The 71907-nt window shown below is 46.9% G+C and overlaps 1 protein-coding gene across 4 annotated transcripts; it reads left to right on the plus strand.

Moving 5' to 3' along the window:
* Nucleotides 1-26336: 26336 nt before the first annotated feature.
* Nucleotides 26337-44075, plus strand: nicn1 (nicolin 1). 4 transcript variants are annotated; one of them, XR_015080006.1, is made up of 7 exons: nt 26337-26524; nt 30279-30415; nt 33179-33364; nt 36124-36243; nt 40764-40826; nt 43065-43183; nt 43822-44075. XR_015080006.1 is itself a non-coding variant. In XM_086001298.1 (7 exons), the coding sequence occupies exons 2-7, from the start codon at nt 30284-30286 to the stop codon at nt 43861-43863; spliced, it is 618 nt and encodes a 205-aa protein (XP_085857424.1). In that variant the 5' UTR covers nt 26341-26524; nt 30279-30283; the 3' UTR covers nt 43864-44075. The 4 variants fall into 4 exon arrangements, 3 of the variants coding, with proteins under 3 accessions (XP_085857424.1, XP_085857423.1, XP_085857425.1); XM_086001298.1 differs by having other exon boundaries at nt 26341-26524; nt 30279-30385; nt 43079-43183; XM_086001297.1 differs by having other exon boundaries at nt 26342-26524; nt 43079-43183.
* Nucleotides 44076-71907: the final 27832 nt, after the last annotated feature.

The raw sequence follows: 71907 nt of genomic DNA on the forward strand, positions 1-71907 counted from the left end.
TGTCCTCCTCATCCTTGCATGTGAACCTCACATTATGGGCAAAGGGACCTCAAAGGCCTAATGGGCAGCCCTCCTCCCGCAGCAATGGCACTGGCATGATCATCAATAGCACTTTCTGCACTTACCACACTGGCCAAGCTATTCCACCATGGCAGGCAGTGCACACAGCAACAGGGCACCACACTGTACTTAGAGTCCGTCCTTTCTCTTGCAGGCCAAGCTGGCAAGGAATTTGAGGAGCCAGACTGTCACCGGTGGAGGCCGTCCCCAGTACCAGGCGCTCACTGATCTGGAGTAAGCGTGGCTGGACTCATGCGTTCCCGGGTGACTGGCCCTGTTGCGATCGGAGATGCGGACCCTGTACTGGAACCCACTGGTAAGGACATGACCGGTTGGACCTCTCTCGTTGCCCTAGCGCTTCAGATCTAGATCCTATCCCACTGACCGACAAATGCGCATAATGCCACCACTCAGGCCTCCCTCGCTGACGCCGTGTCCTCACTCTAAAGCTACTCTTATGCCTTCCTGCTTTCAGCTGCTGAGGAGGAGGTGGTCCCTGAAGCTCCGAGTGCCAGGCCCTTGGAGGAGGAGGACCAGGAGGAAGGCGGCACATCGGGGGAACCCTCAGCCGCGCCAGGGGATGGCAATGTAGGGGGGACATCTGGCCTGCAGGAGAGCCAGGAGGAAGTGTTGCAGGGGAGGGCAGATCCTGTGGCCAGTGGGGTTGAGGCACGCGGGAAGGGTCCGGCAGCACGCCGGACTGCTCCCCAGAGGGGGGAGGTGTTGCAGGGGAGGGCAGATCCTGGGCCCAGTGGGGTTGAGGCAGGCGGGAGGGTTCGGCCAGCTCGGCCGCCTTTTCCGCAGAGGGTCCTCGCCCAGGAGGTGCGCCTCCTCGAAGAGATCTCGGTGGTCTCTGAGCGGGGACACCAGGAGTTCATGGGGGTTGTGGACCAGATGCCTCAGGCCATTCAGTCCCTGGCTCAGAGTGTGGTCGCATTCGGGGAATCACAGACCAGGGGGGTGGAACAACTCGCGGCAGCCCATGACAGGGGTGTCCAGTGCAGGACGCGACTCGCGAGATGAGTGGTGCCATCCAGACACTGGCACAGCTGATGCGGCCACATACCAGGGCAGTTCGGGCACTCACTTCTGCCACACTCGCTGTGGCGCAGAGGCCTGCTGCAGCACAGCGCTATGGCGTCCACCAGATAGCTGCGCCTGCTGCACTGCCAGGCCGGCCGAGTGCCAGTGTCTCTGGCGAACATCGCGCGCCTGCCATCAGCCAGCTTGCCCCCCTTGGTGCAGCCGACACTGCCACTCCCCCAGCCTTGGTGCAGCCGACACTGCCACTCCCCCAGCCAAGGTGCGACGAGCTGCTGCTGGCACTGATGCTGGCCAGCGACAGCTGAAGCAGTCAGCAGCCGGCCCCTCCCGGGACGTGCGTCGTCTAGGCCGACCCCCAAGGGCATCTGCCGACACGCCTCGGGGCCCTCATGAGCCTTCCCCCAGCCTTGTCCCAGCCACAGGGCCCAGGTTGAGGCGGAGCAGCAGGTCGGGCAGGGGCCGGGGAAGGCTGTCTAAGGACTCGCCCTCTCGGCACACCCACTAGAGTGTGGTGAGAGCGGTTTTTTATATATGGGGGGGCTTGTGTTTTGGGGGTTTGTTTTTATGGGGGTGTTTGTGTTGTGGAGGGGGGCCCTTATTTTTGTAAGGCCGATGTTGAAGGCCATTTGGATGGCCAAGTTTTGTAAGTCCTCCCCAGGTTTTGGGAGCAACAGATCTTTTTGACTGTTTTTTGGGGCTCTTGTCTGTTTTTCTGTTTCATGTGGGAAGGGCCCTGAGTTTGTGAAATAAAGCGTTTTATTTATTCAGCATGTCCAGGTGTCATGTTTCAAGTGGTTGTTGCGTTAACCGGCTGAGGGCTTGCGGAGCGGCTGCCTTCAGGTGCGTACATTTCCACAGCCCATTCCCTGACAGGGGGCCTAGAAGTGTCGAGCAATAAGCCCCCGGCGGACGGCCCTTGGACCTTGTGGCTCCCTCCTGGGCTGGTACTCCTCCTCCTCCTCCTCCTCATGGTCCTCCTGCTCGTCCTCCTGAGGTGGTGGTGCAATGTCAGGTGGCAGTGCCCGAGTCCTGCGGATAGCGAGGTTGTGCAGCATGCAGCACACGACGACGAACTGGGAGACTCTATCCGGCGAGTACTGTATTGAGCCGCCGGAACGATCCAGGCAGCGGAACCGTTGCTTGAGGACGCCTATCGTTTGCTCTATGATGTTCCTTGTGGCTTGATGGCTTTCGTTGTATGCCTCCTCCGCTGGGGTCCTGGGCGCGCGGAGCGGGGTCATGAGCCATGTACACAAAGGGTAGCCCTTGTCCCCAATAAGCCATCCCCTTGGTGGAGGCTGTGCCTCGAACATGTCAGCCACAGTAGTCTGGCGCAGGATGAATGCATCGTGGCTGCTTCCTGGGAAGCGGGCATTGACAGCTAGGATGCGCTGCCTGTGGTCACACACCAGCTGTACATTGAGGGAATGGTAGCCCTTCCGGTTGCGGTAATCCTCGGCATTGTGGATATGTGCCCGCATAGCTACATGCGTGCAGTCAATGGCGCCCTGCACCATGGGGAAGCCCGCGAACCTGCCAAATCCGACTGCACGCTGCTCCTGCCTCTGTCGGGTCATGGGAAAGGAGATGAATTGGTGTCTCCTCGCGAAAAGTGCATCGGTGACCTGCCGGATGCAGCGATGCGCGGCAAACTGGGAGATGTTAGCTATGTCCCCAGCAGCGGCTTGGAAGGAGCCGCTTGCATAAAAGCTCAGAAGCAGCTGGCAGATCTCTGCAACCACCTCCCTTCTGAAGCGCAGCCTCTTAACACAATGCGCGGCAGTCATGGTGAGATAGGACACCTGCTGCCGTTATTGCCTGAGTGTGTAAGGCCTACGTTGCCGACGCCTGATGGCCCCTCTGCGTCTAGGCGTGGCTGGCCCTCTCTCACGGCGTCTGCGAGCCTTTCGCACATAATGCTGCAACTCAGGGTTGCACCCCCATAATGAAGTTGAAAACAGTGAAATCACAATGAGTCAAATGTCAAAGCACTGGCCAGAAGCCAAAAATACCTCTCCTATGTTGTCCCAAATCAGTTAGCTCTGTCCCTTGGTCTCTGTCCAGAAATCCAAAGCAGTAAAGTCATTGCAGCAAAATGGCTGGGCTTTATAGGTCAGTGTAAGTGCCCTTTAATTAGCGCTCCCCGAGGCCCACAGGGCCTCTGTTGCGTTCCACTTCACAGTTCTTAGCAGCGCCACGCCCACATTGGGCAGGCGCCACTGAATTTCCGGTTTGGGGCGCACAAACAGTGTTGCGCGACGGTATGACGTCATAAGCTGCGCGCGCACCTGAGCGGGCGCAAACACTTTGCGCCGGCGCTAAATGTCAACTGAATTTGGGCGTCGACGCGGATCGCGCTGCGCCCGGGCGCAAAGTGCCTAGCGCTGGAAGTAGACCCCTCTTATGGCGTTAACGGCTGGCGCTATCCACTTGTAGGGGGTTTCTCTTGCTCTTTCTGGTCTCCTGCCAGGCTTCGTGCAATAATTACCCTTGAGTGGTTCGACCCACTCCCCCTACGGTTCTAGACCTTGGACTTAGGTGCAGAGAACAGTAGTGCAGAGAAAGAACTCAATAGACCAGGTTGAATAGCACGAAATGGATGCTTTTATTTTTAAACAGTTTGAAGCATTACAAAATACATGTCATAGGCACAGATTAAAGTTACTACAATCATGCGCAAATTTATGAACTTGACTCTATGGAAATGGGGAACACACGGCACATCGTAAAAGGGGAAACACATTACGATTTCCCTTAACTCCCTCCCCTATACCTAAACTAAGTTTCGACCTGGGGAACTTGGGATCATGCTGGGGGTTCGCAGCCTTTTGACACCGCTTCCCGTCGTCACGTGGATTTGGAAACTTCTGGCGCAGTCGATATTCTCTCCTCCCTCGAGGCGGTGGGGTAGACCCAGCCTCGATGAGCGCTCGTTAAGGTTGAGATCTACTAAGTCGATTTGGGTTCATGGAGCAGACCCAGATGCAGGCTATGCACATGGGAGAATCTTGTGGCCTAGATCGCCAGTCCTCCAGAGGGTTTCTTCTCCGTCGGCCTGGGTCGTCGATGATCTCCCGACCCCAGTACCCGGGCCACCCTCGTCGTCTTCTCGTCGTGGCCGAGCCTTGTTTGGCTGAACACCGACCACGTTGTCCTTTTTCCGAAACCGTCCGTCTTTAAAAAGACGAAAACGTTTTCATCGATCTGCCGAAGTGGAAGAGGCGCCGATCCGGGCACCGTCCGCCCTTCGTTCGTTCCTCGTAGAAGAAAATTCTTGAAGAAATGGAAGCCTGAATTCGCCCAACAAGAAGCCGTGGCAGTGAAGAAGAAGTTGTTCAAGTAACCCGAAGTCCGAAGTAACTTAGATGGACTTTCAATCCATAGTTATACTCTTTTGGGACAGTCTTATCTCCCGCCAAATCATAGTCCTGTCTTTGTATTAATTTTGGCGGGCAGAAATCTCTGCAGGGGCGCTTTGTCTTGTAACGGAGCCGGTGATAACTTAAACTGGCCTTCCTGGCCGATAATGTCTTTCAATGTCTTTTGCATTGTCACCGTGGCTCGGTTCGCATATTGATCGGTCCGGACATTTTCCTTGATGGCTGCTAAACGGTTTTTCCTTTGTACGATAAATGGGTATAAGTGTTTTTACATTGTCCGCCCATATCTTGATGGGCCCCATCCTGTACTTATAATCCATTGAATATGTATGCTGTTGCTCTGAGTTTCGGTTCCCAGAGACTGGCTTTCGTGGGCTCACTGTCTTCAATCCACAAGCCTGTCTGGCTTGCAGTAACAGAAATAAAATGGTTCATAAACTGATCACGGGGCCTGGCGGCCATTTTGTATGCCCTTTTATCAAAGGTTTTTCTGTGCAAGCTTACTTTGGTCAATAAACAGTCTTATTTTATCCAGTTTTCTTGCGTGATTTTTGCTGAAAATTGCGAATCTTACACACTGAATTTCTAGGCCCCTGTGTTTTCGTGTTAAACTCTGTTTGATAGACTGACTTGACCTCAGTCCTTTAGTTAGGAATCTAGCCATTCCTACAGTGGTGACCCCGAATTTTCGCGGAAGAAGCGAAGCGAAACGAAACATGGAAGCGAACTCCGTGGCTTTTAAGCTCCCACAGTTTTGGGAACAACAGGCGGCCTCCTGGTTCATACAAGCAGAAGCACAATTCGAACTCGGAGCAGCAGGGAGCAGCGAGGAGGAGCCCGGCTTAAAAACCGGCGGCGGTTGCGAGGCCCGACCACTCGGAGCAGCAGGGAGCAGCGAGGAGGAGCCCGGCTTAAAAACCGGCGGCAGTTGCGAGGCCCGACCACTCGGAGCAGCAGGGAGCAGCGAGGAGGAGCCCGGCTTAAAAACCGGCGGCAGTTGCGAGGCCCGACCACTCGGAGCAGCAGGGAGCAGCGAGGAGGAGCCCGGCTTAAAAACCGGCGGCAGTTGCGAGGCGTACCAAATCAACAGCAGAGGAGAGAGGTAAAAAGTAATCAGTGTGTGACGTCACCAGGGAGCAGCTGGTGCAGTCGGGAGAGCAGGAGGCCAGTAACTCTTATATAGGTGGAGCTGTTGCTAAACCCGAAACACTACAGTGTAGTGTCTCCCACCCTTCCACCTCCTCTAACCTTTTAGGGGTTAGGGGAAGTTGAAAAGGTAGGTTCAATTTATTTTATTTCAGGAGCCTAACCTAGGTGGAAAAGGTTCCAGGACAGGAGGCGGCAGTGAAAATACAACACCAGAAAACAGGTAGGTGACTGGTTGGTGAGTACTTTCACAAACTTATTCTAAGTAGAATTCAATAATTAAGCTAAATCGTAGTAAATAAATCATGGAAGGGCAGCTCGGACCCGTGTCATGCTCCTCCTGTGCCATGTGGGAAATCAGGGACACTGTCCCTGACAACTATGTGTGCAGGAAGTGTGTCCAGCTGCAGCTCCTAGCGGACCGCATGGCGGCGCTGGAGCTGCGAATGGACTCACTCTGGAGCATACGCGATGCTGAGGATGTTGTGGATAGCACATTCAGTGAGTTGGTCACACCGCAGGTAAAGGCTAGCTCAGACAGTAAATGGGTGACCAAAAGGCAGGGTAAAGGCAGGAAGGTAGTGCAGGAGTCACCTGCGGTCATCTCCCTCCAAAACAGGTTTACCGTTTTGGGTACTGTTGGGGGAGATGACTTATCAGGGGAAGGCACCAGCAGCTAGGTTCAGGGCACCATGACTGGCTCTGCTGCACAGAAGGGCGGGAAAAAGAGGGATAGGGCTATAGTGATAGGGGATTCAATTGTAAGGGGGATAGATAGGAGTTTCTGTGGCCGAGACCGAGACTCCAAGATGGTATGTTGCCTCCCTGGTGCAAGGGTCAAGGATGTCTCGGAGTGGGTGCAGAGCATTCTGAAGGGGGAGGGGGATCAGCCAGTTGTCGTGGTACATGTAGGTACCAACGATGTAGGTAAAAAGAGGGAGGAGGTCCTACAAGCTGAATTTAGGGAGTTAGGAGCTAAATTGAAAAGTAGGACCTCAAAGGTAGTAATCTCTGGATTGCTACCAGTGCCACGAGCTAATAAGTTTAGAGAGAGTAAGATAGATAAGCTAAATACGTGGCTTGAGCAGTGGTGCAAGGGAGAGGGATTTAAATTCTTGAGGCATTGGAACCAGTTCTTGGGGAGGAGTGACCTGTACCAAGGGGACGGTCTACACCTGAACTGTGAGGGAGCCGATGTCCTCGGGGTAATATTTTCTAGGGCGGTTCGGGAGGATTTAAACTAATTTGGCAGGGGGATGGGAACCTAGGTAGTGGAAAAGAGGGAAGTCATATGAAGTCAGAAATAGATGGTAGAAAGGTGAGAAGCAATAAGCAAAGGAGAGAAACACAAAGGGCCAAACCAAGTCGGAGCACGGAGCCTGGGAGGTGAGGAGCCGGTATAAAAACCGGAGAGCAGCGAGGCCTGAGAGCAGTCGGAGCACGGAGCCTGGGAGGTGAGGAGCCGGTATAAAAACCGGAGAGCAGCGAGGCCTGAGAGCAGTCGGAGCACGGAGCCTGGGAGGTGAGGAGCCGGTATAAAAACCGGAGAGCAGCGAGGCCTGAGAGCAGTCGGAGCACGGAGCCTGGGAGGTGAGGAGCCGGTATAAAAACCGGAGAGCAGCGAGGCCTGAGAGCAGTCGGAGCACGGAGCCTGGGAGGTGAGGAGCCGGTATAAAAACCGGAGAGCAGCGAGGCCTGAGAGCAGTCGGAGCACGGAGCCTGGGAGGTGAGGAGCCGGTATAAAAACCGGAGAGCAGCGAGGCCTGAGAGCAGTCGGAGCACGGAGCCTGGGAGGTGAGGAGCCGGTATAAAAACCGGAGAGCAGCGAGGCCTGAGAGCAGTCGGAGCACGGAGCCTGGGAGGTGTTCGGGAGAGAGCAGCAGCGGAGGAGGAGCCCGGCTTAAAAACCGGCGCGAAGGCAGAGGCCCGACCAGTTCGGGAGAGCGGAGCGGAGAGGCAGCAGTCGGCGAGACTCGGGGCCATTTAAAAAACAGCTGAGGCGGAAGTCCAGCTCTTGAGCTTTTTTTCAGAAGCGGACCTGGTGGGAAGCACCCAGGTGAAAGGTATTTAAGGAGGGTGGTGGCTTAAACCCGAGTTCCTACAGAGTAGGAACCCCCACCGCCCCCCTCCTCTAACCTAGTAGTCTTTTAGCAGCTGTCTAAAAACAGAGGTCACAAATTTTTTGGTCTCAGTTTCTTTTCAGCAGGGCAGGAACCGGGAGGAGCGGGAAGTCGGCGTAGGACCAAGGGGACACAAGACCGGGAAGTCAGCGAAAGACCAGGGAGGTAAGACTAACTGGTAAGTACTTTCCTCAAACCTTCCTAGAAAGTAAAACCAAAACTAGTGGGATTTGGTTAGTTTAAAAAGGAATAAGAGGAGTACAGTATACATTGGTCTAAGTAAGCTTCGGGAAAACAAAAGTCGATAAATAAACTAAAACTAGAAAATTAAAAGTAATATAAGGGTTAAGTCATGGCAGTAGAGCTCGGACCTGTGTCATGCTCCTCCTGTAACATGTGGGAAATCAGGGACGCTTCCTGTGTCCCTGACGACTATGTGTGCAGGAAGTGTGTCCAGCTGCAGCTCATGTGGGACCGCATGACGGCCCTTGAGCTGCAGGTGGACTCACTTTGGAGCATCCACGATTCTGAGAGGGGTGTGGATAGCACATTTAGTGAGTTGGTCACACCGCAGGTTAAGGCCAGCGTAGACAGTACATGGGTGACCAAAAGGCAGAGCAAGGGCAGGAAGGTAGTGCAGAAATCCCCTGGGGTTGTCTCCCTTAGCAACAGGTTCACCGCCTTAGGTACTGTTGTCGGGGGGGGGTGACACATCGGGGGAAGGCACCAGCAGCCAGGCTCATGGCACCATGACTGGCTCTGTTGCAAAGAAGGGAGGGAAAAAGAGTGGCAGGGCTATAGTAATAGGGGATTCGATTGTAAGGGGAATAGATAGGGGTTTCTGTGGTCGCGACCGAGACTCCAGGATGGTATGTTGCCTCCCTGGTGCAAGGGTCAAGGATGTCTCGGCGCGGGTGCAGAACATTCTGGAGGGGGAGGGGGAACAGCCAGTTGTCGTGATACATGTTGGTACCAACGACGTAGCTAAAAAAAGGGAAGAGGTCCTACAAGTAGAATTTAGGGAGTTAGGAGCCAAACTAAAAAGTAGGACCTCGAAGGTAGTAATCTCTGGATTACTACCAGTGCCACGTGCTAGTAAGAGTACAGAGAACAGGATAGTTAGGCTAAATACGTGGCTTGAGCAGTGGTGTAAGAGGGAGGGTTTTAAATTTTTGAGGCATTGGAACCAGTTTTGTGGTAGGTGTGACCTATACAAAAGGGACGGTCTACACCTGTGCAGAGATGGAACTGATGTTCTCGGGGTAATTTTTGATAAAGCAGTTCGGGAGCATTTAAACTAGTATGGCAGGGGGCTAGAAACCTATGTAGTGAAATAGAGGAAAGTGAAAGGCAGACAGAAATAAATGATAAAAGGGTGAGGAACAAAAAACAAAGGGCCAAACTAATTCATAAAAAATGTGAGCATAAAAAAAGCCTGAGGGTTTTATACCTTAATGCGAGAAGCATCAGGAACAAGGTAGATGAATTAGCTGTGGAAATAGAGGTTAATAATTATGATCTAATTGGGATTACGGAAACATGGTTGCAGGGTGAGCAGGGCTGGGAGCTTAACATACAGGGGTATTCAGTATTTAGGAAGGATCGACAAAAAAGGGAGGAGGGGTAGCATTGCTAGTAAAAGAGGGGATAAATGCAATTGAAAGGAAGGATATTAACTCAGTTAATACAGAATCTATATGGGTGGAGCTAAGAAATAGCGAGGGGCGAAAAACATTAATAGGAGTGGTATATAGGCCTCCAAATAGTAAAATAGAGGTTAGGGAGGGCATCACGAGGGAAATTAGAGAAGCGTGCAATAAGAGCACAGCTGTCATCATAGGTGACTTTAACTTACATATAGATTGGACTAGCCTAATCAGTAAAAATAATGAGGAGGAGGAATTCCTTGAGTGTTTGAGGGATGGTTATCTGGATCAATATGTCGAGGAACCAACTCGGGAACAGGCTATATTGGACTGGGTACTGTGCAATGAGAAGGGACTAATCAGTAATCTTGTTGTACGGGGACCCTTGGGTCAGAGCGATCATAACATGATCGATTTCTCACTCGAAATGGAGAGCGAAGAAATTGACTCAGAGACTAAGGTCCTGAATTTAAACAAGGGGAATTATGATGCCATGAGACGGGAACTGAGTAGGTCTGAGTGGACAACGTTCCTGGGAGGACTGGAGGTAGATAAACAATGGCAAACATTTAAAGATAGAATGACAAAATTGCAAAAATTGTTTATACCAATCTGGCATAAAAGGAAATCTAAAAAGGTGACTCAACCGTGGATAACAGGGGAAATTAGAGACAGCATAAAATCCAAAGATAGGGCGTATAAAATAGCCAAAAAAAGCGCCAGAGCGGAAGATTGGGAACAGTTTAAGATAGAGCAAAGGAGGGCAAAGGGCATAATCAAGAGGGGCAAAATAGCTTATGAAAACAAGCTGGCGGAAAATATAAAAACTAACTCCAAAAGCTTTTATAAGTATATCAAAAGGAAAAGACTGGTGAAAACCAAAGTTGGTCCATTGCAGTCAGATACGGGGGAATATATAATGGGAAATAAGGAAATGGCAGATCAACTAAATGCATACTTTGGGTCAGTCTTTACGAAGGAAGACACAAAAAACCTCCCTGGGATATCGGGAAAAATAGGGACATTGGCAAAGGAGGAACTGACGCAAATCAATATCTCTAAGGATATGGTGTTAAGGAAGCTAAAGGGATTGAAGGTGGACAAATCCCCAGGGCCTGATAACATGCATCCTAGGGTACTGAAGGAGGTGGCCCTAGAGATAGCGGATGCACTAAGGATGATTTTTCAGAATTCATTAGACTCGGGAACAGTACCGATGGATTGGAGGGTAGCTAACGTTACCCCACTATTCAAAAAGGGGGGTAGGGAAAAAGCAGGTAATTACAGACCTGTAAGCCTTACATCAGTTGTGGGCAAAATGCTGGAGTCCATCATTAAGGATGAAATAGCGGAGCACTTAGCAAATGGGGACAGGATAGGACAGAGTCAACATGGATTTACAAAGGGTAAATCGTGCTTGACTAATCTATTGGAATTTTTTGAGGGAGTAACTGGTAGAATAGATGGGGGAGAGCCAGTAGATGTGGTGTACCTGGACTTCCAAAAGGCCTTCGATAAGGTCCCACATAAAAGATTAGCATGGAAAATTGAGGCTCATGGGATAAAGGGGAAAGTTTTGGCGTGGATAGGGAACTGGCTGTCAGATAGAAAACAGAGAGTTGGAATAAACGGCTCATTTTCTGAATGGCAGGCAGTAACAAGTGGGGTACCACAGGGATCTGTCCTGGGCCCCCAGCTGTTCACAATTTACATTAATGACCTGGATCAGGGAGTCGGATGCAGCATTTCCAAATTTGCAGACGACACTAAACTAGGAGGGGGGGTGGGCTCAGAGGAAGAGACCAGGAAGCTCCAGAGCGATTTGGACAGACTGGGCGATTGGGCGGATAAATGGCAGATGCACTATAATGTGGACAAGTGCGAAGTTATCCACCTTGGGTGCAGGAACGGGAGGGCAAATTATTATTTAAATGGCAATAGATTGGGAGAGGGGGAAGTACAGAGAGACCTGGGTGTTCTTGTACACCAGTCACTGAAGGCGAGCATGCAGGTGCAACAGGCGGTCAAGAAGGCAAACGGTATGCTGGCCTTCATAGCAAAAGGGTTAGAATACAGGAACAGGGATACCTTGCTGCAGCTGTACAGGGCACTGGTGAGACCACACCTCGAGTACTGTGTACAGTTTTGGTCGCCTCATCTGAGGAAGGATGTTCTTGCCATGGAGGGGGTGCAGCGGCGATTCACCAGGCTGATACCAGGAATGGCGGGAATGACCTATGAGGAGAGACTATGTAGTTTAGGGATGTACACACTGGAGTTTAGAAGATTGAGAGGGGACCTCATAGAAGTGTATAAAATTCTGACAGGTCTAGACAGACTGGATGCAGAAGGAATGTTTCCCTTGGCAGGTGAGAACAGAACTAGAGGACATAATTTAAGGATAAGGGCTAAACCATTTAGGACAGAGATGAGGGGGAATTTCTTCACTCAGAGAGTGGTGAACCTGTGGAACTCATTGCCACAGAGGGCAGTGTACGCCAGCTCATTAAATATATTTAAGAGGGAATTAGATATATTTCTACGGGCAAAAGGGGTTAAGGGTTACGGAGAGAAGGCGGGGACGGGATACTGAATTAAAGGATCAGCCATGATCTCATCGAATGGCGGAGCAGGCACGAAGGGCCGAATGGCCTACTCCTGCTCCTATCTATGTATCTATGTATAATGAGAGTGTGAAAAAAGCAAGCCTGAAGGCTTTGTATCTTAATGCTAGAAGCATTAGGAACAAGGTGGATGAATTAGTTGTGGAAATAGAGGTAAACAAGTATGATTTGATTGGGATTACAGAAACGTGGCTGCAGGGTGGGCAAGGCTGGGAACTTAACATCCAGGGATATACAATATTTAGGAAGGATCGGCAAAAAGGTAGGGGAGGTGGGGTAGCATTGCTGGTAAAGGAGGGGATTAATGCAATGGAAAGGAAGGATATTAACTCGGATGAAACGGAATCTGTATGGGTAGAAATGAGAAATAGCAAGGGGAGGAAAACGTTAGTGGGTGTGATATATAGGCCTCCAAATAGTAATATGGAGGTGAGGGAAGGCATAAAAAGGGAAATTAGAGAAGCGTGCGATAAGAGCACAGCTGTCATCATGGGTGACTTTAATTTACATATTGATTGGACTACCCAAATTAGTAAAAATTCTGAGGAGGAGGAATTCCTGGAATGTTTTCGGGACGGTTATCTGGACCAATATGTCGAGGAGCCGACTCGAGATCAGGCCATTTTAGACTGGGTATTGTGCAATGAGAAGGGACTTATCAGCAATCTTCTTGTACGAGGCCCCTTGGGTCAGAGCGATCATAATATGATCGAGCTCTCAGTCGAGATGGAGAGTGAGGAAATTGAATCAGAGACTAAGGTCCAGAACTTAAATAAAGGGAATTACGAGGGCATGAGACGGGAATTGGGTAAGATTGATTGGGTGGTGTTTCTGGGGGGATTGACAGTGGATAGACAATGGCAAGCATTCAAAGATAGAATGGAAGAATTCCAGAACATGTTTATACCGGTTTGGCATAAAAATAAACCTAAAAAGGTGACTCAACCGTGGATAACGAGGGAAATTAGGGACAGCATAAAATCAAAAAAAAGGGCATATCAACTGGCAAAAAAAAAGCACCAGACCGGAAGATTGGGGGCAGTACAGGATACAGCAAAAGAGGACAAAGGGATTAATCAGGAAGGGGAAAATAGAATACGAAAGTAAACTTGCAGCAAACATAAAGACAGACTGCAAAAGCTTTTATCGGTATATCAGGAGGAAAAGACTGGTAAAATCCCAAGTCGGTCCCTTGCAGTCCGATTCGGGAGAATATATAATGGAGAATAAGGAAATGGCAGACCAATTAAACTCATACTTTGGTTCTGTATTCACAAAGGAGGACACAAATAACCTCCCAGGAATATCGGCAAACATAGGGACTAATGAGAGGGAGGAGCTGACAGAAATTAGTATCTCTAGGGATATGGTGTTGGGTAAGTTGAGGGGACTGAAGGCCGACAAATCCCCGGGGCCTGATAAACTACATCCTAGGGTACTTAAGGAGGTGGCCCTGGAGATAGCAGATGCTCTAAGGATCATCTTCCGGAACTCGGGAACAGTACCCGTGGATTGGAGGGTAGCTAATGTTACCCCAATATTTAAAAAGGGGGGTAGAGAGAAAGCAGGGAATTATAGACCAGTAAGCCTTACATCGGTTGTGGGCAAAATGCTAGAGTCCATTATTAAGGATAAAATAGCGGAGCACTTGACAAATGGGGAAAGGATCGGACAGAGTCAACATGGATTTACAAAGGGTAAATCGTGTTTGACTAATCTGCTGGAATTTTTTGAGGAAGTAACTGGTAAAATAGATGGGGGAGAGCCAGTGGATGTGGTGTACCTTGACTTCCAGAAAGCCTTCGATAAGGTTCCACACAAAAGATTATCATGCAAAATTAAGGCTCATGGGATTGGGGGCAAAGTATTAACGTGGATAGAGAACTGGCTGGCGGATAGAAAACAGAGAGTTGGAATAAACGGCTCGCGGGGTGCCGCAAGGATCTGTCCTGGGACCCCAGCTGTTCACAATATATATAAATGATCTGGATCAGGGAATTGGATGCAATATTTCCAAATTCGCTGACGACACTAAACTAGGAGGAGGGGTGGGCTCTGATGAGGATGTCAGGAGGCTACAGTGCGATTTGGACAGGTTGGGGGAATGGGCGGATACGTGGCAGATGCACTATAATGTGGATAAATGCGAGGTTATCCACTTTGGGGGTAAAAACAGGAGGGTAGATTATTCTCTAAATGGCAATAGATTGGGAGATGGGGGAAGTGCAGAGGGACCTGGGTGTTCTTGTGCACCAGTCACTGAAGGAGAGCATGCAGGTGCAACAGGCGATTAAGAAGGCAAATGGTATGTTGGCCTTCATATCAAGGGGGTTCGAGTATAGGAATAGGGATACCTTACTACAGCTGTACAAGGTGCTGGTGAGACCGCATCTGGAGTATTGTGTACAGTTTTGGTCGCCCCATCTGCGGAAGGATGTTCTTGCCATGGAAAGAGTGCAACGGCGATTCACCAGGCTGATACCTGGAATGGCGGGAATGACCTACGAAGAGAGATTAAATAGTTTGGGCTTGTACTCACTGGAGTTTAGAAGATTGAGAGGGGATCTCATCGGAACATATAAAATTATGGCAGGCCTGGACAGGCTGAATTCAGAGAGAATGTTTCCAATGGCCGGGGAGCACAGGACCAGGGGCCACAGTCTAAAAATAGCGGGCAAATCATTTAAAACAGAGATGAGAAAGAATTTCTTCACTCAAAGAGTGGTGAGCCTGTGGAATTCCCTGCCACAGAGGGCTGTGAAGGCTAATTCAATAAATATTTTCAAGAGAGAATTGGATATATTTCTGAAGGCTAAGGGGATTAAGGGTTACGGAGAAAAGGCGGGGACGGGGTACTGAACTGGTAAGATCAATCTCATTGAATGGCGGAGCAGGCTCGAAGGGCCTACTCCTGTTCCTATCTCTATGTTTCTATGTTTCTATGAACTCCGAAATATCGTTGCGGATCAGACCAGTTACCTTTACGTAGTCTCCGCACTCGACAGCTCCACAGTCTCACGGATCATCAGCCTGCTCGAAAACCCCCCGGTTGACAGCAAGTATGATACTTTTAAAGCGCGGTTAATACAGGTCTTCGGGCTCACGAAGGCGGAGCGTGCCCGCCGACTGCTTGCTATGCCCGGGCTTGGCGATTCCAAGCCATCTGAGTTGGCTCCGAACCACAATGTTTCCTCTTTCGGCAGTTATTCCCGAGTCAACTACCCGAGCAGGTTCAGGCTGCCCTCGCCAGATCAGAAGCCACAGATTGCGCAGCACTTGCTGCAGAAGCAGATACGATTTATGCAGTCACGCAGCAATCCTGCGCCGCCACGAGGCACCCCTCCCCCGCGAACGCCGCCCCGACGCCTCCATCCCCCGGCTTGTGCTTTTACCACACCCGTATTGGCGCGAACGCCAGAAGCTGCCGCCCTCCCTGCAGTTTCGCGCCTAAACAAAACAAACATCAACACCAGCAGCAACTCCAGAAATGGAGGACCGAGCCTGAGGGACGTTCCGCGGCCACGATGGCGATTGGAAATTCCGGGAAGCTCCTGTATATTACAGATTCCCTCTCGGGCCTTTTTATGCAACACCGGCGCAGTGTTGCATCCTTCCTGCCTCAGCACTCGATATTTAGTCTGGGACGGCCTCTCCCTCGACTCGCCTATTAGGTTAAATCCCGGAGCTGACCAGGCCCACTTTCTCCTCCTCGGACATTACTACGACTGGCTCTCCAGTTTACGCACGAGCTCGGCGCCTGGAACCCGGGAAGCTCGCGGCTGCGAAGGCAGAGTTTGCCACGATAGAACGGCTGGGGATTATTCGCTGGTCGAATAGTCCTTGGTCCTCGGCCATGCGGGGACTACCGACGCCTTAATGACGCCACTATTCCCGGGATTTCTCCACCCATTTGACGGGAAACTCAATCTTCTCCATGGTCGACCTCGTCCGTGGCTACCACCAAGTTCCCGTACACCCGCAGGACGTCCAGAAAATTTCTACGGATGCCATTTGGGCTCAAGAACGCTGCACAGGCTTTTCAGCGACTAATGGACTCGGTCCTGCGGGATCTTAAGTTTTTATTTGTCTACCTCGACAACATCCTGATAGCCAGCTCTACCAAAGAGGAACACGTCTGCCATCTACGCACCCTCTTTCAGCGCCTCAGCCAACATAGCCTCATAATCAACCCGGCCAAGTGTCAGTTCGGCCTACAGCAGGTTGACTTCTTGGGCCACCGCATTACTTCGGAGGGCGCAATTCCGCTGCAATCAAAGGTCGAAGCAATTACGGCATTCCCAAGGCCGCAGTCCACCAAGGCTCTTCAAGAATTCCTGGGCATGGTGAATTTCTACCACCGCTTTGTACCGAAGGCAGCACAACTCATGCAGCCCCTCTACGAGGCCCTCAAAGGCAAGGCTGGAAAGAATACAATAGCCTGGAAGGTCGAAATGGACAATGCTTTCGACAACAAAAAACGCTCTAACCAATGCAACTATGTTGGCACACCCTCTGCCAGGTGCCACCATCGCCCTTACCACCGACGCTTCCGACTATGCCATAGGTGCCGTACAGGAACAGTGGGTCAACGGGACACCGGCGCAATGAACACAAATACAGCACTTTCGACCGGGAGTTACTGACGCTGTTCCTGGCTATCCGCCATTTCCGTTATTTGTTAGAAGGACGTCCCTTCGCTGTGTTTGTAGATCACAAACCACTGACCTTCGCCATGGCCAAGACCGCCGAACCGTGGTCGGCTCGACAGCAGCGACAGCTAACTTTCATTCATCCAACACGTAGCTGGCCATGGTGTGAAGGCATCTCAAAAATTAATGTCGGCCAAGTTTGTCTGGAGAGGAATGCTTAAGGATATCCGCGACTGGGCTAATACCTGCGTCGTCTGTGAAAAGTCTAAGGTGCAACGGCATGTCAAGGCACCATTGGCACGTTCGCAGTACCAGAACGTCGATTCGACCATGTCAACGTGGACCTCATCTGACCGCTTCCACCGTCACAGGGGTTCACACACATCCTCACCATGGTCAACCGTACTACTAGATGGCCATGTCGCCAGAGCATTCCTCTCCTCGTGGGTCGCACGTTTCGGCGGACATTCCTTCAGACTCCGAGCTCTGGAACGCTGTGGCACAGGGTGCAAGCTTCACCGCACCACGGCCTATCACCCGCAGGCAAGCGGTTTGTGTGAACATTTCCAGATCGTTAAAAGCATCACTGAGGGCCAGCCTCCAAGGCGCCGGGTGGGTGGATAAGCTTCCGTGGGTCCCGCAATCGTCCGCCGCGGAGCTAGTGTACGATTTCCTGCCGCTTCCAACCGAGCCGTGGTCCGCAGCCGACCAACTCAGCAACCACCGGGAAACAGCCAAGGCTTTTGCGCGTATCCCAACTTCGCATCACGGCTTTCCATCTTCAGACGTACCAGCGGAGCTAAAGAATGCTGACGCACTGGAGACAGAAGACAAGAGCCACATATCCATTGACCATCTCAAACCGGCACACCTGGACATTGACCAGCCAGTAGAGACCGCACAGCCACCATGACGTGGTCGACCTCCCGCTGCATCCACGCCAGACCCAAGGCTTCCATCTGCCAGCCCGTCAGCTGTTCAACAATGTCCACTCCAACAGTACAGGAGTCGCTCTGACAGGCTTGTCAGATCTGGACTCTGATCTAATATATGTACATAGCGCGGTCTGTTTAACAATGAGACCAAACGCGATGACGTCATCACGTTGATCACGTGATCCTCCAGCGGCAGGAAAACGTGATGACGTCATGACATCAGGCCTGCAAAGAGTACAGACCTGTAATTTAGTTCTCCTGTGTTTTCGTGTTAAACTCTGTTGAATAGTATTAAACATAGTTTGTTTGATAGACTGACTCGACATCAGTCCTTGGGGGGGGGGGGGGGGGGGGGGGAGGGTGGAAAGAGAAAGAGAAACGAGATTTGCCAAATAAGCCTTTAAAAGCAGCTTGGTATACAAGTATACTTTTGACCTACTCCTTACTATAGCTTCCATTATTTCACCTACTATTGATATACTAATGGGCCTGCAGTGCCCATGTCAGATTGGTTCCCTTTAAATGGGCATTTACTCACTTCCCTTCCTGCAGAACCTCTGCAGGTATCTATGAATTCCATGACTAGCCAGTACTCCACAAATCAAGTCCCTAGTCTCGTTCAGTAATCTTGGTTATATGCCATTTGTTCCCAGGGTATTTGCTACTTTATTTGGCATTGATCCCCTTTTCCTCATTGCACACCATAATTGGATAATAAACTAATATTTACTACCCTTTGAATATTTACCAGAAGTAATCATTAATTTTCCCTTATTTCAATGATAGAGAAAAATGTTTTATTGCATTGAACATCTGTTAGAAGTAGTCTTTGCAAAAGTGCTCTTTGCAACTTAAAATCAGCTTTAAGATAGTATTACTCCTCCCCTTACTTGTCCCTGTAAGGAACAACCTATATAAAACCTTAGTGCCAACATCTCATTCATTAAACACTGCATTTTTAAACCATCAAGCCATCTCAGCAATACATCACACTGCATTACTTTTAGTTCACTTCAATGTTTATGCTATTTTATATTTTAAAATATATTTAACTTTATTTAATTAAGACACTCAACACCTACCCTCTGACCATCTGCCCTAATTTCTTGTGGCTCAGTGTCAATTTTTTGCCTTATAAACACTCCTGTGGAGCGCCTTGGGACATTTTACTACATTAAAAAGGTGCTTTATAAATACAATTATAATCATAGGTTCACTAGATTGATCCCTGGGATGAGAGGGTTGTCCTATGGAGGACAGATGGTGTAGCACTGGCCTATACTCTCAAGTTTAGAAGTATGAGGTGATCTCATTGAAACATAAGATTGAGGGGCATGGTCAGGGTAGATGCAGAGAGGCTGTTTCCCCTGGCTGGGTCATTCTACAGAAACGGTGGCATTCCTGTCTCACCTTTGCAGCAAGCAAAATACTTTAAATGAACTTAATGATCACATGTAATATATATTTTTGATAAATATAGACTGTTCTTTGTTTTTTATAATTTATATAAAATACCAAGTGCAAGCAATTTGCTTGTCACTCAGATCATGTATGTAAGTTTAGAGACATATTCTGAGTTTAAAATATACAAATGTCACATTTATGGAATGGAAACCTAAATAAACTAAAATACCAACTGAATATTATTATATAATGTAACGGTAATAGCGGTAACCCCATGTTATGTCACTGGTGTTACTGCTTCACAAAACACTATTTTGAAAAAATGCAATGACTTTTGGAAGTACTTCCTGGTTCAAGAGGTCATTGGAGGAAGTGCGATCAAGAGGCACATGGTGAGTCTGCTGTCTCTGTTCATTTGTTATAAATTTGATGATTTATTTGATAATTTTATGCGAGGCTTTTAAGTATGTAGGAAGGGAAATGAGAAATTGATCATTTGAATGAATTTAATATAATTGAAGACATGATTGGATTGCTATTCTGACATATTACACCAATATATTTGACAGACAACTACGACAAGGGAGGAGAGCGCGCAGGAGAGATGCACAAAGGAGCCAGAGGAAAATTCAGAAGTTGGAAGATAAGCTTGAGGAAAACAAACGACAATGCAACATGTACAAGAAACGTTATTTCCGTTTGCGGGGTAGTGTTGCAAATTCCGAAAGCCCAGGAACGAAGACAAAAGAGATCCTCCAAGGTTACACAGTCCACTCTCCAGTCAAGAACACTCTGAAATTCCACTTTGCTCTTGTGGGAGATTTAAAAGGAAAAGTACAATGCAGCCAAAGAAACAAAATCCAAACAGGTTTTTGCAAACATACTGACGGGAAAGCTGATCAGAAAATACAAATTCCAGCTGCTGTGCCAGAAGAGCATTGGCTTCTCATACAAAGCTTGGAGAAAACCAAAGATCAGCTCTCGAGAAACCACCACAAAGAGGAAGACTGTGAGACAGTTCTACCTAAGAGAGGATGTCAGCAGACTGACCACAGGAAGTGAAGAAACAGAGGTGCTCAACCTCCACAAGAGATTTGTTGCTGAGCATGGAGAACAGATTTCTTATGCCTTCTTCTGCAGGCAGAGACCCTTTTGGGTTGTGACACCAAGTGAGTCAGTGCAAGACTCATGAAAATCTTCAGTTTATGGCAGATACACTGGACAAACTTGGGCTCTCAAAGAGTGTTAAAACCTGGATGAAATGGCTGACAGCACCGTCTGCAATAACTCAAAGTCATGTGCCTATGGTGAATGCCAAGAATGTGAACGCACCACATATCCCCTCACCGAATCAACATTAAATACACTGGTAACTTTAACCCAGTGGCGTCTGGAGAAGATTGACCATTCCAAACCAGGTGAAGAGTCTGAGAAGAGAAGAACAATCACTGTCAAGAAAGATGTGCCAATAAGAGGATGAGCTTGCTACCCATTTTCAAGATAGGCTCTTTAAGTTCCAGACACATCTTCAACATCCATTGGCAGTACAATGTTTACAGAAATGTAAGAGAGAACCTGACCTCCAAGGACTGCCTTATACACATAGATTTTAGTGAAAACTACACTTGCAAGTATGCAAATGAAATCCAGTCTGTGCACTTTGGGGGGTCACATGAACAAGTGACCCTCCACATGGACCAGCCCCCCATGCCCTTTAGTACGATCTCCCCAAGTAGAAGGCACGACCCAGTGGCTATATGGGCTGGAGATGGTGAAAAATCAGTGCCCTAAAGTCCAGAACCTTCATTTCTTCAGCGATGGCCCTGCCACCCAATACAAGCAGAAGGGCAATTTCTACATGATTTGCTCAGAACCTCACCAGAAGAGCTTCCCCAAAACCACTTGGAACTTCTTCGAGGCAAGCCATGGGAAGGGTGCTCCGGATGGGGTGGGGGGTGCATTAAAGAGGTCAGCCGACATCTTGGTCTGTCAGGGAAGGGATATCCCAGATGCACTCTCTTTCTTCCAGGAGTTAAAAGGACTCTGGAACGCAGGTGAAACTGTTCTATGTAAGCGAGGAAGAGGTTGAGACTAAGGCACAGAAAATGCTGGAGGTGCCTCTTGTGGCAATAAAGGGGACCATGAAAATGCATCAAGTTTTGAGCATCACACATGTTTCTGCCATGCAGCAGAGGGCGTATGGGATTGCCCATGTTACAGTCTCCAAGAAATCACAGAACGTGACCACTCTGCTCCACAACAACCACACCAACCTGATGTCGGGCAGTGGTGTATTGTGAGGTATGATGACCAGCCATACCCTGGCACTATACTGGAGGTGGAAGAGCACAACATAAAAGTCAAGTGCATGCACAGGAATGGCATGAACAGGTTTTTCTGGCCAAGCCCAAGAGATGACGTAAACTGGTATGGGGACGACCAGATAATGTGTTTCATGCCAGAGCCAGTTCCTGTGAACAAACGATCAGTTCAGGTTGACCAGAAGATCTGGACATATTTGAAGGGGCAGCTGGATGTGTGACCACAAGTCAAAAACCAGTTGCTGGAAGCCTAAAGTTGATGTAAAGACAGATTACTTTGTTTACTTGTGTTCTAATGAGTATGTTTTATATCTGGCTCAATCAGGATAGAACTAGGCTACATGTTTTATGAGTTTCTATGAAAATGGTGATGTTGACTACGATGTTGATGACAATGTGGATCGGGTGGGATATGTGTCGGTGCAGGCTCGATGGGCCGAAATGGCCTCTATCTGCACTGTGGGGTTTCTGTGATTTCTGTGAATGTTCAGACACAATCATTCTTGGTGTTAATGTGCTCTCTTTAATGTGCTCCTCTTTGGTCTTAAAAGTGCTTTGCCTAAGTTTTTTTATGTTATTACTCAAATTATATGAATCTCTCAGTGCTGTAAATGAGTTAACTGAAAAAAATGGCACATTAGCTAGATGAAATGTAATAAATTCATTGTTTGAAATAGTCTGGGGTCAAGTCATTGGTGTTGTATTGTGTCACTGGTGTTACTGCATGTTTTTTTTCAGTGATATATCAAAAGGTGTCATTTTTGACTTTATAATTGTGTTTGTTGATTGTTGCTTTATTCATGATTAGCAGTTTAAGGGTAGTATTCAATTTTGATGACTGTCCTTCAGTTATTGTTGATATTATAGCAAAAACATGGCGCAAATGAAAAAATGTCACACTGTAGGAGTCTACGTACTCCTAGCAAAAAATACTGAACTCGGAGAGGTTCAACAGAAAAGGTTTAATTGTTGAGGATACATGTTGAACACAAAATGGCGTCAGAGACTACACCAAGTCTGACTGCTTTTCATCAGTCCACAGCTTCGACTGCTCCTCCCCCGCTCTGGGCTTAACTATGTTGCAGATCGAGTTTCTTAAAGCCTTCTTAAAGGCATGACGCCTGATTTATAGTTTACGGACCGAAAAGCGGATTGTGTCCTTTCTGTGATCGGTACGCCACAACACAATGTAACTTTACACATACCTGTTTATTATTATAATAAAGAAATAAATAAATAGATCAAAACTTTCTTTTTAAATTATCAACCTACTCTGTCTTTCAGTATATGTGCAAATTGAATTGAGAAATAGCATTCTGATGAACCTTTAATTTTGTTTAAGGTATAAGTAACACCAATGACAAAAAGACAGCACAAGCATTCGAGTGAATGTATAAAAATAATTAAAATACATTAAGCTTTCATTTTTGTGGATTCATTTTTGTGGATTGATAAAGTTAAGAGGTTAATTGATATTGTACAATAAGTTTTGATTATGTAAAATTAAATACATTTCAAAACATCTTGCAATTCCAAATGTCACCGTTTCTGTAGAACGACCCAGCTGGTAAATCTAGAATTAGGGGACAGTCTCAGGTTAAGGGGTCGGCCATTTAAGACTGAGATGAGGTGGAATTTCTTCACTCATGAATCTTTGGAATTCTCTGCCCTAAAAGTCTGTGAATGCTGAGTCGTTGAGTATATTCAAGGCTGAGATAGATTATATTTTTGGACTCAATATGGGGATTGGGCAGGAAAGTGGAGTTGAGGTCAAAAGAGCAGCCATGATAATTGAATGGCAGAGCAGGCTCGAAGGGCCTGCTCTGCCCTGCAGCAGGTAGTCAAAACTGCCCAACGCATTACCGGCACCCAGCTACCGACCATAGAACATATATATCAGAAACGCTGCCTACGGAGGGCACGGTCCATCATCAAAGACCCTACCCACCCCAGCCACAGTCTGTTCGCCCTCCTACCATCTGGAAGACGCTACAGATGCATTCGCACCCGTACGACCAGATTTAGGAACAGCTTCTTTCCCAGGGCTGTCATCCTACTGAACTCCACAAATAAACACTAAAGCCTGCACATCTGCCGATGCACTTTATTATGGTCATATTTATGCTTATATGTACAAATGTATGTTGAAATGTTTAAGTGTCCTAATCCAAATTGTACACTCTCGGGAGCCGCAAGCCTACATTTCGTTGTACTGCACTTGTGCACTAACAATGACAATAAAAGTTGATTTGATTTGATTTGTATGGCCTACTCCTGCTCCCAATTCTTACGTTAAGTCAGAAGATAAATGTATTTATTTTGGGCTGGATCATAGCAGTTCTGCTTTACAAAGATTTGATGGCAATCTAAGCTACTGAGTGACAATAAAAGTGAAAAATCCAGTGACAGATTTTGATTCTCAGTAGCCACTTAACCCAGTTTTTTTTTTAAACCAGTAACTACATGTCAAAAGTGATTCAATGGCCGTGGATGTCCTGAGGATATTAAATGCACTAGATGAATAAAATTTCTTAAACTGAATTGACAAACAAAAATAAAAGCGAAGATAATTTATCTTGAAGTCAGCAAACTTCAAAATCACTATCATAGGTTATATATTCATCAATAATTGAAAGACAGTATGTCATTTTATTTTGATTTCATAGTATCTATTTTTTCCATTGGTCAAGTACAAGTTTCTCCAATTTAGCTCATAATTCATTAACTGTAGAAGGATTTATATAGATCTCCTGCGGCATTACTGATGGAGAGAGAATACACTGTACAACAGTAGTATTAGACCATGTAACAATGTATTATTGTGGCTACAGTAGATCTGTGTAACAGGCATCATTTAGGCAATAACTTTATTATATGCCTATACAGCAGTTAGACTTTTCAGTTAGAATACTAGTTGCTCTTCAGATTGGCAGGCTGCAAATCCAAATTATTGCCCTGCAACAAAAGAAACCAGGAAATTTCTATGTTTTTATCTTTTAATACTGTTTTCCCCCCACTCTGCCCCAAAATGCGATTGCATACCATTGGATAACCCACTGCTCACACGATGAAGAAAACTGTTTAATTGGCACAGAACCATTACATCACAATGAAAAATTTATTATTCTACTACTATGGAGCAGTGTTTAAATCGGGCCCTTTCAAGGCAGTGTAATTTCCAAGAAAGGCACTTTGTGGGGGTTAAATGGAAAGCCAATTGCTTCTTTTCTCTTTACATTTCTTTAGGATGCTAATCGATGATTAGGGTCGCTATTTATTCAGTTATAATTTGTTACTACAAAATTACAATACTTGAGCCAAGTCGGGAGACTTTGCAGTGATGAGAAACTAGTTGAGACAAGATACTTGTATTTATTTATACTAAATATACTACAGCATAAAAAGCCAAAATAATGGGAGTTTTCAAAATTAAAATAAATTGATGGGTGAAATGGGGCAGTCTGTGGCAGTCATCAGGGGGAGGTTTATTTTTGCTTCACAATTGTTAAAGCATTGAATATTTCAGTTGCAACATTGCATTTATTAAGAGTAGATAGATAGAAGATAAACATTTGAAGCAGAGGAAGATATAGGAAACTACTGGGGTAGTGAGATTAGGTTTGGAGTACTCTTGTAGCGAGCCAGCACAGGCATGATGGACCTATATCCAATAGCTTCCTTCGGTGTTGGAAACTCACTAGAATTGGGTAGAAACTCCTTGACTGTGCTGAGAAATGCAATTAAATATTAACATTAATATCAATGACTCAGCACTGGGTGAAACAAAAACCAATTCACTTCCTTCAGAAAAAATTAGCTGCATTGCCATTTTTGATCAAATACACTAAAACACAGTATACAATAGCCTTAAAAGCATAATTTGTCACTTCTATGACTAGAAGGGGTTGGTTGTTAAATAATTCAAACTTGACAGGCTTAATACCCTCCCCAAAAGGATGTTGTTGCACCATTCCCAGTATCTTTCAGCCATGTTTACAAAAAAGATTTGCCAGTTTGTGTTGAACTGAGTGTTCTGAACACAGTAGAAGGGCAGTTCGTTTCAGAAAGGAGAAAACTCAGCATGACTGACCAGTATCCCTGGCTGGAAGTGTATGTGCAGACACTGGGTGAGGGCAAGATCAAACCTCAAAACACCCTAACAATTCACTTTCTGGGCTCACAGGTCAAAGCCAGTCAACTTGGACAGAACAGCAGAAGGCAGCAATTACCTACTCAACTGCTTCAATAAGGCTTAGAACTTTTTTCTTTTAAGTCCATATTGTAGTATTTTTTTTTCCCACTCAGTGCCTCAGTATCATTTGCCCTCTTTCCCTCAAATTTTCATATGATTTTGGGCACCAGTTACATCTCATTGCTATGAAAGGTGTTCAGTTTATCCTTGAAGCATTTCAGGCTACAAGTATACCTCAAAAGTAGGTATCTGACATTTTGGCTAAACGAATGACCTGTCCCCCCCCTTCATCCATCCAATTTAAAACAAAATGTCCGTGCATTCTTGGTCTCAAAAGATCTGGCCTTTTTCCAGATAAGAGATGCTTTTGACACGATTTGTTACAGAGCGGGTTGCGTTGTTTTTTATTATTATTATTATTGAGAAGACTTCTGGCAGCTTTGTCCGTTTACTACAGACTGCGTGCGCTTTTTAAAAAAACCGTTGGCGCCTCCGTTTAATATCGCCACGCACCCTTCACTTGCAACCAATCTATTTACTTGAAATGTGATACAGAAGTAGCGACTTTATGTTAACTTTTTCTAATTACGTCGAATATCCTTTCAGATTACACACTTAGAGCGGGCCATTTTTTCTTTCTAATTTCCCTCGACCCACCCGCAAAGCACAACTACAGCCAACGCACAACTCTTTCTACGCGCCAGTACTCGATGACGTCCTATATATAGTCAGTAGTCCACGTGACCACCATCACGCGCTGTCCTGAACAAACGTCACGACCACACGTGATCTACTCTCCTCCCCCCTCCGCCGAACAACCCGCAGCTCCGCGCCTTTCGGCCAGGGCGCGTCACGTGACCGCCTCCCGTCACGTGATCTGTCGCCATGGTCGCGCTCCGCTTTCAAGTTACCGGCCTGTTGTAGTGATGAATCCGCCTTTTCTTCAATTACAATTGGAAAGCAATTATCATAATTTATTTATTCCAAAATTAGTAATCCGACGGTAAGATATGTTTTTACGATGTCCTGTAATTTTCTAAACATATAAACACTGGTGGAATTGTGTGTGTTAGGCCCAGTCTTTTCAGCTCAAAATGGTTATTTTCAGCCCATTTTATTGTATATATTTTTAGATTTCTTCTTATCGTGTCCACGGACAGTCTATACATAGCCCAGCCAGAACTGGACACATTTTTGCGCCTTGTTGTTGGATCTGCAACAGTGCAGGGTTCCTCTAACGATGGGCATTGCAGGAGATGTTGCATAGTCTGTGCCTCAGTTCCACATTCACAAGTTGTCGGGCTGGTTGAATATCCCCATTTGCTTAGTGACACCTTTGAGCAACCTACACCGGTCCTAAGTCTGTTAAGGCACTTCCAGATTGCCCAGTTGCAATTAGCTCCTGGGGGAAGGCTTTCATCAGGTAAAATTTCCATCGCTGGGGGTTGTTCAAGACTGGTGAGCCGGTCTTTCCACAAGGCGATGCGGGCTTCAGGTGAGGTTGATTGTAATGGAACAACACTGTTCATGAAGCTCTTCCTTGACTTTAGGCGGCTGGGTGTAGGTGTATGACAATGCAGAGGGTGCCTCTCATCTGATGTTTGACGGAGTCGCTCTTTCTTGCTGGCTACCGTTCTTCTTATATCAGGGGGAGCGATACCCGCCAGGATATATAGGCTGTTGGTGTTTGTTGGTTTTAAGCAACCTGTGATAAATCGGCAGCTTGCATTCAGAACGGCATCCATCTTCTTGGCATGAGTAGACCTTTTCCCATGCAGGGCAGGCGTATTCGGCAGTGGATTAGCAAAGAGCAAGTGCACTGGTTCGCAATGTTTTCGGGCTTGCTCCCCATCTTGTGTTAGTGAGCTTATTCAGGATGTTGTTTCGTGCGCTCACTTTTGCCTTTGTCTTCTCGATGTGGTTCTTGAAGGTGAGGCATCGGTCAAGGGTGACTCCTAAGTAGATAGGGTGCTCGCAATGCGTCAGTGTTGCTCCACACCAGGTTACTTTCAACTGGCGTTTGGCTTCACGGTTTCTGAGGTGGAATGCACAAACTTGCGTCTTTGATGGGTTTGCGCGAAGGTGGTTTTCTTCATAGTAGGATTTTAGTCCCTCCAAGGCCTCAGAAAGCGTTTTCTCCACGGTGTTAAAATCAGTGCTTTGGGCAGTGACACATAAGTCATCAGCATATATAAAATGGCGTGTGACACCGTCTATAGGTTGGTCATTCGTGTAGATGTTGTACAGCAGCGGTGCAAGCACGCTTCCCTGAGGAAGACCATTCTTCTGAATACGCCACCTGCTGCGCTTCCCACCTAGTTCAACATAGAACCGGCGATTCTGAAGCATGCTTTCTAACAGCTCTGTCAAGTGAATATCTTTTGTCATCTCTAGAATCTTGCAGAGGAGATGTCTATGGTTCACTGTATCGTATGCTGCTGACAGGTCTACAAAAACAGCACCTGTTACCATCCCTTGCTCAAAACCATCTTCGATGTGTTGTGTGAGGTTGAGCAGTTGGCTTGTTGTTGATTTGCCGGGGCGGAAACCTGCTTGCTCTGGAATGATCTTCTCATCTACAGTTGGTGCTATCCTATTGAGTATCAGGCGTTCAAACAGCTTATAGGTGTGGCAAAGCAGTGAAATTGGCCGAAAACTCTTAGGATCTGAGGGATCTTTTCCAGGCTTTACTAGTGCTATTACATGTGCCTTTTTAGATAAGGTGTATTATTATTATTATTCGAAGGTTTCACCATTGTACCTGCAATATATATTAATGAGATTTTAAATATAACATTCTTGCCCAGTTATTGCATGAAGGCACATGATTACATTGGGTACTAAAGCTCCAATATCCACATCCAATTCCACTTCCCAGTAAAAACAAAGCCCCCTTCCTTTCTCATTTTTCTCTGTCCTGTGTAGTGATGCATTAAATTTCACATGCATGTTACAAGCTGTTCTAGATGTAATCATTATAGGTGTCAGCTTGGCTCATTTGATAGAAGGTTTTGTGTCCAAGACCCACTTTATGAATTAAGCCTATAATCTAGGTTAACAGTGCAGTAGTATTTCATATGTGAGGCATCACATCTGAGCATGATACTCTGCACATCCAATGCTGTATACAAGGTGGTCCCTGCATGGTTATTAGGGTTAGGTCCCTGATTTCCCCGTTCCCCCTTAGTCTGCTCACATTGAGACCAATTGCATAATGCCCAACTGCTGCCCTAACTGAGATCTGCCTAAAGATAAAGTGTCAGCCGTGGCTCAGTTGGTAGCACCCTCGCCTCTGAGTCAGAAGGTCATGGGTCAAGTCTTACTCCAGAGACTTGTGCACAAAATATCGAGGCTGACACTCCAGTGCAGTGCTGAGGGAGTGCTACACCGTCAGAGGTGCCGTCTTTCAGATGAGATGTTAAACCGAAGCCCCGTCGGCCCCCCTCAGGTGGATATAAAAGATCCTATGGCAGTATTTCGAAGAAGAGCAGGGAAGTATTACTGGTTTCCCAGTCAATATTTATCCTAAAACTGATTATCTGGTCAATATCACATTGCTGTTTGTGGGAGCTTGCTGTACACAAATTGGCTGCCACATTTCCTACATTGCAACAGTAACTACCTTTCAAAAAGTACTTCATTGGTGGTAAAGCGTTTTGGGACGTCCAGTGGTCGTGAAAGGCTATATAAATGCAAGTCTTTCTTAATATAAGAGAAAAATAGCTTTTAAAAAGTGAGCAGGAGACAAAGAATAGAATTGCTTCCCAGTGCTATCATTCCAATTTATTAACAGTATAATGAAACATCACTGCAGCAAGGCATATTTTTTGGAGACTATTCATTTTGATGCAGGAATTTTTGATATTTAGTATTGGGAATGATTAGAGTACCCTAACAAATTTACATTGACTACAGAAATTTGAACTTCCTTGCCAAAATTACCATTTAAGTTACAATTCAGGTAAGCTTTTTTATAGCATTTACATAAGAACATAAGAAATAGGAGCAGGAATAGGCCACTTGGCCCCTCGAGCCTGCTCCGCCATTCAATAAGATCATGGCTGATCTTGGGCTCAAAGCCACTTCCCTGCCTGCTCCCCATAACCCTTCACTGCCTTATCTTGTAAAAAATCTGTCTATCTCCACCTTAAATGTATTTAATGACCCAGCCTCCACGGCTCTCTGGGGCAGAGAATTCCACACATTTACGACCCTCTGAGAGAAGAAATTCCTCCTCATCTCAGTTCTAAAAGGGCGACCCTTTATTCTGAAACTATGCCCCCGAGTTCTAGAGTTCCCCACGAGGGGAAACATCCTCTCTGCATCTACCTTGTCGAGTCCCCTCAGTATCTTACATGTTTCAATAAGATCACCTCCCATTCTTCTAAATTCCAATGAGTATAGGCCCAACCTGCTCAACCTTTCTTCATAAGTCAACCCCCTCATCTCAGGAATCAACCGTGTGAATCGTCTCTGAACTGCCTCCAATGCAAGCATATCCTTCCTTAAATAAGGAGACCAAAACTGTACGCAGTACTCAAGGTATTTTCCTACTCCACTATCTCTAGCATGCTTTGTCAATACAATATTGGATAGAGTTTCCTAAAATGCTAGAGGCTTAGAATTCTCATAATTAAGTTCTACCAACTCGAGTGGTTTGAAATATTTAGGCACTATCCAATTGCAATGTCAATCTTCCATTATTTCACTGGCTATGTGGTTATATCTAACACCAATTTCCTTTTCTACACACACAGCTAAAATGGCAGACGACAGTATTGCATGTATAATCAAAAGTCCAATTGCGCTACAGACTGGGGATGTGAGAACAGACTCAGCAAAACCCGGAGTGTTTGTAATTGAGGTGACTTTTCCACGGGAGAGAATCGTTAATGTATGTGAGTCTTGTGCCTCTCAATCGTATATATTAATAAAGGGAAAAAATGAAATATTACTGGTTTTCTACAGCATATTAAAGTATATAATCAGTATATTGTATTTAAATGTCTAAGTTGGGGTATCAATGGTTATTTGGATAGTTGGCCAAATAAAAGACGTGACCAAAGGCTGGGTAAAAGATGTAGGTTTTAAAGAGTCTTGAGGAGAGAGACATTGAGGGGTTTAGGGAGGAAATTCTAAAGCATGGGGACTAGGCAGCTGAAGTCACAGCTGCCAATGGTGGGGCGAATATATGGTGAGATGCACAAAAGGCCAGAGTCAGAGGAGCAGAGAGTTCAGGAAAGGAGGGCTTGCAGGGCTGAAGGAGGTTACAGAGATGGGAAGGGATTTAAACATAAGGATGAGAATTTTAAATTTGAATGAATGTAGCGAGGACAGGGGTGGAGGCAGGCAATGGAAGTTTGTGATGGGGAAGATATGGGTTCGGAAGCTCAGATTGGAGTCAAATAGGACACCAAAGTTGCAAACAGTCTGGTTCAAGCTGAGACAGTGGCCAGGGAGGGGGTTGGAATCAGTGACAAGGGTACGGGGTTCATAGTGGGGACCAAAGACAGTGGCTTCAATCCTTTCAATGTTTAGCTGAAGGAAATTCGGCTCATCCAGGACTGGATGGTGGACAAACAGTCTGACAACAGAGAGCTGGTGGAGGCTTCGAGCAAGGTGGTGGAGAGATAGAGCTATCTATATCAACAACAACAACAACTTGGCTTTATATAGCGCCTTTAACATAGTAAAACATCCCAAGAGGTTTCACGGGAGTATTATCAGACAAAATAAATTTGACACCAAGCCACATAAGGAGAAATTAGGGCAGATGACAAAAAGCTTGGTCAAAGAGGTAGGTTTTAAGGAGCATCTTCAAGGAGGAAAGAGAGGCAGAGAGGTTTAGGCAGGGAATTTCAGAGCTTAGGGCCAAGGCAACAGAAGGCACGGCCACCAATGGTTGAGCGATTATAATCAGGGATGCTCAAGAGGGCAGAATGAGAGAAGCGCAGATATCTCAGTGGGGGGTTGTGGGGCCGGAGGAGATTACAGAGATAGGGAAGGGCGAGGCCATGGAGGGATTTGAAAACAAGGATGAGCATTTTGAAATCAAGGCATTGCTTAACCGGGAGCCAATGTAGGTCAGCGAGCACAGGGGTGATGGGTGAACGGGACATTAGTGCATGTTAGGACACAGGCAGCTGAGTTTTGGATGACCTCAAGCTTACATAGGGTAGAACGTGGGAGGCCAGTCAGGAGTTGGAATAATCAAGTCTAGAGGTAACCAAGGCATCGATGAGCTGAGGCAAGGGCGGAGACGGGTGATGTTACGGAGGTGGAAATAGGCGGTCTTAGTTATGCTGCGGATATGTGGTTGGAAGTTCATTTCGGGGTCAGGCATGACACCAAGGCTGCCAACAGTGTGACTCAGCCTCAGACAGATGTTGGGGAGAGGGATGGAGTCAGTGGCTAGAGAATGGGGTTTGTGGCGGGAGCCGAAAATAATGGCTTCGGTCTTCCCAATATTTAATTGGAGAAAATTTCTGCTCGTCCAGAACTGGATGTCAGCAAGCAGTCTGACAATTTAGAGACCGTGGAGGGGTTGAGAGGAGTGGTAGTGAGGTAGAGCTGGGCGTCATCAGCGTACATGTGGAAACTGATGCTGTGTTTTCGGATGATGTCACCAAGGGGCAGCATGTAGATGAGAAATAGGAGGGGGGCCAAGGATAGATTCTTGGGGGACACCAGAGGTAACGATGCGGGAGCGGAAAGAGAAGCTCATCAGTGTACTGTGGAAGCTAGCCCCATGACTGCAGATGATGTCGCCAAGGGGAAGCATATAGATAAGGACGAGGAGGGGTTAAGGATGTATCCTTGGGGGACTCCGGAGGTTATGGTAGGTGGCAGGAAGGCTTTTCTGGAGATGCTCCAACTACAGTCTGATAGGTATAAGTAGAATCAAGAGTGGGCAGTCCCACCATGCTGAACAGTGGAGGAGAGTCGTTGGAGGAGGATGGTGTGGTCAACGTGTCAAAGCGTGGTTGAGTAGAACAAGGGGGGATAATACACCATGGTCACAGTCACGGAGAATGTCATTTGTGACTTTGGTTGGGACCGTTTTGGTGCTAACACTAAACTACTGTTGCACACTAATTGGTAACTGTTTCAAAAAGCATATTGGTAAAATTCTTGAAGCTTGTTAAACTGTCAGTCTTTTCAACTGGGAATTGAGGTGATGAACAGTAAATTTTAAAAAAAGAGGACAAAAAAAAGTTTGACTACGAATGCATTGAAACAAAAGGCTGGCCTCTACCCCACATGTCTCTGCCATTAGGGGTGACCTCCTCGCCCAGTATAACTTGGAAGAACGCTATCTTTTAATGTGTAGCATAGCCTTTGTGTCACATTTGTTTGTAATGTGGTTGAATTGTAAGCTGTATATTTTAGTTAATATACTTGTAACATCTAATCTGTTGGTGCGGGCAGAGTGAATCCATTGTTTGACCAGTTAACTTTGATATGCTCCTTTTCTCTCAAAAAAAAGTATATTTTTAAACCATTCCAAATTTATAATGTTTAACTTCTATCAAAATGTCCAGTCATTTGTTTTAATTGTCTTTTTTTTTTAACTTTACCTCCTTCATTTTGAAGGACTTGTCATTTCACCCATCCAGCTGACTCTTAACCCTACGTTGTATTACTCTTCACTGAGCAGCTTCAGACAATCACATTTAAGAATTATTACACTGCTTTCTTAACTGTACGTCTTCAACGACGGGTGACCGTGGAGTCTGACAGAAGGCTGTTGAAGTGGAAGACCTGCCTGCGGAATATGTGCCTGATGCCCAATCCCCACACTGAGAACGGGTCACAGGATTACTTTTCCATCAAAAGACATCAGGTTAGGTTTGACTCTAAATATGTTTGTTTTCACAGACTGAATGTTCTCATTGTTTCATCTTAACTTTTTAATACTCAAGCTACTGCACAAATTGGTTGCCAGTACTATGTTTCAACCTTAATCTCCAGTTATTATCTCCTACTATAGCAATGTGATATTTTTCAATTTACCAAACTAGCCTTCTTTGTAGCATCTCAGAATGATTTTGTCAATTTTGTGCCAAATTATGGGCAGTATTGTACAGTGACCCCACACCCACTAGGCATTTGATTGAGGGTTTCACTTAAGACTCTTACAGTTAGATAATGATGTAGATTAGGGACAGACCCTAAGGAGGTGCATAGAATAAACCAGAAGTTAGCACCCAGCGATCCTAACTTTTCCTGCTTTTGGTGCTTTTGGATAGGTTTGCAAGCTGGTCCAGAGCAAAATATTTCATTGTAACCTGTAGAGTCACTGCAGGGCATGTTTAAAACCCATATAATTAGAGCAGCTCCACTGGGCAACCAGGTGTAAGGACATCTAAAATGGTAAGTCCCATGGAACGAAAAAAGCAAAGGAATATTCGACAAGGCAGGTGATCTTTACCGTGTTGTTGGTTTTACTAGGTATTTTATGGAACTAGTTTCTCTCTCAACCATTAACCAGTGGTTCTCTTAATCAGACCTTGTCCCCTATATTCGAGAAGCTGTACCTTTTCAGTAATCTGCCCTTGCAGGGTCTTGTGACTCAGACTGCCAATTACCCTATTTACAGTAATCTGTTACTAGATTAGACACAATCTTGCACTGCAACACGACACCTGCTTTGGAATAGTGGCTATTAAACTGAGACCAGGTTTTATGGCCTAGAACTAATATATTTATTTACAATTAATCAGCGATCAGAAGTACAAAATTTGATTAAATACAATCTATAAATATGCTTACATTGCAAAAAGTCTGTAATAGGTCAACTGCCCTTTCTAAGAACTCCCAGTATGACCATTAAAGAACTATGATCTCTAATTTCTAAAGACTAAGTCCCTCTTACTGGCATGGTGAATTCAATCTGTTCAGCCTTGTTAAACTTTCTGTACCAATACGTCATACACTGTCCTGTCCCTCAAGTAGGGAAGAACTGTTTAACTGAAACAAATTAATTTTTTAACTTACTAATTCTTCTGAAGTTGCGTTTTTCAGACAAATACATTCACATTTACCAACCATCTGCATTTGGATTGGACAACTTTTCAGACCCCTGTCCACACTGCACTCATGTAGAAGCAGTGAGACAGTCAGCATCCACTGAGCAAATAAAAGCACTCTCTTTTAAAATTAAACAACTGTTTTAACAGAACTAGATCACTTCCATTGTTGGTGTTTGGTCTGTGCTGGCAAGTGTCCACAGCAACATGATTGAAATCAAGAGCTCACTGTACAAAACTGCAACTGAACATCCCTGTCCTATCTCCCTACAGCACAGGGTATCACAGCTCTTGACAAAACGTTAGCGAGTTAACATTTGTATAGAGAGTTATTAAGATCATACTTGGAGTATGGTAACTAGTATTGGTCACTGCCTGCAAAAAGATACAAGGGAATTGAAAGACCATCTACGATGCTACAAGGATTAGATCCTAGAGTTTAGAAGAGAAGTTCAGAGTCTGAATTGTTTTCATTAGTATAAAGATTCTGGAGATAATTTGACAAGCTGGAAAAAATATGAAACCTATGTTATGTTTGAATTAAAGATCTGAATCCCTTTATTTTTAAATTACTTTTTTGAGAATATTTAAACCCATTAAGATGCAGCATGGAACACTTGACTCACCCAGTGTTATTTTAAGCACTTGGAAGTCAGTCATAACATGGGACAGATGCAAACTAAAGCTCCCTCTCCATTGGCTCAACAACATGCTTTATCCTCAGTTTCAGAACACCAGTGCAACATTTACTTTTACCACACCAGCCATTCTTGTGGTCTCTGAGTTAGATTACCAGTTTAATACCAAACTGGCGAGGATTACCTTTTTTGAGTGTGTTTGGACATTTGCAAATGGAATACACGGCCGTTTATTTTGGATTTGTACTTTAACCTAGTCGAACCCAGAGTGCTATGCTGTATGTTTATTGAAGAATTGCTTCCTGAAGTGCCTGCTACCACACTGCTGTAGAAACAGCCCCATTTCTATTATGGAATGATTTCTATACTGCCTGGATCCATTTTAAAACAATAGTGCACATGTGATTTTGCACATATTTGGTTTTTTTTGAAGTTGCAAGCAACAACTATTTTGCTGAGTTTGGTAACTTCCCCAACAGCTAAGAAAATCAGTACAGGCTAACGACAGCAAAATACATACTGTACATACAAAGATAGACAGGAAAAGTCGAACTGCTCCATCAAGACTGTCCCATCCCAGCATGGTGTAACTTAAACACACCATCAGCCCCCCACCTCGCCTACAGTCGCTTTCCTGTGCTGTAAGGGAGAAGGTGTGAGCATCTCAGCTGCTCAGCCTGTTAATGGCCAAAAGGTATGGCTCCTCCAGTGATGGGCTGCATTGTGTTTTTGTTGCTGTCAGAGGCATAGGCTGAAAACTTCTCTTTGGTAAATTTGGAGCTGCTGTTGGCAGCAAATGGGCAATGCAAGTGCATTGCTAGTGTTTCCAGCAGGTCATTAGAATTTCTCTGCTGCAGTAAGACAATGGGATTTTGTCAGCCATTTGTATGCAAGTTGTAAATTGACTGATGACATATATTGGGTTTTAACTGTAGATGCTATTTGAACCAGATGATGTAATGATAGTGCGTCTGATCCTGCGGCAGCCATCTCCAGTTTGGCTGAACTTTACAGTGGAAGACATCAAAATGTATGAGTGTGACCACGACAAGGATGTAAGTATCAGTACTGCACATCTCTCTTAAGACAACCACCCTGGAAATATTTAAAATGTCTTTCAAACAACATATAACTTGGAAATTATAACTCTTATAATATGGTGACTCACGACAATTTAAGTGGCAAAAGATAAATAGAATTTCTGTAGTTTGATCCCAGGAGATGCTTTCTCACACCCTGACATAGTGACTCTTATATTTAACAGAAAGTTAACATGCAGGTACAGCAAGCAATTAGGAAAGAAAATGGTATGTTAGCCTTTATTACAAAGGGATTGGTGTATAAGAGTAAAGAAGTCTTAATGCAATTATATAGGGTCTTGAGACCACACCTGGAGTACAGTACTGTGTACAGTTTTGGTCTCCTTACCTAAAGAAGGATATACCTGCCTTTAGAGGGAGTGTAACAAAAGTTCACTAGACTGATTCCTGGGATGGGGGGATTGTCCTATGAGGAGAGACTAGGCCTAAATTCCCTAGAGTTTAGAAGAATGAGAGATGATCTCATTGAAACATAAAATTCTTACAGGGCTTGACAGGGTAGATGCTAGGAGGATGTTTCCCCTAGCTAGGGAGTCTGGAACTAGGTGTCACAGTCTCAGAATAAGGGGTCGGCGATTTAGGACTGAGATGAGAAATTTATAATGCATCAGCCAACAACTTAATAATATGTATGTGCCATCTTGGGTGTGCAGTTGAGAAATTGAACCAGCTTGCAGTGACATTGCCATACAAACAGAAAATACTGGAAATGCAAAGCCAGCCTTTCCACCATCTACAAGGCACAAGTCAAGATGGTATCCTATCCAATTTCCTGGATGAGTGCAGCTCCAACAACACTCAAGAAGCTCGACACCATCCAGGACAAAGCAGCTTGCTTGATTGGCACCCCATCCACCATCTTAAACATTCACTCCCTCCACTGGCACACAGTGGCTGCAGTGTGTACCATCTACAAGATGCACTGCAGCAACTCGCCAAGGCTTCTTCGACAGCACCTCCCAAACCCACGATCTCTGCCACTTTGAAGGACAAGGGCAGCAGGCACATGGGAACACCACCACCTGCAAGTTCCCCTCCAAGTTACACACCATCCTGACTTGGAAATATATTGCCGTTCGTTCATCGTCGCTGAGTCAAAATCTTGGAACTCCCTAACAGCACCATGGGAGTACCTTCGCCATATGGACTGCAGCGGTTCAAGAAGGTGGCTCACCACCACCTTCTCAAGAGCAATTAGGGATTTGGCAATAAATGCCAATGACACCACATCCTGTGAATAAATTTCTTTTTAACTGAAAAGAAAAAAAAATCTGGTTAAGATTTTGGGTGAAGACTGTCTTTCAGAACTGGAGAAAAGGAATTCAAGCAGGCCCCTTCATAGCACTGAGAAGAATTGAGGGGGAGTGGAGTACATCAAATAAAAGTTGAGAGTCAGATAAATACTACTATAAAGAGGCAAATAGTGAGTTTAATAGTCTGTCATTAGTCATTTTACAAAGCTGAGAAGAGGTGAAAAGTACCAGGTGACATTCAAAAGTCAAATTATGAGAAGACAGAAAGCCAAAAGATGAGATAAACAGCTCCAAAATCTAAGAGAATAAAGTGAATTATGAATGGGGAAATAGCTACGGTCTGCTGTTGCTGAAGTTTAGACTGGAGGATTGTGTGAAGTTTAAACTGGAGGATTGTGAATTTCCAAGGAGAATGATGAGATGCTGGCCTAGATTGTCTGATTGTAGCACCGCAGGGTTACAGTCTGCACAACAAAAGAAAACCTAGGCTACTGTTCCTGAAGCTTGGGCTGAGGTTGGATGGAGCAGTGTCAGAGGCCAGACTAAAAAGGTTGGAGTGAGAATGGGAGAGAGGGCTTGCAGACAGAATGGAGATGCTTTTGGTCTTCCCAATATACAGTAACTAACTCTGTGCAGTACTTGCAACACAAGCTGTGTAGTTCATGATACTTTGCACAGCAATTTGTTAAACATAGACGTAATTTTTTTCCCCACAATCCCAGGGAAGCCTTGCATGCAGCCAACGCAGATTAGTAAATCTGATGAGCTGCCCACAGTGTTCAGATCCATGCTGGTTGAATGCAAGCTCTTGGAAAATTTCACTGATAATACCATATTTATAGTGGTAGACAGGAATTTCAAAAAAAGAAAATCACTGAATCATCACCATTTTTATGACTAAACGTCAAACATTAAATAATTACAACTTAAATAAAGCATGCCTTGCATTTTCACAAAATTGACTCCATAGTACTTTCCCAGCAGGTTCCAAAAGCAAACTTACCATAGTGGACTAACGTAGTCAGTGTCAGCTCAGTGACTTTACTCCTGGTTCCAATTGAAGTACTTTTTTAAAAATTTACTGGCATCTTAGCATGTTGATTCATGCACAGTTTTCTTTTTCACTTAGCTGTGTTCAATCGCATCAAGAGGAGCCAAATCCTCAGCAGGTCTTGTGAAATTAACAGCTGAGATAAAAGCAAATACCGGGCATGCTGGCTGCTGCCATCTTTTCTCCCTCCTGTCAACTAGAACATAAGAAATAGGAGCAGGAGTAGGCCATTCGGCCCTTTGAGCCTGCTCCGCCATTCAATAAGATCATGGCTGTACATACAAACCAACTTTAAGAAATAGGAGAGCCAAGGAGGAGTTTACTCATCCTGCTGCAGATGAGCTCTGCGGGTCTGCCAACAAGTATATTGGATTAATATGTGTTGGGTTAATAAGGCCATAAAAATGCAAACCAAGCACTAGGGTTTATTTCTGGAGGGATAGAATTGAGAAGTAGAGAAGTTATGCTAAACTAGTATCGAACCTTGGTTAGACCACACCGTGTACAGTTCTGGTCATCATATTACAAAAAGGATATAGAGGCACTGGAGGGTGCAAGGATGATACCTGAAATATGAGATTAATACCTATCAGGAAAGGATGAACTGGCTGTGGGTCTCTTCTCTTGCTGAGAGGTGACCTAATAGAGGCCTTTAAAATTCTGAAAGGTTTTGATAGAGTAGACACAGAGAGTGTGTTTCCACTTGTGGGGAAGAGCAAAATTAGAGGCCATCAATATAAGATAGTCACCAAGAAATCAAATAGGGAATTCAGAAGAAACTTCTTTACCCAGAGAGTGGTGAGAATGTGGAACTCGCTACCACAGGGAGTAGTTGAGGCAAATCGTATAGATGCATTTAAGAGGTGGGTGATAAGCATATGAGGGAGAAGGGAATAGAGGGTTATGCTGATAGAATTAGATGATGAAGAATGCTCGAGTGGAGCATAAATGCTAGTATGGACTGGTTTGGCCAAATGGCCTGTTTCTGTGCTGTATATTCCATGTAATTCTGAGATTGACCTGGTCTCATCTGTGATGCGATTAGGTTGGGAATCTTAATTTAGAGAGTTTGTTGGCTCAAAAACAGCCTTTAACTAGTGAGAGTCAGGAGAAAGAAGAAACAAGGTAGGTAAAGGGTTTTAAACATTTTTCGGGTGGGAAGGATAGGAACAGGAGTAGGCCATTTAGCCCCTCAAGCCTGTTCCGCCATTCAAAGAGATCATGGCTGATCTGTGACCCAACTCCATATACCCGCCTTTGCCCCACATCCCTTAATAGCTTTGGTTAACAGAAATCTATCGATCTCAGATTTAAAATGAACAATTGATCTACCATCAAGTGCAGTTTGCAGAAGAGAGTTCCAAACTTCTACCACCCTTTGTGTGTAGAAGTATTTCCTAACTTCACTCCTGAAAGGCCTGGTCAGATAGGATGGATAAGGTCGAATAATATAAAATTATAGTTAAAAAAACAGAAATAGGCCGAATGCCTCAGTATCATGCTGGGCCATACAAACCACAAGGTTACACTTTCAAACTCCTTGTCGATGCTGTAGTTGGGAATAGTATTTTTGGGCCAGTGAAGGGGAGGAAGAAAAGCATCCCAACTCCTTATTACTTTCAGTGACCCTTTCTGGAAGTACATGTGTTTGCATGTCGATGGGAACAGATTAGGCTCGACTGTGATGCCTGCCACGGTCATACGGTCTGCTGACTGGTCATTTTCAAGGCTCAAAGATGAAGAATGGCCACCTGGATGAGGACTACCTGAGCCTGTGGAACTGTACCCTAAGGAGTTGTACTCCATGTATAAGAGTCAATGCCTTTTGGAGAAAAGGGAATAAAATTGGGAGAAGAACAGATAACAATGGGAAGGAAGAGAAATGAAGATGACCAACACGCAGAATTGAAATGTTTTTAACTTTTTTATTTCTTGTTATACTTGTGGTTTATGTGTACTTTCATTCTATTCCAGTAATAAAACCAGTTTAAGTAACTATGATTGTGATATTGTTTATTTCAGTGATACATGCATAAACCAGAAACAACAATGGGCATAGGGATTGCCTTGGATCTGTCAGAAGTTAAGGGTTAAAGCTATGCCGCCCAACTAAATCGATTCAGTATTTCTGTAATAACAGGTTGTAGCATGTAACTATTTCTATGTTACAGAAGGTACAGGGACCATGGCTTTCTCAGCTCACTCCCCTAGAGCGACCTTTGAACTTAAGTGACGTGAGTATGATGCAGATTTTTACAGCTGGAAATACAACGGGTTCATACAACTTCGGAAAGAGAGAAGGGTCTCCACCCAAAACGCTAACCTGCTTCACCTCTATTCAAATGTTCATGAATCCCTGCTATTTATCACTTGCAGTTTTTGTTTTTATGTCAGATTGTCTGCATTATTGTTGATTTCCTGGGTTCCCCAAATTTAGTTATCCCATTTACTGTTATCTATAAACTAATGTCAGGTATCAGCCAGTAGAAGATGAAGTTACTCGTGTTACCTTGTTGTTCTTCACTTACGTGGCTGGCGTCAGTTGTCCTGAATCCTTGCAGTAGCACCAATGCTGTGACTGTGCTGGAACTCAGACTGCATTTCATTACCATACACAGTTCAGTGTAGCTAGTAGAGATTTATCTTGCTATTCCAGTCCATGCTCAGCCACCTGGTGAGTGCTCCCATTCAGTCAGTTTGGAAGGGCAGCATGTAACTTACTCATACAGACCAGAAGGTCCCAGGTTTGATTCCTGGTCTGTGCCAAGTTAATTGATCTCAAGCCGGGCCAGCAGTTGGCATTAGAATTGGTCTCTAACCCTGTGCTAGGAGTGGAAAATCAGCCAATGTTCCCGGTTTTTGATTGCTGCCCTGTGGAAAATGTGCTTGCAGAAGTCAAGTTCTGCTGTGATGCTGTATGTGTTCAATTAGCCCGCCAGCATTCACTATGAAGGCTTGTGCATGAATCGTGGCCACTCTGGAGATTGACTGACAGTGGAACCATACCACAGCAAAGAAGCAATAACTTTAGAAGAGTAGTGGTAAAAATTGGTCAGAGGGAAAAAAAAAATGCTGAATTCCTATCAATAAAGCAGATGGTCAAGAGAAGTACTTTCTATTTGGCTCGCTGTCTCAATGTCCATGTACAGCCTACTCTTCTTAATTTGGTTGGTTAATTCAAATTACCTGTTCATTTGAATCGAATGCATGCTTTTGTGCTGTTTAATTTAAATTGCTTAATTCAGATCAATAGACTTTGAATATACAGGAATAGAGTGTATATCTATAAATAAAAATGTTTGAGAGTATTGGGCACAGTCACAAGGTCACAAATGAGCAATTGTTAGAAAAAAAAGACAAAAATAGAAAGCCAGTTACTTTGTGCTTTTTTTAAAACATTGAGACGAGGAGAAGGCAAGAGTTGTTAATCTAGAGAAACTTCCAACAACAAACAATAATTAACCTCTAATTGACCTCTGGACTTGTTTAGATAACTACCTCAGAGTAACTTTCTGAGCACTGGTCTTAAGTGGACTAGGTTAGCAGCTAAACGTCACAATTGTGCTCCAAACCTCAGTCTACCCTTGAGCAATGCCAAGGGAGATCAGCTAGTAATATCTTAAATGGCGTGTGCTTAGCACACACTTCTTGTTTCTCACACTTGCTTCCTGTGTCATAACTTTGTTATGCATGGGTCTTGCTTTTAACAGTTAGATATTTTATGCTTACCATTATATTTATCTTTAGTGCTCCTAACAGTAGGGTCCTGCAGCCTCCGTCTCCCAGCTCAGTTTTTGTAGGTGGCACTGCAGGTAAGTTTTATTTCACTGTTGATAAAATTTTATTTCCAGGGCCATGTAACTACATCAGGTAACATTTTTTTTTAAATGCAACTTCATTATTTTATGTTAATCTTTTAAGAAATAAATGATGTAACCCACCTACCCCATTCGCCCTTCTCCATGCACCGTATCACCCACCTGCCCTCTGGCCATCCCACATCACTGTTCCTACTTCTTGTTCTTCACCACTTTCCCAGCACTAAGCCAATTTTATTTGTAAAACGTTTATTGCTATAGATTATAGCGCTATAGTAGGAGACATAGGAGTCGGCCATTCAGCCCCTCAAGCCTGTTCCACCATTCTATTAGATCATAGCTGATCTGGTGTAAGAGAATGCGGCATGAACAGAAAAGGGGGGAATTAAAAGGGTGACAGAAAAGGGGTGTGGGGGGAGTGCAAAAGGAAATAAGTCATTGATGCAATGGGAAGGAGAGGATATAGCAGGAAGGGGTAAAGAAGGAAATGAGGAGTTAGAGGCAGCACTGGGGGTGGGGGGTGAGAAGAATGCTGTTGTGAACTGAGGGGCCATGGTAAAGAAGAGAGTCACCATGAAATTGGAAGTGAGTACAAGCATGATTGTGGAGGATAAGGTGCAGTCACTGCGCTTTGTTCACTTTCTTCAATTATAGATGTCCTTTAACAGGGACTCCCAGATCCAGAGGTTGTGGCTTCCAGTGTTCAGCAGATGTGGGTGTTAACTGAAATGGTCCGGAACAATCCAACAACCACCCGTGTTGGACGATTTGATGTAAGTATCATTTTCTGCCTCTTGGTGTAGTTTACAAACAAGCAGAATGGAAAGTGGGCCCAAAACACACCGCAGTAAAATGTGGGTAAATTTAATACTTATTAATTCTAAAGAGGCAGTCTCAACATTGCTACATTGTTTAAAATTAAAACTGGGGCAGCCCCAGTAGCTCGGAGGGAAAAATTACTACTTGATGTAGCACTAGTTCCTTCAGACCAGAAGGTTACAGGTTCAATCCCCCCCAGTTTGTGCTGAGTTAACTGGTATGTCAAGTAGGGCAGCTACAGGTGATCTCGGCATTCCTGGGCTACAAAGGGGGAAGATTAGCTGGAGTTCCCACTCCCGATTGCTATCCAGTGACCCCTGCTGGGAAGTCCTTGTGTGTGGATGTCCGATGAAGACAGGATTGGGATATGCTATGATAGCCTCTGCAGTCCACCAGCTTGCCACGCTCACTGTCCAGACTCATACATGAAGCATGGCCACGGGCCAAGTACTGGAAGGTGATTCACACCTGTAGAACTGTAGTTCAGGAGAGAAGGAGTGATTATTGAAAGGGAAAAAAGACAATGAATTGAAATGCATTCAGAATATGAAGGAGTCAGTTTCACCATGCATTTCATATGTCCTGTCCACAGGTGGATGGTTCCTACGATGTCAACCTGCTATCCTACACCTGACTGGCCCATCTTGCAGTACTGTTGCTGCTGGGAGGATCGGAGGATTCAGAGCACCTTGTTTGTGACTGCATGCAGGTCTACAAATTGAAGTGAAACAGAAGCTAGTTTTCTGCTATTTGACTGAGCTCATTTCAAACTATTATTGTATTAACTTCACTTGTGTTTTATATGTACAAAGTTAATAAACGTAATGCACTGTTATTGTAAATGTATGTTGTAGTAGAAAGAGCCATTATTAAGCTTTGCAAGTTTTTCAGATTAGTTGGACCCAAAAGCTAGAGCCAGACTTCCTGTTTTGCATAAAAACAAATTTAATTATGAAGTGAAAATTCGCCTCTTTAATACTGCTGTACAGTCCTAGAGGACTCGAGCTCTTGCCAGCTGCGTAGTTGATGGTGTGCAAAATAAACATGACTTTTTATCTGCCATCGAACTACCTTCAAAAAATGGGAGCAAAAGTAACCAAAAGAATAGAAAAACTGGAGAAGAATGACCAAAGGAGTGAATGCACAAGTAACCCTACACTGCATCTAACCTTTGTATGTGACTTTGGAGGAATGCATAATGCTACCACCACTCTTGCCTTCAATGCAAAATGTAAATAGTTTTTTGTCCCAAGAGCTACATTCTCTGTTTCACAGAGGCAACATTTATTTGCTCCGTGTTTGCAATGCAAAACACTTTAATGTCTGATAGTCTGCTCCCTTTAGACATTTCCTCTGATTCTTTTCATTTGTTGTTTGCCGTGATGGAGGTGGACCAGCTTTAATTTTAAGTTGCGGACTGTATATAAAAAGCCCAACAAGAGAGGGAGCACTGCTGGACCTAGTAATGGGAAATGAACCAGAACAGATAAGAGAAGTAAGCATAGGGGAACAGCTAGGCAATAGCGATCACAACATAATAAGGTTTAAGATGAAGATTGAGAAGGACGTAAGTAAGACAAAGACCAAATTAATAAATTGGAAAAAAATGCTGATTTTAAGGGATGAGAATGGAATTGGGGAAAATAAACTGACAACAATTACTGACAAACAAAGAAATAGAGCAGCAGTGGGAAACATTTAAAACAGTGATCAGTAAAGTCAAGGAGAAATATATCCCACTAAAAAGCAAAAACAAATGAGCTAGTAATGACACACCATGGATGAATAAAGGAATAAGGACAGAATTGAAGTACATATAGACAACAAAGGAGAGGATGACAAAAGATAATAGGAAAAGGTTAAGAAAGAAGTCAAAAAAACAATGAGGAAGGCAAAGAGAAACTCCAAAATTAAATTAACTGGGAATATAAAAAGAAATGGTAAAGTATTCTTCAGGCACATAAATAACAAAAGAAAAATCAGGTTAGGGAGAGGGCCACTAAGGGATACACGCGATAAACTCGTAGGTAATGACAGTGAAATGGCAGAAATATTAAATAGTTACTTTGCCTCTGTATTTATGAGGGAGACTAACATGGCGGGCATGAGTTTAGAAGGGATCAAAAATGATATAAAGACATTTAGGATAGAAGGGGGGGGGGGGAGATAATTGATAAACTAATCAAACTTAAAAGAGGATATAACCTCTGGTCCGGATGGATTGCATCCACGCATAGTACGTAAAAGTCAGGGAAGAGATAGCAGAGGCACTATTACATTATGTATATATATATATAAATTCATTAGAAAAGGGGACGGGCAGACAGCTAATATGATTCCAAAAGGGAGATAGAAAAAGTACAGGGAATTACAGTATAGACCAATTAGCTCAATTATTGGTAAGAAAGATAATGGAATCCTTACTCAAAGATGTAATAGAAAAACAGATAGAAACTGAAAATATAATAGCACAGATTCCAAAAGGGGGAGGTCATGCTTGACCAATGTTATTGAATTCTTTGAAGAGGTAACAAAGGGTAGACAAGGGTAATGTAGTAGATGTAATATATTTGGATTTTCAAAAGGCCTTCGATAAGGTAGTGGACTCCTGACTAAGGTCAGAATATGTGGAGTCAGGGGACAAGTAGCAGAATAGATAACAAGCTGGCTACAAAACAGAAAACAGAGTTGGGGTTAAAGGTAGTTACTCAGACTGGTAAAAGGTGGGAAGTGGTGTTCCACAAGGAATGGTGCTGGGACCACTGTTGTTCACGATTTACATAAACGATATGGACTCTGGAATCGCAAGTACAATTTCAAATTGGGGGATATTGTTAATATAGAGGAGGACTGCAACAAAATACAGGAGGGCATTTATAAACTCGTGGAATTGGCAACGGAACTTCAATATAGTTAATTAATTGTGGGATGGTACATTTTGGTAGAATATGGAGGCCACATACGACTTGGAAACTAAGTGTAAATGGGGTAGAGGAGCAGAAGGATCTGGGGATTCAGATACACAAATTACTCCTCCTTAAAGGCCACCCATTGCTACATAACATTTCTGCCTGCCAGTTTTTGACTCCAATTGACCCAGGCCAGATCCCTGTTCAATTTGCTGAAATTAGCCCTCCTTCAGTTAAGTATTTTTATTCTAGATTGCTCCCTGTCCTCCATATTTAATCTAAACCTTACGATACTATGACCACTATTCCTGAGGTGCTCCCCGATTGTGACATTCTCCACTTGACCTACTTAATTTCCCAGGACTAGATCCAGCAATGCCTCCTTCCTCGTTGGGCAGGAAATATACTGATCAAGAAAATTCTCCTGCACACACTTTAGAAATTCCTCTCCTTCTCTGCCCTTAACACAACCACTGTCCCCATTCAATATTGGGGTAGTTAAAGTCTCCCATTGCCACTACTACATAGTTCTTGCACCTTTCATTAATTTCTTCGCAAATCTGCTCCTCTATCTCCTTCCCACTATTTGGTGGCCCATAAAATGCACCAAGTAGCGTAATAGCTCCTCTATTGTTTCTTACCTCCAATTAAATACATTTTGTTTTTGACCCCTCAAGGACATTCTCTCTAGCACTGTAATATTTTCTTTACCCTTCATTTTTTACCTTCCTTATCTTTCCTGAATACCTTGTACCCAGGACCAGGAATATTAAGCATCCAATTCTCCACTTTTTTGAGCCAGGTCTCAGTTCGTTGTCGTACATGTCTTCATACTGTTCCCTTTGGGGAACTGTATGAAGTGGTGGAAGGATTTCTGGCCACGATTAACGCTCCTTCCGTGACCGTAACCATCTTCGTACCAGCCATTAGGGTGGTTAGTCCTATGGCGGGAGGGTTTTACGGGCTCCCACAACCCATACGAGGAGCGGGGGCCACCCACACCCACGGACGCAAGTATCCCGCTGGATGTCAACCTAGAATTTAGAGCCGGAGCTCCGACTCCACTTGCCGGGACTGTCTGGAGCGGGGTTCGAAACCCTACACCTTCTGGCCCAGCGGCGGTGATGCTACCGCTACGCCAAAGGCCCACTCCCAGGTCTCAGTTATCACCACTACATCATCTTACCACGTGGCTATTTGTGCCTGCAGGTCACCAACCTTATTAACCACACTTTGTGCATTTACACACATGCACTCCAAAGCTAACTATGATCCTACCTAATTCTGTATTATTTCTCACTCTGTCTCTCCAAGTCCTTTGTGCACCTTGTTTGTACTTTTTAATACTACACCTTGGTGCCCAACCCCCGGCCAAATTAGTTTAAACCCTTCTCCACAGCACTAGTTAACCTGCCCTAGGTACATTCCCACGAGGGGGAAATGGAGGGCAACCAAAGCCAGAGTTCCCTGGATGATGAAGGAGACAATAAAATGAAGCAGAAAAAGGGGCATATGTCAGATGTCAGCTTGATAATACAAGGGAAAATCACACTAAATATAAAAAGTACAGAGGACAAGTGAAAAAGGGAATAAGAGGGGCAAAAAGACAGTACGAAAATAGATTGGCTGCTAACATAAAAGGGAATCTATAGGCATATTAACATTAAAAGTATTGTCAGAGGAGCGGTGGGGCTGATTAGCGACCAAAATGGAGAATTATTGGTGGAGGCGGAAGCCATGGCTGAGGTACTTAATGAGTACTTTGCATAGGTGTTTCCCAGGGAAGAGGACTTTGCCAAAGCTACAGTAAACAAGGAAGTTGTTGGGATACTGGATGAGATAAAAAAAATAGATGAAAAGGAGGTACTAGAAAGTCTGGCAGTCCTTAAAGTGGATACGTCACCCGGTCCGGATGGGGTGCATCCTAGGTTGCTGAGGGAAGAAAGGGTAGAAATTGTGGAGGTGCTGGCACCAGTACTGGGACAGGAGAGAGCTGTTCCATTGGGACGGGCTTCACTTGGCCAGTGCTGGGACTAGAATCCTGGCGAATTGAATAACTAGGGCTGTGGAGAGGGCTTTAAACTAATTAGTGGGGGGGAGGTTTCAAGAGAGCAAAAAATAAAAATGTCAGTGGAGAAGGCAATAGAGCAAGGTAGCAGTGGGGGAATTAAAAACCAGAGCGTGTCAGGAAGGGACAGAATGTATAAAGATAAAGGTAAAGTAATAAAGGGTAAAAGCAGGAATAAATTGTCACAAAACATATTTAAAAGTTCTTTATTTTAATGCACGCAGCATTCATAACAAAATAGACGAGTTGACGGTACAAATAACTACACATGGGTATGATCTGGTGGCCATTACAGAAACATGGCTGCAAGGTGATCATGACTGGGAACTAAACATCCAGGGGTATTTGACAATTAGGAAGGACAGACAGAAAGGAAAGGGGGGTGGGGTGGCTATGTTAATAAAGGATGGAATCACTGCAATAGTGAGAAATGATATTGGGTCAAAGGATCAGGATAGTGAAACAGTTTGGGTGGAGATAAGAAATAATTAGGGGAAAAAGTCACTAGTGGGCATAGTCTATAGGCCTCCTAACAGTTGCAACTCTGTTGGTCGGAGTATAAATCAGGAAATAGTTGGGGCTTGTAATAAGGGAACAGCTATAATCATGGGGGATTTTAACTTTCATATTGACTGGACAAATCAAATTCGGCAGGGCAGCCTTGAGGAAGAGTTCATAGAGTGCATTAGGGATGGGTTCCTTGAGCAGTATGTTACTGAACCAACTAGGGGTCAGGCAATCTTAGATCTGGTCCTGTGTAATGAGACAGGATTAATAAAAAATGTCCTAGTAAAGGATCCCCTTGGAATGAGTGACCATAACATGGTTGAATTCCAAATTCAGTTGGAGGGTGAGAGAGTTGGATCTCAAACCAGCGTACTAAGCTTAAATAAAGGAGACTATGAAGGTATGAGAGCAGAGTTGACTAAAGTGGACTGGGAAAATAGATTAAGGTGTAAGACGGTACATAAGCAGCGGTGTACATTCAAGTAGATATTTCACAACCTTCAAGAAAAATATATTCCACTGAGGAAAAAGGGGCGTAAAAGAAAAGACAGCCATCCGTGGCTAAGTAAAGTAATAAAGGATAGTATCCGACTGAAAACAAGGGCATATAAAGTAGCCAAATCTAGTGGGAGGATAGAAGATTGGGAAGCATTTAAAAGCCAGCAAAGAATAACTAAAAGATTAATTAAAAAAGGGAAGATAAATTATGAAAGTAAACTAGCAAAAAATATAAAAACAGATAGCAAGAGTTTCTACAGTTACATTAAAAAAAAAAGGATGGCTAAAGTGAATGTTGGTCCCTTAGAGGACGAGACCGGGAAATTAGTGGTGGGGAACATGGAGATGGCAAAAACGCTGAACAAATATTTTGTATCAGTCTTTACAGTAGAGGACACTAAAAATATCCCAACACTGGACAAACAGGGGGCTATAGGGGGGAAGGAGTTAAACATGATTAAAATCACTAAGGAGGTGGTACTCGGTAAGATAATGGGACTAAAAGCAGATAAATCCCCTGGACCTGATGGTTTACATCCTAGGGTCTTGAGAGAAGTAGCGGTAGGGATTGTGGATGCATTAGTGGTAATTTTCCAAAACTCCCTGGATTCAGGAAAGGTCCCAGCAGATTGGAAAACCGCTAATGTAACGCCCTTATTTAAAAAGGGAAGTAGACAAAAGGCTGGAAACTATAGACCAGTTAGCCTAACATCTGTGGTTGGTAAAATGTTGGAGTCCATCATTAAGGAAGCAGTAACAGGGCATTTGGATAAGCATAATTTAATCGGACAGTCAACATGGTTTTATGAAGGGGAAGTCATGTTTGACAAATTTGCTCGAATTCTTTGAGGATGTAACAAACAGGGTGGATAAAGGGGAACCAGTGGATGCGGTGTATTTGGACTTCCAAAAGGCATTTGACAAGGTGCCACACAAAAGATTACTGCACAAGATAAAAAATCACGGGATTGGGGGTAATATACTGGCATGGGTGGAAGATTGGCCTTCTAACAGAAAACAGAGAGTTGGGATAAATGGTTAATTCTCGGGTTGGCAATCAGTGACTAGTGGTGTTCCGCAGGGGTCAGTGCTGGGACCCCAACTCTTTACAATCTATATTAACGATTTGGAGGAAGGGACCGAGTGCAACGTATCCAAGTTTGCCGACGATACAAAGATGGGAGGGAAAGCAGTAAGTGAGGAGGAAATAAAAAACCTGCAAAAGGACATAGACAGGCTAAGTGAGTGGGCAGAAATTTGGCAGATGGAATATAATGTTGGAAAGTGTGAGGTTATGCACTTTGGCAGAAAAAATCAAAGAGCAAGTTATTATCTAAATGGAAAGAAACTGCAAAGTGCTACAATACAAAGGGATCTGGGGGTCCTGGTGCATGAAACACAGAAGGTTAGTATGCAGGTACAGCAGGTGATCAGGAAGGCCAATGGAATCTTGGCTTTTATTGCAAGGGGGCTGGAGTATAAAAGCAAGGAAGTCTTGCTGCAGTTATACAGGGTACTGGTGAGGCCACACCTGGAATATTGCGTACAGTTTTGGTTTCCATATTTAAGAAAAGATATACTTGCTCTCGAGGCAGTTCAGAGAAGGTTCACTCGGTTGATTCCGGAGATGAGGGGGTTGACTTATGAGGAAAGGTTGAGTAGGTTGGGCCTCTACTCATTGGAATTCAGAAGAATGAGAGGCGATCTTATCGAAACATATAAGATTGTGAGGGGGCTTGATCGGGTGGATGCGGTGAGGATGTTTCCACTGATGGGTGAGACTAGAACTAGGGGGCATAATCTTAGAATAAGGGGCTGCCCTTTCAAAACTGAGATGAGGAGAAACTTCTTCATTCAGAGGGTAGTAAATCTATGGAATTTGCTACCTCGGAGAGCTGTGGAAGCTGCGACACTAAATATATTTAAAACGGAGATAGACAGTTTCCTAGCTGATAAGGGAATTAGGGGTTACGGGGAGCGGGCAGAGAAGTGGACGTGAGTCTAGGTTCGGATCAGCCATGATCCTATTGAATGGCGGAGCAGGCCCGAGGGGCCGTATGGCCTACTCCTGCTCCTACTTCTTATGTAATCTTCCAATCCTCCTTAGATACAGGGCTGGTGCCAGAGGACTGGAGGACTGTAAATGTTACACCCTTGTTCAAAAAAGGGGAGAAGGATAAACCTGGCAATTACAGGTCAGTCAGTTTAATGCCGGTGGTGGAAAAGCTTTTAGAAACAATAATGCGGGTGAAAATGAACAGCTACTTGGACAAGCATGAGGGTGGATGTGGGCAGTGCAGATGGTGTGTATATGGACTTTCAAAAGGCACTTCATAAAGTACCACATAGTAGGCTTATTAGCAAAATTAAAGCCCGTGGGATAAAAGGGGCAGTAGCAGCATGGATACAAAATTGGCTAAGGGATAGAAAACAGAGAGTTGTGGTGAATGGCTGTTTTTCGGACTGGAGGGAGGTGTACAGTGGCGTTCCCCAAGGTTCAGTACTAGGACCACTGCTGTTTTTCATACATTAATGACTTGCACGTGGGGGTACAGGGCACAATTTTGAAATATGCAGATGACATGAAACTTGGAAGTGTAGTAAACACTGAGGAAGATAGTAATAGACTTCAAGAAGACATAGGCAGTGGAATGGGCAGACACATGGCAGATAAAATTCAACACAGAAAAGTGAGGTGATACATTTTGGTAGGAAGCATGAAGGGAGTCAGTACATACTAAATGGTCCAATTTTAAAAGGAGTGCAAGAAGAGAGAGACCTGGGGGTGCTTGTGCCCAAGTCTTTGAAGGTGGCAGAACAGGTTAACAAAGCAGTTAATACAGCATATGGGATCCTGGGACATATAAGCTGGGGTTGTTCTCCTTAGAGCAGAGAAGGCTAAGAGGAGATTTGATAGAGGTGTTTAAAATCATGAAGGGTTTAGATGGAGTAAATAAAGAAACTGTTTCCAATGGCTGAAGGGTCGATAACGAGAGGGCACAGATTTAAGGTGATTGGCAAAAGAGCCAGAGGCAACATGAGGAAAAACATTTTTACACAAGTGGTTAGCAATTGGAAGCCACTGCCTGATCAGGTGGTGGATACAGATTCAATAGTAGCCTTCAAAAGGGAATTGGATAAATATTTGAAGGAGGAAACATTGCATGGAGAAAGAGCAGGGTAGTGGGACTAACTGGATTGCTCTTCAAAAGACCCAGCGCAGACTTGATGGGCCGAATGGCCTCCTTCTATGCTGTACTATTCTATGATTCTAAGTAGCACCGCAGGTTAATAATACCATAAAAATGCAAGCAAAGCACTGGGGTTCATTTCTAGAGGGGTAGAATTGAAAAACAGAGAAAGTGTAGGAATTAACGAATTCCAACGAATAACGGAGATCGACACATGAGAACAACTAAACAGGTCTTTACTCAACGGAGATGCCAAAAGGACTGCCTGGGCAGCCCTGTGGTTTGCGACGTGACGTCATCGCATTTGCCCGCGTTTTCCCACGCTCTTAAAGGGGCCACGCCCCGTACATGCAAACTCTATATATAAAACACAGTAATGCCTAACACAATGGTACAGGTTTACGCTGGTGTTAGAACATCGTTAAAGGGAATTATATACAGTTAGCCAGAGTCATTCAGTGGTTCTGCCACATGCGCCCCCCCAGAATTCGCTTTAATGGACAAAGTCAAACAGTGAGGGGGTCTGACGAGCCTGTCAGAACGACTCCTGTACTCTCGAGGCGGAGACTGCTGGTCGGCTGGTGGGCAGTCGCACTCGGTCTGCCGTAACGACGATGGGTGGCCGACCTCGTCTCGGCGGTTGTGCTGTCTCGACGGGGCGGTCGAGGTCTAAATGTGCTGGCTTTAAGCGGTCGACCGAAATATGGTCCGGTTTACCACCAACATCTACCGTGAAGGTTTTGTCCCCTGCTTCCAACACACGGAAGGGACCGGTATATGGGGCCTTGAGCGGATCCCTATGTGCGTCATGGCGAATAAAAACGTATTCAGTCTTGTGAAGCTGCGTGGGAACATGTGACCTCTGCCGCCTCTTGGTGACTAGCAAGCTGGGCAGACGCGGACCATGGCTCCATCGATGTTGGTAGGAAGTCCCCTGGGACTCGCAGCGGCTGACCATACACAAGCTCCGCTGATGAAGAGTGAAGGTCTTCTTTGGGGGCCGTGCGAAGGCCCAACAGGACCCACGGTAGATTGTCTGCCCATCCAGCGTCCTGGAGGCTGGCCCTCAGGGCAGCTTTCATTGACCGGTGGAAGCATTCGCAGAGGACATTCGCCTGTGGGTGGTAGGCTGTGGTGCGGTGTAATTTGACACCGAGTCCTTGGGCCACTGCATTCCAGAGTTCGGAGGAAAACTGCGGTCCCCTGTCTGATGAAATATCTGCGGGCACTCCGAAACGGGCGATCCAGGAGGAAATGAACGCCCTGACCACGTCCGCCGAAGTAGTGGATGACAGGGGGACGCCTCCGGCCGTCTGGTGGTGCGGTCAACCATGGTCAGGATGTGTGAAAAACCATAGGAGGGTGGGAGTGGTCCACGTTGACATGGTCAAAACGTCGCTCCGGAACTGTGAAGGTGGCCAACGGAGCTTTACATAAGAACATAAGAACATAAGAAATAGGAGCAGGAGTAGGCCAATCGGCCCCTCGAGCCTGCTCCGCCATTCAATAAGATCATGGCTGATCTGATCCTAACCGCCAATCCACTATCACAGAACCATCTCCTGAATCTAACAGAATTAGACACACGAAATAGGAGCAGGATCAGGCTACACGGCCCCTGGGCCCGCTCTGCTACCCACAGGGCCATGACCGATCCGAACCTAGACTCATGTCCAAATTCCTGCCCGCTCCCCGTAACCCTTAATTCCCTTTACTTCTAGGAAACTGTCTATTTCTGTTTTAAATTTATGTAATGATGTAGCTTCTACAGCTTTTTGGGGCAGCATATTCCATGGACCTACCACCCTCTGAGTGAAGTAGTTCCTCCTCATCTCAGTTTTGAAAGAGCAGCCCCTTATTCTAAGACTATGCCCCCTAGTTCTAGTTTCACCCATCATCGGGAACATCTTCCCCGCATCCACCCGATCCAACCCCTTCACAATCTTATATGTTTCAATAAGATCGCCTCTCATTCTTCTGAACTCCAATGAGTAGAGTCCCAATCTACTCAACCTCTCCTCATATGTCCATCCCCTCATCCCCGGGATTAACCGAGTGAACCTTCTTTGTACTGACTCGAGAGCAAGTATGTCCTTTCTTAAGTATGGACACCAAAACTGTACGCAGTATTCCAGGTGCGGTCTCACCAATACCTTGTACAACTGAAGCAATACCTCCCTATTTTTATATTCTATCCCCCTAGCAATGAAAGCCAACATTCCATTGGCCTTCTTAATCATTTGCTGCACCTGCGTACTAACCTTTTGAGTTTCGTGCACCAGGACCCCCAGATCCCTTTGTACTTCAGTACTTTCAAGTTTCTTGCCATTAAGATAATAACTTGCTCTACGATTTTTCCTGCCAAAGTGCATAACCTCACACTTTCCAGTATTGTATTCCATCTGCCAAATCTCTGCCCACTTACTTAGCCTGTCTATGTCCCCTTGCAGGTTTTTTATGTCCTCCTCACTCACTACTTTCCCTCCCATCTTAGTATCATCTGCAAACTTTGATATGTTACACTCGGTCCCCTCCTCCAAATCGTTAATATAGATTGTAAAGAGTTGGGGACCCAGCACTGACCCCTGCAGAACACCACTAGTTACTGATTGCCAGTCTGAGAATGAACCATTTATCCCAACTCTCTGCCTTCTGTTAGATAGCCAATCCTCTATCCATGCCAGAATATTACCCCCAATCCCGTGATTTTTTATCTTAAGCAATAATCTTTTGTGTGGCACCTTGTCAAATGCCTTTTGGAAGTCTAAATACACTACGTCCACTGGTTCCCCTTTATCCACCCTATATGTTACTTCCTCAAAGAACTCCAGCAAATTTGTCAAACATGACTTCCCCTTCATAAAACCATGCTGACTTTGTCCTATTAAATTATGATCATCCAAATGTCCTGTTACTGTCTCCTTAATAATGGACTCCAAAATTTTACCTACCACAGATGTTAGGCTAACCGGTCTATAGTTTCCAGCCTTCTGTCTACTGCCCTTTTTAAATAAGGGTGTTACATTAGCAGTTTTCCAGTCTGCCGGGACCTTTGCCGAGTCCAGGGAGTTTTGGAAAATTATTACCAATGCATCCACAATCCCTACCGCTTTAATGTGGCGCTGTACCTTGGCCTTTTGGCAGACCACGCAGGTGTTGGCCCAGTCGCGGACATCTTTATGCATGCCATGCCATACAAATTTCGCTGACATCAGTTTCTGAGAGGCCTTCATTCCTGGGTGTGACAACCCATGTATGGCGTCAAACACTTTGCGGCGCCAGACGACCGGCACGACAGGGCGAGGATCCTGTACGGAGATGTCACACAACAGCGTGGTACCTGCCGAATGGAACTTGACGTCGGCCAACTGGAGGCCAGTGATGGCCGTTCTGTAAGCTTGGACTTCCGGGTCTGAGGCTTGGTCCGCTGCCATGAGGGCGTAGTCGATGCCCAAATGAATCGTATTGACGATCGCGCGGGAGAGGCAGTCTGCCACCAGGTTGTCCTTACCGGCCATGTGCTGTATATCCGTGGTGAATTCGGATATGTAGGTCAGTTGACGCTGCTGTCGGGCTGACCACGGTTCGGCGGTCTTGGCCATTGCAAAGGTTAGTGGCTTATGGTCCACAGAGGCGGTGAAAGGACGTCCTTCCAGTAGGAACCAAAAATGGCGGATGGCCAGAAAAAGGGCGAGCAACTCCCGGTCGAACGTGCTGTATGCTCTCTCGTTCTGCCGTTGTTGACGGCTGAAGAATGCCAACGGCTGCCACGTCCCGTTCACCCACTGCTGTTGCACAGCACCGACTGCGTAGTCCGACGCGTCGGTGGTGAGGGCGATGGTGGCTCCTGGCAGCGGGTGCGCCAGCATAGTCGCGTTGGCTAAGGCGCTTTTGGTGTCGGCAAACACTCAGGCCATGTCATCCGTCCAGTCTACCGGGTTCTTGCCAGTCTTGCCCTTGAGGGCCTCGTACAGGGGCTGCATGAGTAGTGCCGCCTTAGGCACGAAACGGTGGTAAAAGTTTACCATGCCTAGGAATTCCTGCAGGGCCTTTACGTTCTGCGGGCGTGGAAAGGATGTCACCGCCTCTACTTTCGAAGGTAAAGGAACCACTCCCTCTGAGGTGATGCGATGCCCCAGGAAATCAATTTGGTGCAGGCCAAACTGACACTTGGCCGGGTTGATAATCAGGCCGTGTTGGCTGAGGCGTCGAAAAAGGGTGCGTAGGTGACAGGTATGTTCTTCCGTAGTAGGACTGGCAATTAGAATATCATCCAGGTAGACGAAGAGGAACTTGAGGTCCCGCAGCACGGAGTCCATCAGGTGTTGGAAAGCCTGGGCGGCGTTCTTTAACCCAAACGGCATTCGTAAAAACTCGATGAGGCCGAATGGGGTGATGACTGCGGTCTTCTGGACATCTTGTGGATGAACTGGGACCTGGTGGTAGCCCCGGACGAGGTCGACTTTTGAGAACACGGTGTTCCCTGCCAAATGGGCAGAGAAATCCTGGATGTGGGGGATCGGGTACCGATCAGGAGTGGTGGCGTCGTTGAGGCGTCGATAGTCGCCGCATGGCCGCCATCCGCCGCCAGGCTTCGGGACGATATGGAGGAGTGAAGACCAGGGACTATTCGACCGGCGAATAATCCCTAACCGTTCCATGGTTGCGAACTCCGCCTTTGCGACCGCCAGCTTGCCAGGTTCCAGGCGCCGGGCCCGCGCGTAGACCGGGGGGCCGTTGGTGGTGATGTGGTGTTCCACACCATGTTTCGTGGCTGTGGAGGAGAACGTGGGTCTTGTCAGGTCGGGGAATTCGCCGAGCAGGCGAGCGAATCATCAGGAGTCGGGAATGCACAGGAGACGGTGCGTGACGTGGTGTTACTGCGATAACACGGAAGAGAGTTAAAAGTTGCTGCGTTGATCAGCCGCCGGTTCCTGACGTCGACCAGGAGGCTGTTGGTGCACAGGAAATCCGCGCCGATGAGGGGCTGGGAAACTCTGGCCGTAACAAACTCCCAGTGAAAACGTTGCCCCCCGAGGCACACCTCCACTCGCCGTCTGCCGAAGGTCCGAATTGTTCCGCCATTGGCTGCTTCAAGGGTGGGGCCGTGATTCCCCGTCTGCACATCGAGGGCGGACACGGGTAAAATGCTGCACTGCGCCCCGGTGTCGCACAGAAAACGACGACCGGAGAGAGTATCAGTGATGAACAGCAATTTTCCCGCGTTGCCGATCGCCATCGCGGCCGCGGGGTGCCCGTTAGACCCATTCCTCGGTGGTCGCAGTGTCAGTTGTTTGTTTTTTGGGGGAAAACTGCAGGGAGGGCGGCAACGCTTCGGCTTCGCGCCGAACTGCGCGTGGTAGAAACAGCCCAGCAGGCTGACGAGCTGGGGCGGCGTCTGCGGGGGATGGGTGCCTCGTGGCGGCGCAGTTCTGCCGAGTTACAGCAAAAATTTTGTCAGCCTCCGCAGCGAGTGTTGCGCAGTCTTCAATTTCAGATCTGGCCAGGGCAGCTTGTACCTGTTCAGGCAGTTGGCTGAGGAAAATCTCGCGGAATAGGAAACATTCCCGTTCTGAGCCCAGGAGTGTGAGCATTTGGCTCATCAACTCTGAAGGCTTGGAGTCCCCGAGCCTGGGCATAGCGAGTAATCGACGGGCGTGCTCCGATTTTGTGAGCCCGAAAACCTGCAGTAACCGCGCTTTGAGGGTTTCATACTTGCGCTCCACTGGGGGGTTTTCGAGGAGGCTGACGATCTGAGAGGCGGTAGAGCTGTCGAGTGCGGAGACCACATAAAGGTACTTGGTCTGATCCGCATCAATGTTCCTCAGGGTGAACTGGGCCTCGACCTGAATAAACCACGAGGGCGCTTGCTGCTCCCAGAACTGCGGTAGCTTTAGCGAAACAGCGTTTGCTTCCATGCTGTGCTCTTCTTATGTGAAAACGTTCACAAAAACGGGGTCACCAATGTAGGAATTAACGAATTCCAACGAATAACGGAGATCGACACAAGAGAACAATCAAACAGGTCTTTACTCAACGGAGATGCCAAAAGGACTGCCTGAGCAGCCCCGTGGTTTGCGACGTGATGTCATCGCGTTTTCCCGCGCTCTTAAAGGGGCCATGCCCCGTACATGCAAACTCTATATACAAAACACAGTAATGCCTAACACAATGGTACAGGTTTAGGCTGGTGTTAGAACATCGTTAAAGAGAATTATATACAGTTAGCCAGAGTCATTCAGTGGTTCTGCCACAAAAGTACATTAAACTTGTATAGAACCTTGGTTAGACCACACTTGGAGTACTGTGAACAGTCTGGTCTCCATATTATAAAAAGGATATGGAGGCACTAGAAAAGGTGCAAAAAGATTTACTAGAATGATACCAGAACTGAGAGGTTACACTTGGCCAACATAGCTATGTAATACTGCCATAATAATAATATATATAAACTATGGCAACCATTAAAAAAAAATTGCTATGATTTGATTTTAAAATAAGTATCTTCTGGCTTCCACGTGCTGAGTGAGGCTATTCCCACAAACCCCGATGAAATGCAAGCAGCCCCAGTAAAATTTAAGTCAATACGAATCAGGGGTCAAACTCTCCACTGGCCAGAGTCATACCTAGCACAAAGAAAGATGGCTGTGGTGTTGGACGCCAATTATCTCAGCCCCAGGTCATCGCTGCAGGAGTTCCTCGGGGCAGTGTCCTAGGCCCAACCATCTTCCACTGCTTCATCAATGACCTTCCCTCCATAAGAAGTGGGGATGTGCACTGATGATTGCACAGTGTTCAGTTCCATTCGCAACTCCTCGGGCAACGAAGCAGTCCGTGCCCACATGCAGCAAGACCTGGACAACATTCATGCTTGGGCTGATAAGTGGTAAGTAACATTTCTGCTACACAAGTGCCAGGCAATGACTATCTCCAATAAGACAGAGTCTAAAACATAGAAACATAGAAAAAGAAGATAGGAGCAGGAGTAGGCCATTCGGCCCCTCGAGCCTGCGCCGCCATTTAATGAGATCATGGTTGATCGTCCAAATTCAGTACCCTGTCCCTGCTATCTCCCCATATCCCTTGATCCCTTTAGCCTCAAGAAATATATCCAACTTCTTCTTGAATATATTTAATGAATTGGCCTCAACTGCCCTGTGTGGCAGAGAATTCCACAGGTTCACCACTCTCTGGGTGAAGAAATTCCTCCTCATCTCAGTCCTAAATGGCCTACCCCTTATCCTTAGACTGTGACCCCTGGTTCTGGACACCCCCGCCATCGGGAACATCCTTCCTGCATCTAGTCTGTCTAGTCCTGTTAGAATTTTATAAGTTTCAATGAGATCCCCTCTCATTCTTCTAAACTCTAGCGAATATAAGCCTAATCGACCCAATCTCTCCGCATACGTCATTCCTGCCATCCCAGGTATCAGTCTGGTGAATCTTCGCTGCACTCTCTCCATGGCAAGAGCATCCTTCCTCAGATAAGGCGACCAAAACTGCACACAATACTCAAGGTGTGGTCTCATCAAGGCCCTGTACAACTGCAGCAAGACTTCCTTGCTCCTGTTCTCAAATCCTCTCGCTATGAAGGCCAACATACCATTTGCCTTCTTAACCGCCTGCTGCACCAACATGCTTACCTTCAGCGACTGGTGTACAAGGACACCCAGGTCTCGTTGCACTTCCCCTTTTCCCAATCTATTGCCGTTCAGATAATAATCTGTCTTCCTGTTTTTGCCACCGAAGTGGATAACCTCGCATTTATCCACATTATACTGCATTTGCCATGCATCTGCGCAATCACCCAACCTGTCCAAATCGTACTGGAGTTTCTCGGCATCCTTCTCACAACACACACGTCCACCCAGCTTTGTGTCGTCTGCAAACTTGGAGATATTACATCTAGTTCCCTCGTCTAGATCATTTATATAGTGAATAGCTGGGGTCCTAGCACCGATCCCTGCGGTACCCCACTAGTCACTGCCTGCCACTCGGAAAAAGACCCGTTTATTCCAACTCTTTGCTTCCTGTCTGCCAACCAGTTCTCTATCCAAGACAGTACCTTACCCTCAATCCCATGTGCATTAACTTTACACGCTAATCTCTTATGCGGGACCTTATCGAAAGCCTTCTGAAAGTCCAAATACACCACATCCACTGGTTCTCCCTTATCTATTCTACCAGTTACATCCTCAAAAAATTCCAGTAGATTAGTCAAGCATGATTTACCTTTTGTAAATCCATGTTGACTTTGTCCGATCCTGTCACTGTTTTCCAAGTGCGCTGCTATTACATCTTTTATAATGGACTCTAGCATTTTCCCCATTACCGATGTCAGGCTTACGGGTCTATAATTCCCCGTTTTCTCTCTACCACCCTTCTTAAATAGCGGGGTGACATTAGCTATCCTCCAATCCATGGTAACTGTTCCAGAGTCTATAGAATTTTGGAAGATGACCAGCAATGCATCTACTATTTCTAGGGCCACTTCCTTAAGTACCCTAGGATGTAGATTATCAGGCCCTGGGGATTTATCGGCCTTCAATCCCATCAATTTCCCTAAAACCATTTCCGTACAAATACTGATTTCATTCAATTCCTCCCTCTCATTAGACCCTATGTTCCCCAACATCTCTGGGAGATTATTTGTGTCCTCCTTTATGAAGACAGAACCAAAGTATGTATTTAGTTGGTCTGCCATTTCTTTGTTCCCCATTATAAATTCCCCTGATTCTGACTGCAAGGGACCTACGCTTGACTTCACCAGTCTTTTTCTCTTCACATATCTATAGAAGCTTTTACAGTCAGTTTTTATGTTCCCTGCAAGCTTACTCTCATAATCTATTTTCCCCCTCTTAATTAATCCTTTTGTCCTCCTTTGCTGAATCCTAAACTACTCCCAATCCTCAGGTTTGCTGCTTTTTCTGGCCAAATTGTATGTCCTCTCCTTGGATCTTATGCTATCTCTAATTTCCCTTGTTAGCCACGGTTGAGTCACCTTTTTTGTTTTATTTTTATGCCAAACAGGGATGAACAAATTCTGTAGTTCATCCATGCGATCTTTAAATGTTTGCCATTGCCTATCCACCGTCAACCCTTTAAGTAACGTTCCCCAATCCATCCTAGCCAACTCGTGCCTCATACCATCGTAGTTTCCTTTATTTAAATTCAGGACCCTAGTCTCTGAGTCAACTACTTCACTCTGCATTTTAATGAAGAATTCTATCATATTATGATCGCTCCTCCCCAAGGGGCCTTGCACAACAAGATTGCTAATTAATCTTTTCTCAGTACATAATACCCAGTCTAAGATGGCCTGATCTCTAGTTGGTCCCTCGACATATTGGTCCAGGAAACCATCCCGTATACACTCTAGGAATTCCTCCTCCACAGTATTGTTACTAATTTGGTTAGCCCAATCTATATGTAGACTAGCTGGAGTGCCCGGCGGTGCCGAGGCTTTTTCGAGGGCATGTTGTTGTTGGAAGAGAGAGAGCGACTGGGGGGGAAGAGAGAGAGCGACTGGGGGGGGGGAAGAGAGAGAGCGACTGGGGGGGAAGAGAGAGAGCGACTGGGGGGGAAGAGAGAGAGCGACTGGGGGGAAGAGAGAGAGCGACTGGGGGGGAAGAGAGAGAGCGACTGGGGGGGGGAGAGAGAGAGCGACTGGGGGGGAAGAGAGAGCGACTGGGGGGGAAGAGAGAGAGAGCAACTGGGGGGGAAGAGAGAGAGCGCGACTGGGGGGAAGAGAGAGAGCGACTGGGGGGAAGAGAGAGATGGGGGGAGAAGAGAGAGAGAGAGGGAAGGAGAGAGGGAAGGAAAGAGAGAGAGAGGGAAGGCGGGGGGGAGAAGGGTGGGGTGGGTGGGGGGGAGAAGGGTGGGTGGGTGGGAGAAAGGGGTGGGCGGGGGGGTGGGGGAGAAAGGGGGGGTGGGGGAGAAAGGGTGGGTGGGGGAAAGGGGGGGAAAGGGTGTGGGGGAGGGAAGGGGGAGGTGGGGGTGGCTGTGGGGGGGAAGTGGGTGTGGGGGGCGAAGGGGGTGTGGGAGTGTGGGGGGGAAGGGTGGGAAGTGGGTGTGGGGGGGAAGGGTGGGGGGGAAGGGGGGTTGTGTGCGGGGGAAGGGGGGGTGTGTGAGGGGGGTGGGTGGGGCGTTGGGGAGGGGGGGTTGGGGAGGGGGGGTGGGGGTGTTGGGGAAAGGTGGAAAAGGAGGGGGAGAGGGAGGGGGGGGAAGGGGGTGTGGTGGAAGGAGGGGGAAAGGGAGGGGGGAGCCAGCAGACCCTCTCCCAGTGTTGGTCCCTGTCTGGGCCAGAAGTTGGGACTGGAGTTGCGCTGCTGGCCATTGGAGAAGCCTAGGCCTCGGGCCCCTGCACTGACAGGTGGGGGAGCAAGGGGTGGGGGAGCAAGGGGTGGGGAAACATGAAATTTAAAGTACTTATAAAACATTTTGGTAAATCTTTCTATAACATACACTTTACAACCTCACCAATATTTTTATTAAAAAAGGGGTCCTGACCTGTCAGTGTGTTGTATCACAAACAATGGCCGCCGCTTGCTTTTCAGTTAGAAAGATTAGGCCCCGCCCACACAGTCGATTGTCTGTCTCGGTCACCAGGACCCGATTGGGAGCACAGAAGCCCCACCCACTCTATGTTCCTGTACTAAGATGGCCACGCATGCACTCTGTTACACACTGAATCAAAATGGCGTCGCACTGAAACTTTTCGCCCTCCTTGACAAAGATGGCTGCTGTTAACTTGGGGCTGTCAGCAGAAGAAATTTCCTCAGCTGCAAACACAGGATCTTCAGATTATTATTCGGGGCTTGCGACCTACCCCAGTTGCTTATGAAGCCTCCCCACCTACTGACCCCGGGAATGGAGCTGAGGCAGCACACCCTCTCCCCTCTGCCAGTGTTTGTCTCTGTCTAGGCCGGGAGCCTGGTACTAGAGTTGCGCTGCTGGCAGTTGGAGAAGCCTAGGCCCCGGGCCTGGAAAAACAGTGAAAGGTAGGAAAATTATAGAGGTTAGAGAAAAGATTTACAAATTAATTCACTTTTTTTAAAAACAATTTGTGTTTTAAAAGCAACTTTTTTTTTGCTGGAAATGTATATTTGAAAAGAAAGATGCAGAAAGCGGGAAAAAGAATGGAAGCAAGATAGCAGCTACTCACCTCGGTTCAGAACGATAAGGCCCGCCCACACACGCACTGATTGGTCAATCGTCCTGTCACCGAAGCGTAGGATTGGTCAATCGTCCTGTCACTCGACTCTAGGAGGGCCCACCCGCGCGACGAACCCGCCCCTGCCACGCAGCGATTGGTCGACCGTCGGGTCGCTCGACCGTACGATTGGTCGACCTTAATGTCACTCTATGCTAATGAGCGGATAATGAGATGCTAATGAGCGGAATTTTGAACGTTTTTTGGATACCGCGGGCGCAATTTTTGTCTCGCCGAAACGTAAATACGCTTACGACCGTTCCGGAATCGTAAGCTTTTTTTGATGTAACGCACGTGTAGGTATGCTCTATAACTTTAGAGTGTATAGCCGGACAGACACACCGAAGGACAGACAGACAGACAGATGTATCCTTTTATATATATACTAGCTAGGGGGGCCCGGCGTTGCCAAGGCTTTTTTGTAAAACAGTTTACAGGGCCGCGCGGATTACGGCCGGCCGCTGCCGCTCCCCCGCTCTGTGTCTCGGGCCGAGCGGTTGTGAGGCCCGGCCCGAGTGACCCCAACTCTGAGAGGGAGAGAGAGAGACTGGGGGGGAGAGAGAGAGAGAGACGGGGGAGAGAGAGAGAGAGTAGAGAGACTGGGGGGAGAGAGAGGAGACAGACTGGGGAGAGAGAGAGAGAGAAAGAGAGAATGGGGAGATAGAGAGAGAGAGAGAGAGAGACTGGGGGAGAGAGACGGGGAGAGAGAGAGAGAGAGACTGGGGGAGAGAGAGAGAGAGAGACGGGGGAAGGGAGAGAGAGACTGGGGAGAGAGAGAGAGACTGGGGAGAGAGAGAGCACGAGAGAGAGATTGGGGGAGAGAGAGACTGGAGGAGAGAGAGACAGAGAGAGAGAGGGAAGGAGAGAGAGAGGGAAGGAGAGAGAGAGAGAGGGAAGGAGCGAGAGACAGAGAGAGGGAAGGAGAGAGAGACAGAGAGAGGGAAGGAGAGAGAGAGAGAGAGGGAAGGAGAGAGAGACAGACAGAGACAGAGAGGGAAGGAGAGAGAGAGACTGGGGGGAGAGAGAGAGAGACGGGAGAGAGAGAAAGAGTAGAGAGACTGGGGGGAGAGAGGGAGAGAGAGAGAGACGGGGAGATAGACAGAGAGAGACTGGGGAGATAGAGAGAGAGACTGAGGGGGAGAGAGAGAGCGACTGAGGGGGAGAGAGAGAGACTGGGGTAGAGAGAGACGGGGAGAGAGAGAGAGTAGAGAAACTGGGGAGAGAGATACTGGGGGAGAGAGAGAGAGACAGACCAGGGGGGAGAGAGGGAGAGAGACTGGGGGAGAGAGAGAGAGACGGGGAGAGAGAGAGAGAGAGGGAGAGACTGGGGGGGAGAGAGAGAGAGACTGGGGAGATAGACAGAGACTGAGGGGGAGAGAGAGAGCGACTGAGGGGGAGAGAGAGAGACTGGGGGAGAGAGAGAGAGACGGGGAGAGAGAGAGAGTAGAGAGACTGGGGGGAGAGAGAAGAGCATTGCCAAGGCTTTTTTGTAAAACGGCAGTTTACAGGGCCGCGCGGTTTACGGCCGGCCGCTGCTGCTCCCCCGCTCTGTGTCTCGGGCCGAGCGGTTGTGAGGCCCGGCCCGAGTGACCCCAACTCACCTCCCGCTCCGGTGGGCCGGGAGCGGGATACTGTGCCGGAGCCGCACTGTGGGGTTATGTTGTGCTGGTGCTGTCGCTGTTGGTATTTTTTAAATGGCGGCAACGTTTCGGGAGGCTGCAGGATTAGGCCCGCCCACACATGGAATGAAACGCCCCCCGTGATGCAAGAGAGAGCGAGAGAGACTGGGGGGAGATGAGAGAGAGAGGGAAGGAGAGAGAGAGGGAAGGAGAGAGAGAGGGAAGGAGAGAGAGAGGGAAGGAGAGAGGGAAGGAGGGAGAGAGGGAAGGAGAGAGAGAGAGAGAAGGAGAGAGAGACAGACAGAGACAGAGAGGGAAGGAGAGAGAGAGAGAGGGAAGGAGAGAGAGAGAGGGGGAAGGAGAGAGAGAGACAGACAGAGACAGAGAGGGAAGGAGAGAGAGACAGAGAGAGAAGGAAGGAGAGAGAGAGAGAGGGAAGGAGAGAGAGACAGACAGAGACAGAGAGGGAAGGAGAGAGAGACAGAGAGAGAGGGAAGTAGAGAGAGAGAGGGAAGGAGAGAGAGACAGACAGAGACAGAGAGGGAAGGAGAGAGAGAGACTGGGGGGAGAGAGAGAGACGGGGAGAGAGAAAGAGTAGAGAGACTGGGGGAGAGAGAGAGAGACGAGGAGATAGAGAGAGAGAGAGACTGGGTGATGTGCCTCAATAAATCCGAGACTCGATGTTAGCGAAACAAAACAAGGCTTTTATTGACTTAGAAGGTAACACACAGGAGAGAGGTATCTTCCATCCAGAGCTCTGCCGTACTGGATGTGCTGCAGGCTGGGCCAGCTTACATAGGGGCCAGGTATGGGCGGAGCCCTACACATAGTACAATACAATGGGCCAGGTATGGGTGGAGCCCTACACATAGTACAATACAATGGTGAGGAAACGGAACAGAGGTAAGGGAAGTGAAACTGAAACCAACCACAGTCACAGGCAGTGATGAATGGAATATTTCATCACATTCACCCCTTCTATAGATTTAGTCTGTTCGGGGGTTTGATAGTCCTCTGCGACTGACGTGGCTGTTGTGGTGCCGCGGGTGTCGGCTGGGTGTCCCCGGTGGCCTCCTGGGTCTCTGCCGGGGGTGCCGCCAGGGTTGTTAAAGGGGTAGTTGGTGGGGGTGCCGTTGGTCGATGTTCATCCGGGGGTGATGAAAGAGTAGTGGGTGGGTCGTTACCAGCTGGGGCGACGTCTTTTATGGACACGGTGTCCTCCCTTCCGTCGGCGTGCCAGACATACGCGTATTGGGGGTTGGCGTGGAGTAGGTGCACTGGCTCCACGAGAGGGTCCGTCTTGTGGCCCCTCACATGCCTTCGCACGAATACCGGACCTGGGGTGGAGAGCCACGACGGCATGGATACGCCTGAGGTGGATTTCCGGGGAAAGACAAACATTCGTTCATGAGGCGTGGCATTAGTGGCAGTACACAATAGCGACCGTATCGAATGGAGCACATCTGGGAGGACTTCCTGCCAGCGGGAGATAGGGAGGCCCTTGGTCCTTAGAGCTAGAGTGACTGCTTTCCATACTGTCCCGTTCTCTCGCTCCACTTGACCGTTACCCCGGGGGTTGTAGCTGGTGGTACGGCTCGTGGCAATCCCCCTGGACAGCATGTACTGGCGTAGCTCTTCTCTCATGAAGGACGCCCCCCTATCCGTATGGATGTAGCTCGGCATACCGAACAGGCAGAACAGGCTGTTGAGGCATTTAATGACCGTGGCGCTGGTCATGTCTGGGCAGGGGAAGGCGAATGGGAACCGGGAGTATTCGTCCACAATGTTCAGGAAGTAAACACTGCGGTCGACGGACGGGAGGGGGCCCTTGAAATCTAAGCTGAGCCGCTCAAAGGGCCGTGTAGCTTTGATTAAGTGGGCTCTATCTGGGCGGTAGAACCGAGGCTTGCACTCAGCGCAAGTGCGGCAGTTCCTGGTCAGAGACCGAACTTCCTCAATCGAGTAGGGTAAGTTGCGGGACTTTATGAAGTGGAACAGCCGCGTGACCCCTGGGTGGCAGAGGTCGTTGTGGAGGGTCTGTAGCCGATCCCCGGTGGTGCTGGCACACATCCCTCGTGAGAGGGTGTCAGGGGATTCGTTAAGGGCCCCTGGCCGGTAAATGATGTCATACTCGAAGGTGGAGAGCTCGATCCGCCACCTAAGAATCGTATCATTTTTGATCTTCCCCCTCTGTTTATTATTGAACATAAACGCTACCGACCGCTGGTCGGTAAGTAGGGTGAAGCGTTTGCCGGCTAGGTAGTGGCGCCAGTGGCGCACTGCCTCCACGATGGCTTGGGCCTCCTTTTCCACGGAGGAGTGTCTGATCTCGGGCCCTTGGAGGGTCCTCGAGAAGAAAGCTACGGGCCGCCCCGCCTGGTTGAGGGTGGCCGCCAAGGCGAAGTCAGACGCATCACTTTCCACTTGAAATGGAGTGTTCTCGTCCACTGCCTGTAGCGTGGCCCGCTCAATATCCTGCTTAATGCTTTTGAAGGCGGCGTGGGCCTCAGCAGAGAGCGGAAAAGAGGATGCTTTCAAGAGGGGGCAGACTTTGTCGGAGTAGTTGGGGACCCATTGGGCATAATAAGAAAATAACCCCAGGCACCTTTTCAGGGCTTTGGGAGTGTTGGGCAGGGGCAGCTCCCGTAGGGGGCGCAATCGGTCGGGGTCTGGTCCGATTTCCCCATTCTCCACCACGCTGCCTAGTATGCAGAGGTGCGTGGTGTTGAAAATGCACTTGTCCTCGTTGTAGGTGAGGTTGAGTTTTTGTGCGGTTTTCAGGAACCTCTCGAGGTTCGAGTCGTGATCCTGCTGGTTGTGACCGCAGATGGTGACGTTGTCGAAGTAGGGGAAGGTTGCCTGCAAGTGGTGGTCATCGACCATGCAGTCCATCTCCCTCTGGAAGACCGAGACCCCATTCGTCACCCCAAAGGGGACTCTGAGGAATTGGTAGAGGCGTCCGTTCGCCTCGAAGGCGGTGTACGGGCGGTCCTCTGGTCTGATAGGGAGCTGGTGGTACGCTGACTTGAGGTCGATGGTGGAGAACACCCGGTATTGGGCGATTTGGTTCACCATTTCTGATATGCGGGGTAGCGGGTAGGCGTCTAGTTGGGTGTACCTGTTGATCGTTTGGCTATAGTCGATCACCATCCGTTTCTTCTCGCTACCCCTTACCACTACCACTTGGGTGCGCCACGGGCTGTTGCTGCATTCAATAATGCGCTCTTTCAGGAGCCTGTCTACCTCGGTCACGATAAACCGCCTGTCCTCCCAGCTGTACCTCCTGCTTTTGGTCGCTATTGGCCGGCAGTTAGGGGTAAGGTTCGCGAATAGCGAAGGCGGCTTTACCTTCAGGGTAGCCAGACCGCACACTGTGAGGGGCGGCTGGGACCCACCGTACTTGAGCGTGATGCTTTGGTGGTTGCACTGGAAATCCAGGCCCAAGATCACGCTCGCACATAGATTCTTCATGATTAATACTTTAAAATTATCGTATACAGTTCCGTTAACGGACAATTGTACCGTGCAGTAACCCATAATGGTTGACGTCTGGGTTTTATCAGCCATAGAGATGATACCCCGAGTAGGGACCACCTTTAGGGAGAGTTGTTGTGCCAGTTCCGGGTGGATAAAACTCTCCGTGCTTCCACTGTCAATTAAACATTTAACCCCGCACCCGTTTACCTCGATGTCCACCATTGATTTGGATAGCGGGTGCGACCTGGTCTGGTCCACTGTGACCGATGCCACTGTAGGGCCCTGATCGAGACAAGATGGCGTCCACGCTGTCTGCTCATAAGATGGCGGACCCCACGAGGTCGGGCAAGATGGCGTCCAAGATGGCCGCTCCCACAGCGCACACGCGGCGGTGGCGGGTTTTCCGGCGGGGTTCCCTCTGCACACCTTCCCGAAGTGCCCCTTCTTACCGCACTTAAAGCAGGTGGTGCCTTTCGCCGGGCACAGGTTTCTGGTGTGCTTCGGCTGCCCGCAGAAGTAGCAGTTGGGTCCCCGACGCGTCGCGGCTGTCGTAGGGCTTCTGGGGGGAGAGCGGGGCCCCGACGGTGTCGGGCTGCCGGGCGGGGAAGATGCCTTCCAAGATGGCGGCGCCCTTGGTGCACACGTGGCGGCGCGGACGGCGCGGGCTGAAGAGTAGGCGTCCGAGTTTCTCTGGGCCACATCCAGGGATCGCGCTGTGTCCGCAGCCTGTTTCAGGTCCAATCCCGTTTTTTCCAGCAGTCTCTGCCGGATGTAAGTGGAGCTGAGGCCTGTGATAAAGGCATCGCGAACAAGCTCGTCAGTGTACACTGCGGCTTTTACATCTTGGCACTTGCAGTCTTTGCCAAGCGTTTTCAGGGTGCCTAGGAACTCCTCCACCGATTCCCCAGGTCGCTGTGCACGAGTAGCGAGTAGATGCCTAGCATACACCTCATCCGTAGGCTGCTGGTAATGCACCTTTAAGATGTCGCAGGCGGCCGGGTACGTGTCGGCGTCTTGGATGAGGGGGTAAACCCGGTGGCTTACCCAATTCCGCAGAATTCCGAGTTTCATACTCGCAGCGTCCGTAGCGCCTTTGACGGCTGCGGAATTGTCCAGGAAGAATTCCATACACATAAACCAGTGTCCGAAGCGTGCCGATGCGTCCGAAGCATGCTGGTCCAAATCCAAACGTTCGGGTTTCAAGAGTTGATCCATTGTGTTGAAAATTAAGTCAATAAAATTGATGTGCCTCAATAAATCCGAGACTCGATGTTAGCGAAACAAAACAAGGCTTTTATTGACTTAGAAGGTAACACACAGGAGAGAGGTATCTTCCATCCAGAGCTCTGCCGTACTGGATGTGCTGCAGGCTGGGCCAGCTTACATAGGGGCCAGGTATGGGCGGAGCCCTACACATAGTACAATACAATGGGCCAGGTATGGGCGGAACCCTACACATAGTACAATACAATGGTGAGGAAACGGAACAGAGGTAAGGGAAGTGAAACTGAAACCAACCACAGTCACAGGCAGTGATGAATGGAATATTTCATCACACTGGGGAGATAGAGAGAGAGACTGAGGGGGGGAGAGAGAGAGCGACTGAGGGGGAGAGAGAGAGACTGGGGTAGAGAGGGAGAGACAGGGGAGAGAGAGAGAGTAGAGAGACTGGGGGGAGAGAGAAGAGAGAGACTGGGGAGAGAGAGAGAATGGGGAAGATAGAGAGAGAGAGAGACTGAGGGGGGAGAGAGAGTGACTGAGGGGGGAGAGAGGGAGAGACTGGGGGGAGAGAGAGAGACTGGGGAGATAGGGAGAGGGAGACTGAGGGGGGAGAGAGAGAGTGACTGAGGGGGAGAGAGAGAGACAGAGAGAGAGAGAGAGGAGAGAGACTGGGGAGAGAGAGAGAGAGAGAGCCTGGCGATCGAAAAAGGCAGACACAGGCAGACCAGGCTGCCAAGAGAGGACAGGATATGCTCTCACTGCAGTCAGGGAGTGGTGGAGACAGAGATGCACTTCCTCACAGCTTGTGGAAAATATCAGGGCATCAGGGAGAATTTCTACCAAAAATTCTCACAAATATGCCCTGAATTCAGAAATTTGAATGACGACCAAAAACTCCCATACCTACTAGGGGAAGAGAAAAACTGTGTAACACTAGCGGCACACTATGTTACAGCTTGCCATAAACAGAGGGACAACCAGTAAACCTAAGAAAAGAGTATATACAAATTATACGAATGTATATTTATACACTCAGGGATATATCTGTTTATACACTGTACGAATAGATCTGCGTTTATGTGTTCAACCATAAATGTATTTCGATGCTTTGGCAACATAAGATGTACCTTATCATGCCAATAAAGCGATTTGAATTGAAATTGAATTGAATTGAGAGAGAGAGAGAGACTGGGGGAGAGAGAGAGAGAGAGAGACGGAGGAAGGGAGAGAGAGGTGGGGGAGAGAGAGGAGAGAGACTGGGGAGAGAGAGAGAGAATGGGGAGATAGAGAGAGAGAGAGAGAGAGAGACTGGGGGAGAGAGAGAGAGAGACGGAGGAAGGGAGAGACTGGGGAGAGAGAGAGAGACTGGGGAGATAGAGAGAGAGCGAGAGAGAGACTGAGGGGAGAGAGAGAGAGAGATGGGGAGAGAGAAAGAGAGAGAGACTTGGGGGAGAGAGAAAGAGACTGGGGGGGAGAGGGAGAGAGTGGGGGAGAGAGAGAGAGAGACTGGAGGGAGAGTGGGGGAGAGGGAGAGAGTGGGGGAGAGAGAGAGAGACTGGGGGGAGAGAGAGACTGGGGGAGAGAGAGAGAGACTGGGAGACAGAGAGAGAGAGATAGCGAGACGGGGAGCGAGAGAGAGATTGGGGGGAGAGAGAGAGAGACTGGAGGAGGGAGAGACTGGAGGAGAGAGAGAGATGGAGAGAGAGAGAGACGGAGAGAGAGAGAGACTGGGAGAGAGAGACTGGAGGAGGGAGAGTCTGGAGGAGAGAGAGAGACTGGGGGAGAGAGAGAGACTGGGAGATAGAGAGAGAGAGAGAGAGACTGAGGGGGAAGAGAGAGAGAGATGGGGAGAGAGAGAAACTGGGGGGGAGAGAGAGAGATGGAGAGAGAGAGAGAGACGGAGAGAGAGAGAGACTGGGAGAGAGAGACTGGAGGAGGGAGAGTCTGGAGGAGAGAGAGAGACTGGGGGAGAGAGA

Source organism: Somniosus microcephalus, chromosome 11, assembly GCF_052327205.1.
Source record: "Somniosus microcephalus isolate GS21.2 chromosome 11, FLI_Smic_1.0, whole genome shotgun sequence".
Classification (NCBI taxonomy): domain Eukaryota; kingdom Metazoa; phylum Chordata; class Chondrichthyes; order Squaliformes; family Somniosidae; genus Somniosus; species Somniosus microcephalus.

Bases quoted from the DNA above. Each gene is read 5' to 3' on its own strand.
- nicn1 (XM_086001297.1), top strand. From the start codon at position 30,284: ATGGCAGACGACAGTATTGCATGTATAATCAAAAGTCCAATTGCGCTA. The intron at 33,365-36,123 runs GTTAGGTTTGAC...TTTTAACTGTAG, and splicing joins TTTCCATCAAAAGACATCAG to ATGCTATTTGAACCAGATGA. The intron at 43,184-43,821 runs GTAAGTATCATT...TCCTGTCCACAG, and splicing joins CCCGTGTTGGACGATTTGAT to GTGGATGGTTCCTACGATGT.